The sequence below is a fragment of the Aquarana catesbeiana genome, linkage group LG01, assembly GCF_042186555.1.
Source record: "Aquarana catesbeiana isolate 2022-GZ linkage group LG01, ASM4218655v1, whole genome shotgun sequence".
NCBI lineage: Eukaryota > Metazoa > Chordata > Amphibia > Anura > Ranidae > Aquarana > Aquarana catesbeiana.
In genome coordinates this window covers 145,927,978-145,997,065 of record NC_133324.1, presented here as the reverse complement: position 1 = coordinate 145,997,065, position 69,088 = coordinate 145,927,978, and positions in this window count along the sequence as shown.

The window sequence follows — 69,088 nt, the reverse complement described above, 5'->3', positions numbered from 1 at the left end:
TTGCTGTCTGTTGGTGTGTGTTGCTGTCTGTTGGTGTGTGTTGCTATCTGTTGGTGTTTGCTGGGTTGCATTTTGGGGACTTTTCCTTTTAGTTTTTAATTTGCCTTTTGCTGTCACTTTTTAAATAGCTTTTTTTTTTTTTCTTGTTTCATCAGTCTATCAATTAAGGGGTGTGGTTAATTGCTCACAGGTGCCTATTTAACTTGTTGTAGGACTCAGTCTGAGCGTGCTCAGTTTGAAGCTGTGGAGCTTGGTGTAAGTGGAGCTGGATTAAGTGGGAGTTAAAAACAAGTGTTAGAGTATACAAGTCTTGCTGTCTGTTGGTGTGTGTTGCTGTCTGTTGGTGTTTGCTGGGTTGCATTTTGGGGACTTTTCCTTTTAGTTTTTAATTTGCCTTTTGCTGTCACTTTTTAAATAGCTTTTTTTTTTTTTCTTGTTTCATCAGTCTATCAATTAAGGGGTGTGGTTAATTGCTCACAGGTGCCTATTTAACTTGTTGTAGGACTCAGTCTGAGCGTGCTCAGTTTGAAGATGTGGAGCTTGGTGTAAGTGGAGCTGGATTAAGTGGGAGTTAAAAACAAGTGTTAGAGTATACAAGTCTTGCTGTCTGTTGGTGTGTGTTGCTGTCTGTTGGTGTGTGTTGCTGTCTGTTGGTGTTTGCTGGGTTGCATTTTGGGGACTTTTCTTTTAGTTTTTAATTTGCCTTTTGCTGCCACTTTTTAAATAGCTTTTTTTTTTTCTTGTTTCATCAGTCTATCAATTAAGGGGTGTGGTTAATTGCTCACAGGTGCCTATTTAACTTGTTGTTGGACTCAGTCTGAGTGTGCTCAGTTTGAAGCTGTGGAGCTTGGTGTAAGTGGAGCTGGATTAAGTGGGAGTTAAAAACAAGTGTTAGAGTATACAAGTCTTGCTGTCTGTTGGTGTGTGTTGCTGTCTGTTGGTGTGTGTTGCTGTCTGTTGGTGTTTGCTGGGTTGCATTTTGGGGACTTTTCCTTTTAGTTTTTAATTTGCCTTTTGCTGTCACTTTTTAAATAGCTTTTTTTTTTTTTCTTGTTTCATCAGTCTATCAATTAAGGGGTGTGGTTAATTGCTCACAGGTGCCTATTTAACTTGTTGTAGGACTCAGTCTGAGCGTGCTCAGTTTGAAGCTGTGGAGCTTGGTGTAAGTGGAGCTGGATTAAGTGGGAGTTAAAAACAAGTGTTAGAGTATACAAGTCTTGCTGTCTGTTGGTGTGTGTTGCTGTCTGTTGGTGTGTGTTGCTGTCTGTTGGTGTTTGCTGGGTTGCATTTTGGGGACTTTTCCTTTTAGTTTTTAATTTGCCTTTTGCTGTCACTTTTTAAATAGCTTTTTTTTTTCTTGTTTCATCAGTCTATCAATTAAGGGGTGTGGTTAATTGCTCACAGGTGCCTATTTAACTTGTTGTAGGACTCAGTCTGAGCATGCTCAGTTTGAAGCTGTGGAGCTTGGTGTAAGTGGAGCTGGATTAAGTGGGAGTTAAAAACAAGTGTTAGAGTATACAAGTCTTGCTGTCTGTTGGTGTGTGTTGCTGTCTGTTGGTGTGTGTTGCTGTCTGTTGGTGTTTGCTGGGTTGCATTTTGGGGACTTTTCCTTTTAGTTTTTAATTTGCCTTTTGCTGTCACTTTTTAAATAGCTTTTTTTTTTTTTTTTCTTGTTTCATCAGTCTATCAATTAAGGGGTGTGGTTAATTGCTCACAGGTGCCTATTTAACTTGTTGTAGGACTCAGTCTGAGCGTGCTCAGTTTGAAGCTGTGGAGCTTGGTGTAAGTGGAGCTGGATTAAGTGGGAGTTAAAAACAAGTGTTATAGTATACAAGTCTTGCTGTCTGTTGGTGTGTGTTGCTGTCTGTTGGTGTGTGTTGCTGTCTGTTGGTGTTTGCTGGGTTGCATTTTGGGGACTTTTCCTTTTAGTTTTTAATTTGCCTTTTGCTGTCACTTTTTAAATAGCTTTTTTTTTTTTTTTTTTCTTGTTTCATCAGTCTATCAATTAAGGGGTGTGGTTAATTGCTCACAGGTGCCTATTTAACTTGTTGTAGGACTCAGTCTGAGCGTGCTCAGTTTGAAGCTGTGGAGCTTGGTGTAAGTGGAGCTGGATTAAGTGGGAGTTAAAAACAAGTGTTAGAGTATACAAGTCTTGCTGTCTGTTGGTGTGTGTTGCTGTCTGTTGGTGTGTGTTGCTGTCTGTTGGTGTTTGCTGGGTTGCATTTTGGGGACTTTTCCTTTTAGTTTTTAATTTGCCTTTTGCTGTCACTTTTTAAATAGCTTTTTTTTTTTTTTTTTTTTTCTTGTTTCATCAGTCTATCAATTAAGGGGTGTGGTTAATTGCTCACAGGTGCCTATTTAACTTGTTGTAGGACTCAGTCTGAGCGTGCTCAGTTTGAAGCTGTGGAGCTTGGTGTAAGTGGAGCTGGATTAAGTGGGAGTTAAAAACAAGTGTTATAGTATACAAGTCTTGCTGTCTGTTGGTGTGTGTTGCTGTCTGTTGGTGTGTGTTGCTGTCTGTTGGTGTTTGCTGGGTTGCATTTTGGGGACTTTTCCTTTTAGTTTTTAATTTGCCTTTTGCTGTCACTTTTTAAATAGCTTTTTTTTTTTTTTTTTTCTTGTTTCATCAGTCTATCAATTAAGGGGTGTGGTTAATTGCTCACAGGTGCCTATTTAACTTGTTGTAGGACTCAGTCTGAGCGTGCTCAGTTTGAAGCTGTGGAGCTTGGTGTAAGTGGAGCTGGATTAAGTGGGAGTTAAAAACAAGTGTTAGAGTATACAAGTCTTGCTGTCTGTTGGTGTGTGTTGCTGTCTGTTGGTGTGTGTTGCTGTCTGTTGGTGTTTGCTGGGTTGCATTTTGGGGACTTTTCCTTTTAGTTTTTAATTTGCCTTTTGCTGTCACTTTTTAAATAGCTTTTTTTTTTTTTTTTTTTTCTTGTTTCATCAGTCTATCAATTAAGGGGTGTGGTTAATTGCTCACAGGTGCCTATTTAACTTGTTGTAGGACTCAGTCTGAGCGTGCTCAGTTTGAAGCTGTGGAGCTTGGTGTAAGTGGAGCTGGATTAAGTGGGAGTTAAAAACAAGTGTTAGAGTATACAAGTCTTGCTGTCTGTTGGTGTGTGTTGCTGTCTGTTGGTGTGTGTTGCTGTCTGTTGGTGTTTGCTGGGTTGCATTTTGGGGACTTTTCCTTTTAGTTTTTAATTTGCCTTTTGCTGCCACTTTTTAAATAGCTTTTTTTTTTTTTTTTCTTGTTTCATCAGTCTATCAATTAAGGGGTGTGGTTAATTGCTCACAGGTGCCTATTTAACTTGTTGTAGGACTCAGTCTGAGCGTGCTCAGTTTGAAGCTGTGGAGCTTGGTGTAAGTGGAGCTGGATTAAGTGGGAGTTAAAAACAAGTGTTAGAGTATACAAGTCTTGCTGTCTGTTGGTGTGTGTTGCTGTCTGTTGGTGTGTGTTGCTGTCTGTTGGTGTTTGCTGGGTTGCATTTTGGGGACTTTTCCTTTTAGTTTTTAATTTGCCTTTTGCTGTCACTTTTTAAATAGCTTTTTTTTTTTTTTCTTGTTTCATCAGTCTATCAATTAAGGGGTGTGGTTAATTGCTCACAGGTGCCTATTTAACTTGTTGTAGGACTCAGTCTGAGCGTGCTCAGTTTGAAGCTGTGGAGCTTGGTGTAAGTGGAGCTGGATTAAGTGGGAGTTAAAAACAAGTGTTAGAGTATACAAGTCTTGCTGTCTGTTGGTGTGTGTTGCTGTCTGTTGGTGTGTGTTGCTGTCTGTTGGTGTTTGCTGGGTTGCATTTTGGGGACTTTTCCTTTTAGTTTTTAATTTGCCTTTTGCTGTCACTTTTTAAATAGCTTTTTTTTTTTTCTTGTTTCATCAGTCTATCAATTAAGGGGTGTGGTTAATTGCTCACAGGTGCCTATTTAACTTGTTGTAGGACTCAGTCTGAGCGTGCTCAGTTTGAAGCTGTGGAGCTTGGTGTAAGTGGAGCTGGATTAAGTGGGAGTTAAAAACAAGTGTTAGAGTATACAAGTCTTGCTGTCTGTTGGTGTGTGTTGCTGTCTGTTGGTGTGTGTTGCTGTCTGTTGGTGTTTGCTGGGTTGCATTTTGGGGACTTTTCCTTTTAGTTTTTAATTTGCCTTTTGCTGTCACTTTTTAAATAGCTTTTTTTTTTTTTTTTCTTGTTTCATCAGTCTATCAATTAAGGGGTGTGGTTAATTGCTCACAGGTGCCTATTTAACTTGTTGTAGGACTCAGTCTGAGCGTGCTCAGTTTGAAGCTGTGGAGCTTGGTGTAAGTGGAGCTGGATTAAGTGGGAGTTAAAAACAAGTGTTAGAGTATACAAGTCTTGCTGTCTGTTGGTGTGTGCTGCTGTCTGTTGGTGTGTGTTGCTGTCTGTTGGTGTTTGCTGGGTTGCATTTTGGGGACTTTTCCTTTTAGTTTTTAATTTGCCTTTTGCTGTCACTTTTTAAATAGCTTTTTTTTTTTTTTTTCTTGTTTCATCAGTCTATCAATTAAGGGGTGTGGTTAATTGCTCACAGGTGCCTATTTAACTTGTTGTAGGACTCAGTCTGAGCGTGCTCAGTTTGAAGCTGTGGAGCTTGGTGTAAGTGGAGCTGGATTAAGTGGGAGTTAAAAACAAGTGTTAGAGTATACAAGTCTTGCTGTCTGTTGGTGTGTGTTGCTGTCTGTTGGTGTTTGCTGGGTTGCATTTTGGGGACTTTTCCTTTTAGTTTTTAATTTGCCTTTTGCTGTCACTTTTTAAATAGCTTTTTTTTTTTTTTTTTTTGTTTCATCAGTCTATCAATTAAGGGGTGTGGTTAATTGCTCACAGGTGCCTATTTAACTTGTTGTAGGACTCAGTCTGAGCGTGCTCAGTTTGAAGCTGTGGAGCTTGGTGTAAGTGGAGCTGGATTAAGTGGGAGTTAAAAACAAGTGTTAGAGTATACAAGTCTTGCTGTCTGTTGGTGTGTGTTGCTGTCTGTTGGTGTTTGCTGGGTTGCATTTTGGGGACTTTTCCTTTTAGTTTTTAATTTGCCTTTTGCTGTCACTTTTTAAATAGCTTTTTTTTTTTTTTTTCTTGTTTCATCAGTCTATCAATTAAGGGGTGTGGTTAATTGCTCACAGGTGCCTATTTAACTTGTTGTAGGACTCAGTCTGAGCGTGCTCAGTTTGAAGCTGTGGAGCTTGGTGTAAGTGGAGCTGGATTAAGTGGGAGTTAAAAACAAGTGTTAGAGTATACAAGTCTTGCTGTCTGTTGGTGTGTGTTGCTGTCTGTTGGTGTGTGTTGCTGTCTGTTGGTGTTTGCTGGGTTGCATTTTGGGGACTTTTCCTTTTAGTTTTTAATTTGCCTTTTGCTGCCACTTTTTAAATAGCTTTTTTTTTTTTTTTTCTTGTTTCATCAGTCTATCAATTAAGGGGTGTGGTTAATTGCTCACAGGTGCCTATTTAACTTGTTGTAGGACTCAGTCTGAGCGTGCTCAGTTTGAAGCTGTGGAGCTTGGTGTAAGTGGAGCTGGATTAAGTGGGAGTTAAAAACAAGTGTTAGAGTATACAAGTCTTGCTGTCTGTTGGTGTGTGTTGCTGTCTGTTGGTGTGTGTTGCTGTCTGTTGGTGTTTGCTGGGTTGCATTTTGGGGACTTTTCCTTTTAGTTTTTAATTTGCCTTTTGCTGTCACTTTTTAAATGGCTTTTTTTTTTTTTCTTGTTTCATCAGTCTATCAATTAAGGGGTGTGGTTAATTGCTCACAGGTGCCTATTTAACTTGTTGTAGGACTCAGTCTGAGCGTGCTCAGTTTGAAGCTGTGGAGCTTGGTGTAAGTGGAGCTGGATTAAGTGGGAGTTAAAAACAAGTGTTAGAGTATACAAGTCTTGCTGTCTGTTGGTGTGTGTTGCTGTCTGTTGGTGTGTGTTGCTGTCTGTTGGTGTTTGCTGGGTTGCATTTTGGGGACTTTTCCTTTTAGTTTTTACTTTGCCTTTTGCTGTCACTTTTTAAATAGCTTTTTTTTTTTCTTGTTTCATCAGTCTATCAATTAAGGGGTGTGGTTAATTGCTCACAGGTGCCTATTTAACTTGTTGTAGGACTCAGTCTGAGCGTGCTCAGTTTGAAGCTGTGGAGCTTGGTGTAAGTGGAGCTGGATTAAGTGGGAGTTAAAAACAAGTGTTAGAGTATACAAGTCTTGCTGTCTGTTGGTGTGTGTTGCTGTCTGTTGGTGTGTGTTGCTGTCTGTTGGTGTTTGCTGGGTTGCATTTTGGGGACTTTTCCTTTTAGTTTTTAATTTGCCTTTTGCTGTCACTTTTTAAATAGCTTTTTTTTTTTTCTTGTTTCATCAGTCTATCAATTAAGGGGTGTGGTTAATTGCTCACAGGTGCCTATTTAACTTGTTGTAGGACTCAGTCTGAGCGTGCTCAGTTTGAAGCTGTGGAGCTTGGTGTAAGTGGAGCTGGATTAAGTGGGAGTTAAAAACAAGTGTTAGAGTATACAAGTCTTGCTGTCTGTTGGTGTGTGTTGCTGTCTGTTGGTGTGTGTTGCTGTCTGTTGGTGTTTGCTGGGTTGCATTTTGGGGACTTTTCCTTTTAGTTTTTAATTTGCCTTTTGCTGTCACTTTTTAAATAGCTTTTTTTTTTTTCTTGTTTCATCAGTCTATCAATTAAGGGGTGTGGTTAATTGCTCACAGGTGCCTATTTAACTTGTTGTAGGACTCAGTCTGAGCGTGCTCAGTTTGAAGCTGTGGAGCTTGGTGTAAGTGGAGCTGGATTAAGTGGGAGTTAAAAACAAGTGTTAGAGTATACAAGTCTTGCTGTCTGTTGGTGTGTGTTGCTGTCTGTTGGGGTGTGTTGCTGTCTGTTGGTGTTTGCTGGGTTGCATTTTGGGGACTTTTCCTTTTAGTTTTTAATTTGCCTTTTGCTGTCACTTTTTAAATAGCTTTTTTTTTTTTTTTTCTTGTTTCATCAGTCTATCAATTAAGGGGTGTGGTTAATTGCTCACAGGTGCCTATTTAACTTGTTGTAGGACTCAGTCTGAGCGTGCTCAGTTTGAAGCTGTGGAGCTTGGTGTAAGTGGAGCTGGATTAAGTGGGAGTTAAAAACAAGTGTTAGAGTATACAAGTCTTGCTGTCTGTTGGTGTGTGTTGCTGTCTGTTGGTGTGTGTTGCTGTCTGTTGCTGTTTGCTGGGTTGCATTTTGGGGACTTTTCCTTTTAGTTTTTAATTTGCCTTTTGCTGTCACTTTTTAAATAGCTTTTTTTTTTTTTCTTGTTTCATCAGTCTATCAATTAAGGGGTGTGGTTAATTGCTCACAGGTGCCTATTTAACTTGTTGTAGGACTCAGTCTGAGCGTGCTCAGTTTGAAGCTGTGGAGCTTGGTGTAAGTGGAGCTGGATTAAGTGGGAGTTAAAAACAAGTGTTAGAGTATACAAGTCTTGCTGTCTGTTGGTGTGTGTTGCTGTCTGTTGGTGTGTGTTGCTGTCTGTTGGTGTTTGCTGGGTTGCATTTTGGGGACTTTTCCTTTTAGTTTTTAATTTGCCTTTTGCTGTCACTTTTTAAATAGCTTTTTTTTTTCTTGTTTCATCAGTCTATCAATTAAGGGGTGTGGTTAATTGCTCACAGGTGCCTATTTAACTTGTTGTAGGACTCAGTCTGAGCATGCTCAGTTTGAAGCTGTGGAGCTTGGTGTAAGTGGAGCTGGATTAAGTGGGAGTTAAAAACAAGTGTTAGAGTATACAAGTCTTGCTGTCTGTTGGTGTGTGTTGCTGTCTGTTGGTGTGTGTTGCTGTCTGTTGGTGTTTGCTGGGTTGCATTTTGGGGACTTTTCCTTTTAGTTTTTAATTTGCCTTTTGCTGTCACTTTTTAAATAGCTTTTTTTTTTTTTTTTCTTGTTTCATCAGTCTATCAATTAAGGGGTGTGGTTAATTGCTCACAGGTGCCTATTTAACTTGTTGTAGGACTCAGTCTGAGCGTGCTCAGTTTGAAGCTGTGGAGCTTGGTGTAAGTGGAGCTGGATTAAGTGGGAGTTAAAAACAAGTGTTAGAGTATACAAGTCTTGCTGTCTGTTGGTGTGTGTTGCTGTCTGTTGGTGTGTGTTGCTGTCTGTTGGTGTTTGCTGGGTTGCATTTTGGGGACTTTTCCTTTTAGTTTTTAATTTGCCTTTTGCTGTCACTTTTTAAATAGCTTTTTTTTTTTTTTTTTTCTTGTTTCATCAGTCTATCAATTAAGGGGTGTGGTTAATTGCTCACAGGTGCCTATTTAACTTGTTGTAGGACTCAGTCTGAGCGTGCTCAGTTTGAAGCTGTGGAGCTTGGTGTAAGTGGAGCTGGATTAAGTGGGAGTTAAAAACAAGTGTTAGAGTATACAAGTCTTGCTGTCTGTTGGTGTGTGTTGCTGTCTGTTGGTGTGTGTTGCTGTCTGTTGGTGTTTGCTGGGTTGCATTTTGGGGACTTTTCCTTTTAGTTTTTAATTTGCCTTTTGCTGCCACTTTTTAAATAGCTTTTTTTTTTTTTTCTTGTTTCATCAGTCTATCAATTAAGGGGTGTGGTTAATTGCTCACAGGTGCCTATTTAACTTGTTGTAGGACTCAGTCTGAGCGTGCTCAGTTTGAAGCTGTGGAGCTTGGTGTAAGTGGAGCTGGATTAAGTGGGAGTTAAAAACAAGTGTTAGAGTATACAAGTCTTGCTGTCTGTTGGTGTGTGTTGCTGTCTGTTGGTGTGTGTTGCTGTCTGTTGGTGTTTGCTGGGTTGCATTTTGGGGACTTTTCCTTTTAGTTTTTAATTTGCCTTTTGCTGTCACTTTTTAAATAGCTTTTTTTTTTTTTTCTTGTTTCATCAGTCTATCAATTAAGGGGTGTGGTTAATTGCTCACAGGTGCCTATTTAACTTGTTGTAGGACTCAGTCTGAGCGTGCTCAGTTTGAAGCTGTGGAGCTTGGTGTAAGTGGAGCTGGATTAAGTGGGAGTTAAAAACAAGTGTTAGAGTATACAAGTCTTGCTGTCTGTTGGTGTGTGTTGCTGTCTGTTGGTGTGTGTTGCTGTCTGTTGGTGTTTGCTGGGTTGCATTTTGGGGACTTTTCCTTTTATTTTCTAATTTGCCTTTTGCTGTCACTTTTTAAATAGCTTTTTTTTTTTTTTTTCTTGTTTCATCAGTCTATCAATTAAGGGGTGTGGTTAATTGCTCACAGGTGCCTATTTAACTTGTTGTAGGACTCAGTCTGAGCGTGCTCAGTTTGAAGCTGTGGAGCTTGGTGTAAGTGGAGCTGGATTAAGTGGGAGTTAAAAACAAGTGTTATAGTATACAAGTATTGCTGTCTGTTGGTGTGTGTTGCTGTCTGTTGGTGTGTGTTGCTGTCTGTTGGTGTTTGCTGGGTTGCATTTTGGGGACTTTTCCTTTTAGTTTTTAATTTGCCTTTTGCTGTCACTTTTTAAATAGCTTTTTTTTTTTTTTTTCTTGTTTCATCAGTCTATCAATTAAGGGGTGTGGTTAATTGCTCACAGGTGCCTATTTAACTTGTTGTAGGACTCAGTCTGAGCGTGCTCAGTTTGAAGCTGTGGAGCTTGGTGTAAGTGGAGCTGGATTAAGTGGGAGTTAAAAACAAGTGTTAGAGTATACAAGTCTTGCTGTCTGTTGGTGTGTGTTGCTGTCTGTTGGTGTGTGTTGCTGTCTGTTGGTGTTTGCTGGGTTGCATTTTGGGGACTTTTCCTTTTAGTTTTTAATTTGCCTTTTGCTGTCACTTTTTAAATAGCTTTTTTTTTTTTTTTTTTCTTGTTTCATCAGTCTATCAATTAAGGGGTGTGGTTAATTGCTCACAGGTGCCTATTTAACTTGTTGTAGGACTCAGTCTGAGCGTGCTCAGTTTGAAGCTGTGGAGCTTGGTGTAAGTGGAGCTGGATTAAGTGGGAGTTAAAAACAAGTGTTAGAGTATACAAGTCTTGCTGTCTGTTGGTGTGTGTTGCTGTCTGTTGGTGTGTGTTGCTGTCTGTTGGTGTTTGCTGGGTTGCATTTTGGGGACTTTTCCTTTTAGTTTTTAATTTGCCTTTTGCTGCCACTTTTTAAATAGCTTTTTTTTTTTTTTTCTTGTTTCATCAGTCTATCAATTAAGGGGTGTGGTTAATTGCTCACAGGTGCCTATTTAACTTGTTGTAGGACTCAGTCTGAGCGTGCTCAGTTTGAAGCTGTGGAGCTTGGTGTAAGTGGAGCTGGATTAAGTGGGAGTTAAAAACAAGTGTTAGAGTATACAAGTCTTGCTGTCTGTTGGTGTGTGTTGCTGTCTGTTGGTGTGTGTTGCTGTCTGTTGGTGTTTGCTGGGTTGCATTTTGGGGACTTTTCCTTTTAGTTTTTAATTTGCCTTTTGCTGTCACTTTTTAAATAGCTTTTTTTTTTTTTTCTTGTTTCATCAGTCTATCAATTAAGGGGTGTGGTTAATTGCTCACAGGTGCCTATTTAACTTGTTGTAGGACTCAGTCTGAGCGTGCTCAGTTTGAAGCTGTGGAGCTTGGTGTAAGTGGAGCTGGATTAAGTGGGAGTTAAAAACAAGTGTTAGAGTATACAAGTCTTGCTGTCTGTTGGTGTGTGTTGCTGTCTGTTGGTGTGTGTTGCTGTCTGTTGGTGTTTGCTGGGTTGCATTTTGGGGACTTTTCCTTTTAGTTTTTAATTTGCCTTTTGCTGTCACTTTTTAAATAGCTTTTTTTTTTTTTCTTGTTTCATCAGTCTATCAATTAAGGGGTGTGGTTAATTGCTCACAGGTGCCTATTTAACTTGTTGTAGGACTCAGTCTGAGCGTGCTCAGTTTGAAGCTGTGGAGCTTGGTGTAAGTGGAGCTGGATTAAGTGGGAGTTAAAAACAAGTGTTAGAGTATACAAGTCTTGCTGTCTGTTGGTGTGTGTTGCTGTCTGTTGGTGTGTGTTGCTGTCTGTTGGTGTTTGCTGGGTTGCATTTTGGGGACTTTTCCTTTTAGTTTTTAATTTGCCTTTTGCTGTCACTTTTTAAATAGCTTTTTTTTTTTTCTTGTTTCATCAGTCTATCAATTAAGGGGTGTGGTTAATTGCTCACAGGTGCCTATTTAACTTGTTGTAGGACTCAGTCTGAGCGTGCTCAGTTTGAAGCTGTGGAGCTTGGTGTAAGTGGAGCTGGATTAAGTGGGAGTTAAAAACAAGTGTTAGAGTATACAAGTCTTGCTGTCTGTTGGTGTGTGTTGCTGTCTGTTGGTGTGTGTTGCTGTCTGTTGGTGTTTGCTGGGTTGCATTTTGGGGACTTTTCCTTTTAGTTTTTAATTTGCCTTTTGCTGTCACTTTTTAAATAGCTTTTTTTTTTTTTTTCTTGTTTCATCAGTCTATCAATTAAGGGGTGTGGTTAATTGCTCACAGGTGCCTATTTAACTTGTTGTAGGACTCAGTCTGAGCGTGCTCAGTTTGAAGCTGTGGAGCTTGGTGTAAGTGGAGCTGGATTAAGTGGGAGTTAAAAACAAGTGTTAGAGTATACAAGTCTTGCTGTCTGTTGGTGTGTGTTGCTGTCTGTTGGTGTTTGCTGGGTTGCATTTTGGGGACTTTTCCTTTTAGTTTTTAATTTGCCTTTTGCTGTCACTTTTTAAATAGCTTTTTTTTTTTTTTTTTCTTGTTTCATCAGTCTATCAATTAAGGGGTGTGGTTAATTGCTCACAGGTGCCTATTTAACTTGTTGTAGGACTCAGTCTGAGCGTGCTCAGTTTGAAGCTGTGGAGCTTGGTGTAAGTGGAGCTGGATTAAGTGGGAGTTAAAAACAAGTGTTAGAGTATACAAGTCTTGCTGTCTGTTGGTGTGTGTTGCTGTCTGTTGGTGTTTGCTGGGTTGCATTTTGGGGACTTTTCCTTTTAGTTTTTAATTTGCCTTTTGCTGTCACTTTTTAAATAGCTTTTTTTTTTTTTTTTCTTGTTTCATCAGTCTATCAATTAAGGGGTGTGGTTAATTGCTCACAGGTGCCTATTTAACTTGTTGTAGGACTCAGTCTGAGCGTGCTCAGTTTGAAGCTGTGGAGCTTGGTGTAAGTGGAGCTGGATTAAGTGGGAGTTAAAAACAAGTGTTAGAGCATACAAGTCTTGCTGTCTGTTGGTGTGTGTTGCTGTCTGTTGGTGTGTGTTGCTGTCTGTTGGTGTTTGCTGGGTTGCATTTTGGGGACTTTTCCTTTTAGTTTTTAATTTGCCTTTTGCTGTCACTTTTTAAATAGCTTTTTTTTTTTTCTTGTTTCATCAGTCTATCAATTAAGGGGTGTGGTTAATTGCTCACAGGTGCCTATTTAACTTGTTGTAGGACTCAGTCTGAGCGTGCTCAGTTTGAAGCTGTGGAGCTTGGTGTAAGTGGAGCTGGATTAAGTGGGAGTTAAAAACAAGTGTTAGAGTATACAAGTCTTGCTGTCTGTTGGTGTGTGTTGCTGTCTGTTGGTGTGTGTTGCTGTCTGTTGGTGTTTGCTGGGTTGCATTTTGGGGACTTTTCCTTTTAGTTTTTAATTTGCCTTTTGCTGTCACTTTTTAAATAGCTTTTTTTTTTTTCTTGTTTCATCAGTCTATCAATTAAGGGGTGTGGTTAATTGCTCACAGGTGCCTATTTAACTTGTTGTAGGACTCAGTCTGAGCGTGCTCAGTTTGAAGCTGTGGAGCTTGGTGTAAGTGGAGCTGGATTAAGTGGGAGTTAAAAACAAGTGTTAGAGTATACAAGTCTTGCTGTCTGTTGGTGTGTGTTGCTGTCTGTTGGGGTGTGTTGCTGTCTGTTGGTGTTTGCTGGGTTGCATTTTGGGGACTTTTCCTTTTAGTTTTTAATTTGCCTTTTGCTGTCACTTTTTAAATAGCTTTTTTTTTTTTTTTTCTTGTTTCATCAGTCTATCAATTAAGGGGTGTGGTTAATTGCTCACAGGTGCCTATTTAACTTGTTGTAGGACTCAGTCTGAGCGTGCTCAGTTTGAAGCTGTGGAGCTTGGTGTAAGTGGAGCTGGATTAAGTGGGAGTTAAAAACAAGTGTTAGAGTATACAAGTCTTGCTGTCTGTTGGTGTGTGTTGCTGTCTGTTGGTGTGTGTTGCTGTCTGTTGGTGTTTGCTGGGTTGCATTTTGGGGACTTTTCCTTTTAGTTTTTAATTTGCCTTTTGCTGTCACTTTTTAAATAGCTTTTTTTTTTTTTCTTGTTTCATCAGTCTATCAATTAAGGGGTGTGGTTAATTGCTCACAGGTGCCTATTTAACTTGTTGTAGGACTCAGTCTGAGCGTGCTCAGTTTGAAGCTGTGGAGCTTGGTGTAAGTGGAGCTGGATTAAGTGGGAGTTAAAAACAAGTGTTAGAGTATACAAGTCTTGCTGTCTGTTGGTGTGTGTTGCTGTCTGTTGGTGTGTGTTGCTGTCTGTTGGTGTTTGCTGGGTTGCATTTTGGGGACTTTTCCTTTTAGTTTTTAATTTGCCTTTTGCTGTCACTTTTTAAATAGCTTTTTTTTTTTTCTTGTTTCATCAGTCTATCAATTAAGGGGTGTGGTTAATTGCTCACAGGTGCCTATTTAACTTGTTGTAGGACTCAGTCTGAGCGTGCTCAGTTTGAAGCTGTGGAGCTTGGTGTAAGTGGAGCTGGATTAAGTGGGAGTTAAAAACAAGTGTTAGAGTATACAAGTCTTGCTGTCTGTTGGTGTGTGTTGCTGTCTGTTGGTGTGTGTTGCTGTCTGTTGGTGTTTGCTGGGTTGCATTTTGGGGACTTTTCTTTTAGTTTTTAATTTGCCTTTTGCTGCCACTTTTTAAATAGCTTTTTTTTTTTTCTTGTTTCATCAGTCTATCAATTAAGGGGTGTGGTTAATTGCTCACAGGTGCCTATTTAACTTGTTGTTGGACTCAGTCTGAGTGTGCTCAGTTTGAAGCTGTGGAGCTTGGTGTAAGTGGAGCTGGATTAAGTGGGAGTTAAAAACAAGTGTTAGAGTATACAAGTCTTGCTGTCTGTTGGTGTGTGTTGCTGTCTGTTGGTGTGTGTTGCTGTCTGTTGGTGTTTGCTGGGTTGCATTTTGGGGACTTTTCCTTTTAGTTTTTAATTTGCCTTTTGCTGTCACTTTTTAAATAGCTTTTTTTTTTTTTCTTGTTTCATCCGTCTATCAATTAAGGGGTGTGGTTAATTGCTCACAGGTGCCTATTTAACTTGTTGTAGGACTCAGTCTGAGCGTGCTCAGTTTGAAGCTGTGGAGCTTGGTGTAAGTGGAGCTGGATTAAGTGGGAGTTAAAAACAAGTGTTAGAGTATACAAGTCTTGCTGTCTGTTGGTGTGTGTTGCTGTCTGTTGGTGTGTGTTGCTGTCTGTTGGTGTTTGCTGGGTTGCATTTTGGGGACTTTTCCTTTTAGTTTTTAATTTGCCTTTTGCTGTCACTTTTTAAATAGCTTTTTTTTTTCTTGTTTCATCAGTCTATCAATTAAGGGGTGTGGTTAATTGCTCACAGGTGCCTATTTAACTTGTTGTAGGACTCAGTCTGAGCATGCTCAGTTTGAAGCTGTGGAGCTTGGTGTAAGTGGAGCTGGATTAAGTGGGAGTTAAAAACAAGTGTTAGAGTATACAAGTCTTGCTGTCTGTTGGTGTGTGTTGCTGTCTGTTGGTGTGTGTTGCTGTCTGTTGGTGTTTGCTGGGTTGCATTTTGGGGACTTTTCCTTTTAGTTTTTAATTTGCCTTTTGCTGTCACTTTTTAAATAGCTTTTTTTTTTTTTTCTTGTTTCATCAGTCTATCAATTAAGGGGTGTGGTTAATTGCTCACAGGTGCCTATTTAACTTGTTGTAGGACTCAGTCTGAGCGTGCTCAGTTTGAAGCTGTGGAGCTTGGTGTAAGTGGAGCTGGATTAAGTGGGAGTTAAAAACAAGTGTTATAGTATACAAGTCTTGCTGTCTGTTGGTGTGTGTTGCTGTCTGTTGGTGTGTGTTGCTGTCTGTTGGTGTTTGCTGGGTTGCATTTTGGGGACTTTTCCTTTTAGTTTTTAATTTGCCTTTTGCTGTCACTTTTTAAATAGCTTTTTTTTTTTTTTTTTCTTGTTTCATCAGTCTATCAATTAAGGGGTGTGGTTAATTGCTCACAGGTGCCTATTTAACTTGTTGTAGGACTCAGTCTGAGCGTGCTCAGTTTGAAGCTGTGGAGCTTGGTGTAAGTGGAGCTGGATTAAGTGGGAGTTAAAAACAAGTGTTAGAGTATACAAGTCTTGCTGTCTGTTGGTGTGTGTTGCTGTCTGTTGGTGTGTGTTGCTGTCTGTTGGTGTTTGCTGGGTTGCATTTTGGGGACTTTTCCTTTTAGTTTTTAATTTGCCTTTTGCTGTCACTTTTTAAATAGCTTTTTTTTTTTTTCTTGTTTCATCAGTCTATCAATTAAGGGGTGTGGTTAATTGCTCACAGGTGCCTATTTAACTTGTTGTAGGACTCAGTCTGAGCGTGCTCAGTTTGAAGCTGTGGAGCTTGGTGTAAGTGGAGCTGGATTAAGTGGGAGTTAAAAACAAGTGTTAGAGTATACAAGTCTTGCTGTCTGTTGGTGTGTGTTGCTGTCTGTTGGTGTGTGTTGCTGTCTGTTGGTGTTTGCTGGGTTGCATTTTGGGGACTTTTCCTTTTAGTTTTTAATTTGCCTTTTGCTGTCACTTTTTAAATAGCTTTTTTTTTTTTTCTTGTTTCATCAGTCTATCAATTAAGGGGTGTGGTTAATTGCTCACAGGTGCCTATTTAACTTGTTGTAGGACTCAGTCTGAGCGTGCTCAGTTTGAAGCTGTGGAGCTTGGTGTAAGTGGAGCTGGATTAAGTGGGAGTTAAAAACAAGTGTTAGAGTATACAAGTCTTGCTGTCTGTTGGTGTGTGTTGCTGTCTGTTGGTGTGTGTTGCTGTCTGTTGGTGTTTGCTGGGTTGCATTTTGGGGACTTTTCCTTTTAGTTTTTAATTTGCCTTTTGCTGTCACTTTTTAAATAGCTTTTTTTTTTTTTCTTGTTTCATCAGTCTATCAATTAAGGGGTGTGGTTAATTGCTCACAGGTGCCTATTTAACTTGTTGTAGGACTCAGTCTGAGCGTGCTCAGTTTGAAGCTGTGGAGCTTGGTGTAAGTGGAGCTGGATTAAGTGGGAGTTAAAAACAAGTGTTAGAGTATACAAGTCTTGCTGTCTGTTGGTGTGTGTTGCTGTCTGTTGGTGTGTGTTGCTGTCTGTTGGTGTTTGCTGGGTTGCATTTTGGGGACTTTTCCTTTTAGTTTTTAATTTGCCTTTTGCTGTCACTTTTTAAATAGCTTTTTTTTTTTTTTTTCTTGTTTCATCAGTCTATCAATTAAGGGGTGTGGTTAATTGCTCACAGGTGCCTATTTAACTTGTTGTAGGACTCAGTCTGAGCGTGCTCAGTTTGAAGCTGTGGAGCTTGGTGTAAGTGGAGCTGGATTAAGTGGGAGTTAAAAACAAGTGTTAGAGTATACAAGTCTTGCTGTCTGTTGGTGTGTGTTGCTGTCTGTTGGTGTGTGTTGCTGTCTGTTGGTGTTTGCTGGGTTGCATTTTGGGGACTTTTCCTTTTAGTTTTTAATTTGCCTTTTGCTGTCACTTTTTAAATAGCTTTTTTTTTTTTTTTTCTTGTTTCATCAGTCTATCAATTAAGGGGTGTGGTTAATTGCTCACAGGTGCCTATTTAACTTGTTGTAGGACTCAGTCTGAGCGTGCTCAGTTTGAAGCTGTGGAGCTTGGTGTAAGTGGAGCTGGATTAAGTGTGAGTTAAAAACAAGTGTTAGAGTATACAAGTCTTGCTGTCTGTTGGTGTGTGTTGCTGTCTGTTGGTGTTTGCTGGGTTGCATTTTGGGGACTTTTCCTTTTAGTTTTTAATTTGCCTTTTGCTGTCACTTTTTAAATAGCTTTTTTTTTTTTTTTTTCTTGTTTCATCAGTCTATCAATTAAGGGGTGTGGTTAATTGCTCACAGGTGCCTATTTAACTTGTTGTAGGACTCAGTCTGAGCGTGCTCAGTTTGAAGCTGTGGAGCTTGGTGTAAGTGGAGCTGGATTAAGTGGGAGTTAAAAACAAGTGTTAGAGTATACAAGTCTTGCTGTCTGTTGGTGTGTGTTGCTGTCTGTTGGTGTTTGCTGGGTTGCATTTTGGGGACTTTTCCTTTTAGTTTTTAATTTACCTTTTGCTGTCACTTTTTAAATAGCTTTTTTTTTTTTTTTTCTTGTTTCATCAGTCTATCAATTAAGGGGTGTGGTTAATTGCTCACAGGTGCCTATTTAACTTGTTGTAGGACTCAGTCTGAGCGTGCTCAGTTTGAAGCTGTGGAGCTTGGTGTAAGTGGAGCTGGATTAAGTGGGAGTTAAAAACAAGTGTTAGAGTATACAAGTCTTGCTGTCTGTTGGTGTGTGTTGCTGTCTGTTGGTGTGTGTTGCTGTCTGTTGGTGTTTGCTGGGTTACATTTTGGAGACTTTTCCTTTTAGTTTTTAATTTGCCTTTTGCTGCCACTTTTTAAATAGCTTTTTTTTTTTTTTTTCTTGTTTCATCAGTCTATCAATTAAGGGGTGTGGTTAATTGCTCACAGGTGCCTATTTAACTTGTTGTAGGACTCAGTCTGAGCGTGCTCAGTTTGAAGCTGTGGAGCTTGGTGTAAGTGGAGCTGGATTAAGTGGGAGTTAAAAACAAGTGTTAGAGTATACAAGTCTTGCTGTCTGTTGGTGTGTGTTGCTGTCTGTTGGTGTGTGTTGCTGTCTGTTGGTGTTTGCTGGGTTGCATTTTGGGGACTTTTCCTTTTAGTTTTTAATTTGCCTTTTGCTGTCACTTTTTAAATAGCTTTTTTTTTTTTTTCTTGTTTCATCAGTCTATCAATTAAGGGGTGTGGTTAATTGCTCACAGGTGCCTATTTAACTTGTTGTAGGACTCAGTCTGAGCGTGCTCAGTTTGAAGCTGTGGAGCTTGGTGTAAGTGGAGCTGGATTAAGTGGGAGTTAAAAACAAGTGTTAGAGTATACAAGTCTTGCTGTCTGTTGGTGTGTGTTGCTGTCTGTTGGTGTGTGTTGCTGTCTGTTGGTGTTTGCTGGGTTGCATTTTGGGGACTTTTCCTTTTAGTTTTTACTTTGCCTTTTGCTGTCACTTTTTAAATAGCTTTTTTTTTTTTTCTTGTTTCATCAGTCTATCAATTAAGGGGTGTGGTTAATTGCTCACAGGTGCCTATTTAACTTGTTGCAGGACTCAGTCTGAGCGTGCTCAGTTTGAAGCTGTGGAGCTTGGTGTAAGTGGAGCTGGATTAAGTGGGAGTTAAAAACAAGTGTTAGAGTATACAAGTCTTGCTGTCTGTTGGTGTGTGTTGCTGTCTGTTGGTGTGTGTTGCTGTCTGTTGGTGTTTGCTGGGTTGCATTTTGGGGACTTTTCCTTTTAGTTTTTAATTTGCCTTTTGCTGTCACTTTTTAAATAGCTTTTTTTTTTTTCTTGTTTCATCAGTCTATCAATTAAGGGGTGTGGTTAATTGCTCACAGGTGCCTATTTAACTTGTTGTAGGACTCAGTCTGAGCGTGCTCAGTTTGAAGCTGTGGAACTTGGTGTAAGTGGAGCTGGATTAAGTGGGAGTTAAAAACAAGTGTTAGAGTATACAAGTCTTGCTGTCTGTTGGTGTGTGTTGCTGTCTGTTGGTGTGTGTTGCTGTCTGTTGGTGTTTGCTGGGTTGCATTTTGGGGACTTTTCCTTTTAGTTTTTAATTTGCCTTTTGCTGTCACTTTTTAAATAGCTTTTTTTTTTTTCTTGTTTCATCAGTCTATCAATTAAGGGGTGTGGTTAATTGCTCACAGGTGCCTATTTAACTTGTTGTAGGACTCAGTCTGAGCGTGCTCAGTTTGAAGCTGTGGAGCTTGGTGTAAGTGGAGCTGGATTAAGTGGGAGTTAAAAACAAGTGTTAGAGTATACAAGTCTTGCTGTCTGTTGGTGTGTGTTGCTGTCTGTTGGGGTGTGTTGCTGTCTGTTGGTGTTTGCTGGGTTGCATTTTGGGGACTTTTCCTTTTAGTTTTTAATTTGCCTTTTGCTATCACTTTTTAAATAGCTTTTTTTTTTTTTTTTTTGTTTCATCAGTCTATCAATTAAGGGGTGTGGTTAATTGCTCACAGGTGCCTATTTAACTTGTTGTAGGACTCAGTCTGAGCGTGCTCAGTTTGAAGCTGTGGAGCTTGGTGTAAGTGGAGCTGGATTAAGTGGGAGTTAAAAACAAGTGTTAGAGTATACAAGTCTTGCTGTCTGTTGGTGTGTGTTGCTGTCTGTTGGTGTGTGTTGCTGTCTGTTGGTGTTTGCTGGGTTGCATTTTGGGGACTTTTCCTTTTAGTTTTTAATTTGCCTTTTGCTGTCACTTTTTAAATAGCTTTTTTTTTTTTTCTTGTTTCATCAGTCTATCAATTAAGGGGTGTGGTTAATTGCTCACAGGTGCCTATTTAACTTGTTGTAGGACTCAGTCTGAGCGTGCTCAGTTTGAAGCTGTGGAGCTTGGTGTAAGTGGAGCTGGATTAAGTGGGAGTTAAAAACAAGTGTTAGAGTATACAAGTCTTGCTGTCTGTTGGTGTGTGTTGCTGTCTGTTGGTGTGTGTTGCTGTCTGTTGGTGTTTGCTGGGTTGCATTTTGGGGACTTTTCCTTTTAGTTTTTAATTTGCCTTTTGCTGTCACTTTTTAAATAGCTTTTTTTTTTTTCTTGTTTCATCAGTCTATCAATTAAGGGGTGTGGTTAATTGCTCACAGGTGCCTATTTAACTTGTTGTAGGACTCAGTCTGAGCATGCTCAGTTTGAAGCTGTGGAGCTTGGTGTAAGTGGAGCTGGATTAAGTGGGAGTTAAAAACAAGTGTTAGAGTATACAAGTCTTGCTGTCTGTTGGTGTGTGTTGCTGTCTGTTGGTGTGTGTTGCTGTCTGTTGGTGTTTGCTGGGTTGCATTTTGGGGACTTTTCCTTTTAGTTTTTAATTTGCCTTTTGCTGTCACTTTTTAAATAGCTTTTTTTTTTTTCTTGTTTCATCAGTCTATCAATTAAGGGGTGTGGTTAATTGCTCACAGGTGCCTATTTAACTTGTTGTAGGACTCAGTCTGAGCGTGCTCAGTTTGAAGCTGTGGAGCTTGGTGTAAGTGGAGCTGGATTAAGTGGGAGTTAAAAACAAGTGTTAGAGTATACAAGTCTTGCTGTCTGTTGGTGTGTGTTGCTGTCTGTTGGTGTGTGTTGCTGTCTGTTGGTGTTTGCTGGGTTGCATTTTGGGGACTTTTCCTTTTAGTTTTTAATTTGCCTTTTGCTGTCACTTTTTAAATAGCTTTTTTTTTTTTTTCTTGTTTCATCAGTCTATCAATTAAGGGGTGTGGTTAATTGCTCACAGGTGCCTATTTAACTTGTTGTAGGGCTCAGTCTGAGCGTGCTCAGTTTGAAGCTGTGGAGCTTGGTGTAAGTGGAGCTGGATTAAGTGGGAGTTAAAAACAAGTGTTAGAGTATACAAGTCTTGCTGTCTGTTGGTGTGTGTTGCTGTCTGTTGGTGTGTGTTGCTGTCTGTTGGTGTTTGCTGGGTTGCATTTTGGGGACTTTTCCTTTTAGTTTTTAATTTGCCTTTTGCTGTCACTTTTTAAATAGCTTTTTTTTTTTTTTCTTGTTTCATCAGTCTATCAATTAAGGGGTGTGGTTAATTGCTCACAGGTGCCTATTTAACTTGTTGTAGGACTCAGTCTGAGCGTGCTCAGTTTGAAGCTGTGGAGCTTGGTGTAAGTGGAGCTGGATTAAGTGGGAGTTAAAAACAAGTGTTAGAGTATACAAGTCTTGCTGTCTGTTGGTGTGTGTTGCTGTCTGTTGGTGTGTGTTGCTGTCTGTTGGTGTGTGTTGCTGTCTGTTGGTGTTTGCTGGGTTGCATTTTGGGGACTTTTCCTTTTAGTTTTTAATTTGCCTTTTGCTGTCACTTTTTAAATAGCTTTTTTTTTTTCTTGTTTCATCAGTCTATCAATTAAGGGGTGTGGTTAATTGCTCACAGGTGCCTATTTAACTTGTTGTAGGACTCAGTCTGAGCGTGCTCAGTTTGAAGCTGTGGAGCTTGGTGTAAGTGGAGCTGGATTAAGTGGGAGTTAAAAACAAGTGTTAGAGTATACAAGTCTTGCTGTCTGTTGGTGTGTGTTGCTGTCTGTTGGTGTGTGTTGCTGTCTGTTGGTGTTTGCTGGGTTGCATTTTGGGGACTTTTCCTTTTAGTTTTTAATTTGCCTTTTGCTGTCACTTTTTAAATAGCTTTTTTTTTTTTTTTCTTGTTTCATCAGTCTATCAATTAAGGGGTGTGGTTAATTGCTCACAGGTGCCTATTTAACTTGTTGTAGGACTCAGTCTGAGCGTGCTCAGTTTGAAGCTGTGGAGCTTGGTGTAAGTGGAGCTGGATTAAGTGGGAGTTAAAAACAAGTGTTAGAGTATACAAGTCTTGCTGTCTGTTGGTGTGTGTTGCTGTCTGTTGGTGTGTGTTGCTGTCTGTTGGTGTTTGCTGGGTTGCATTTTGGGGACTTTTCCTTTTAGTTTTTAATTTGCCTTTTGCTGTCACTTTTTAAATAGCTTTTTTTTTTTTTCTTGTTTCATCAGTCTATCAATTAAGGGGTGTGGTTAATTGCTCACAGGTGCCTATTTAACTTGTTGTAGGACTCAGTCTGAGCGTGCTCAGTTTGAAGCTGTGGAGCTTGGTGTAAGTGGAGCTGGATTAAGTGGGAGTTAAAAACAAGTGTTAGAGTATACAAGTCTTGCTGTCTGTTGGTGTGTGTTGCTGTCTGTTGGTGTGTGTTGCTGTCTGTTGGTGTTTGCTGGGTTGCATTTTGGGGACTTTTCCTTTTAGTTTTTAATTTGCCTTTTGCTGTCACTTTTTAAATAGCTTTTTTTTTTTTCTTGTTTCATCAGTCTATCAATTAAGGGGTGTGGTTATTTGCTCACAGGTGCCTATTTAACTTGTTGTAGGACTCAGTCTGAGCGTGCTCAGTTTGAAGCTGTGGAGCTTGGTGTAAGTGGAGCTGGATTAAGTGGGAGTTAAAAACAAGTGTTAGAGTATACAAGTCTTGCTGTCTGTTGGTGTGTGTTGCTGTCTGTTGGTGTGTGTTGCTGTCTGTTGGTGTTTGCTGGGTTGCATTTTGGGGACTTTTCCTTTTAGTTTTTAATTTGCCTTTTGCTGTCACTTTTTAAATAGCTTTTTTTTCTTTTTTTCTTGTTTCATCAGTCTATCAATTAAGGGGTGTGGTTAATTGCTCACAGGTGCCTATTTAACTTGTTGTAGGACTCAGTCTGAGCGTGCTCAGTTTGAAGCTGTGGAGCTTGGTGTAAGTGGAGCTGGATTAAGTGGGAGTTAAAAACAAGTGTTAGAGTATACAAGTCTTGCTGTCTGTTGGTGTGTGTTTCTGTCTGTTGGTGTGTGTTGCTGTCTGTTGGTGTTTGCTGGGTTGCATTTTGGGGACTTTTCCTTTTAGTTTTTAATTTGCCTTTTGCTGTCACTTTTTAAATAGCTTTTTTTTTTTCTTGTTTCATCAGTCTATCAATTAAGGGGTGTGGTTAATTGCTCACAGGTGCCTATTTAACTTGTTGTAGGACTCAGTCTGAGCGTGCTCAGTTTGAAGCTGTGGAGCTTGGTGTAAGTGGAGCTGGATTAAGTGGGAGTTAAAAACAAGTGTTAGAGTATACAAGTCTTGCTGTCTGTTGGTGTGTGTTGCTGTCTGTTGGTGTGTGTTGCTGTCTGTTGGTGTTTGCTGGGTTGCATTTTGGGGACTTTTCCTTTTAGTTTTTAATTTGCCTTTTGCTGTCACTTTTTAAATAGCTTTTTTTTTTTTTTTTTTCTTGTTTCATCAGTCTATCAATTAAGGGGTGTGGTTAATTGCTCACAGGTGCCTATTTAACTTGTTGTAGGACTCAGTCTGAGCGTGCTCAGTTTGAAGCTGTGGAGCTTGGTGTAAGTGGAGCTGGATTAAGTGGGAGTTAAAAACAAGTGTTAGAGTATACAAGTCTTGCTGTCTGTTGGTGTGTGTTGCTGTCTGTTGGTGTTTGCTGGGTTGCATTTTGGGGACTTTTCCTTTTAGTTTTTAATTTGCCTTTTGCTGTCACTTTTTAAATAGCTTTTTTTTTTTTTTTTCTTGTTTCATCAGTCTATCAATTAAGGGGTGTGGTTAATTGCTCACAGGTGCCTATTTAACTTGTTGTATTACTCAGTCTGAGCGTGCTCAGTTTGAAGCTGTGGAGCTTGGTGTAAGTGGAGCTGGATTAAGTGGGAGTTAAAAACAAGTGTTAGAGTATACAAGTCTTGCTGTCTGTTGGTGTGTGTTGCTGTCTGTTGGTGTGTGTTGCTGTCTGTTGGTGTTTGCTGGGTTGCATTTTGGGGACTTTTCCTTTTAGTTTTTAATTTGCCTTTTGCTGCCACTTTTTAAATAGCTTTTTTTTTTTTTTTTCTTGTTTCATCAGTCTATCAATTAAGGGGTGTGGTTAATTGCTCACAGGTGCCTATTTAACTTGTTGTAGGACTCAGTCTGAGCGTGCTCAGTTTGAAGCTGTGGAGCTTGGTGTAAGTGGAGCTGGATTAAGTGGGAGTTAAAAACAAGTGTTAGAGTATACAAGTCTTGCTGTCTGTTGGTGTGTGTTGCTGTCTGTTGGTGTGTGTTGCTGTCTGTTGGTGTTTGCTGGGTTGCATTTTGGGGACTTTTCCTTTTAGTTTTTAATTTGCCTTTTGCTGTCACTTTTTAAATAGCTTTTTTTTTTTTTTTCTTGTTTCATCAGTCTATCAATTAAGGGGTGTGGTTAATTGCTCACAGGTGCCTATTTAACTTGTTGTAGGACTCAGTCTGAGCGTGCTCAGTTTGAAGCTGTGGAGCTTGGTGTAAGTGGAGCTGGATTAAGTGGGAGTTAAAAACAAGTGTTAGAGTATACAAGTCTTGCTGTCTGTTGGTGTGTGTTGCTGTCTGTTGGTGTGTGTTGCTGTCTGTTGGTGTTTGCTGGGTTGCATTTTGGGGACTTTTCCTTTTAGTTTTTACTTTGCCTTTTGCTGTCACTTTTTAAATAGCTTTTTTTTTTTTCTTGTTTCATCAGTCTATCAATTAAGGGGTGTGGTTAATTGCTCACAGGTGCCTATTTAACTTGTTGTAGGACTCAGTCTGAGCGTGCTCAGTTTGAAGCTGTGGAGCTTGGTGTAAGTGGAGCTGGATTAAGTGGGAGTTAAAAACAAGTGTTAGAGTATACAAGTCTTGCTGTCTGTTGGTGTGTGTTGCTGTCTGTTGGTGTGTGTTGCTGTCTGTTGGTGTTTGCTGGGTTGCATTTTGGGGACTTTTCCTTTTAGTTTTTAATTTGCCTTTTGCTGTCACTTTTTAAATAGCTTTTTTTTTTTTTCTTGTTTCATCAGTCTATCAATTAAGGGGTGTGGTTAATTGCTCACAGGTGCCTATTTAACTTGTTGTAGGACTCAGTCTGAACGTGCTCAGTTTGAAGCTGTGGAGCTTGGTGTAAGTGGAGCTGGATTAAGTGGGAGTTAAAAACAAGTGTTAGAGTATACAAGTCTTGCTGTCTGTTGGTGTGTGTTGCTGTCTGTTGGTGTGTGTTGCTGTCTGTTGGTGTTTGCTGGGTTGCATTTTGGGGACTTTTCCTTTTAGTTTTTAATTTGCCTTTTGCTGTCACTTTTTAAATAGCTTTTTTTTTTTTCTTGTTTCATCAGTCTATCAATTAAGGGGTGTGGTTAATTGCTCACAGGTGCCTATTTAACTTGTTGTAGGACTCAGTCTGAGCGTGCTCAGTTTGAAGCTGTGGAGCTTGGTGTAAGTGGACCTGGATTAAGTGGGAGTTAAAAACAAGTGTTAGAGTATACAAGTCTTGCTGTCTGTTGGTGTGTGTTGCTGTCTGTTGGTGTGTGTTGCTGTCTGTTGGTGTTTGCTGGGTTGCATTTTGGGGACTTTTCCTTTTAGTTTTTAATTTGCCTTTTGCTGTCACTTTTTAAATAGCTTTTTTTTTTTTTTCTTGTTTCATCAGTCTATCAATTAAGGGGTGTGGTTAATTGCTCACAGGTGCCTATTTAACTTGTTGTAGGACTCAGTCTGAGCGTGCTCAGTTTGAAGCTGTGGAGCTTGGTGTAAGTGGAGCTGGATTAAGTGGGAGTTAAAAACAAGTGTTAGAGTATACAAGTCTTGCTGTCTGTTGGTGTGTGTTGCTGTCTGTTGGTGTGTGTTGCTGTCTGTTGGTGTTTGCTGGGTTGCATTTTGGGGACTTTTCCTTTTAGTTTTTAATTTGCCTTTTGCTGCCACTTTTTAAATAGCTTTTTTTTTTTTTTTTTCTTGTTTCATCAGTCTATCAATTAAGGGGTGTGGTTAATTGCTCACAGGTGCCTATTTAACTTGTTGTAGGACTCAGTCTGAGCGTGCTCAGTTTGAAGCTGTGGAGCTTGGTGTAAGTGGAGCTGGATTAAGTGGGAGTTAAAAACAAGTGTTAGAGTATACAAGTCTTGCTGTCTGTTGGTGTGTGTTGCTGTCTGTTGGTGTGTGTTGCTGTCTGTTGGTGTTTGCTGGGTTGCATTTTGGGGACTTTTCCTTTTAGTTTTTAATTTGCCTTTTGCTGTCACTTTTTAAATAGCTTTTTTTTTTTTTTCTTGTTTCATCAGTCTATCAATTAAGGGGTGTGGTTAATTGCTCACAGGTGCCTATTTAACTTGTTGTAGGACTCAGTCTGAGCGTGCTCAGTTTGAAGCTGTGGAGCTTGGTGTAAGTGGAGCTGGATTAAGTGGGAGTTAAAAACAAGTGTTAGAGTATACAAGTCTTGCTGTCTGTTGGTGTGTGTTGCTGTCTGTTGGTGTGTGTTGCTGTCTGTTGGTGTTTGCTGGGTTGCATTTTGGGGACTTTTCCTTTTAGTTTTTAATTTGCCTTTTGTTGTCACTTTTTAAATAGCTTTTTTTTTTTTTCTTGTTTCATCAGTCTATCAATTAAGGGGTGTGGTTAATTGCTCACAGGTGCCTATTTAACTTGTTGTAGGACTCAGTCTGAGCGTCCTCAGTTTGAAGCTGTGGAGCTTGGTGTAAGTGGAGCTGGATTAAGTGGGAGTTAAAAACAAGTGTTAGAGTATACAAGTCTTGCTGTCTGTTGGTGTGTGTTGCTGTCTGTTGGTGTGTGTTGCTGTCTGTTGGTGTTTGCTGGGTTGCATTTTGGGGACTTTTCCTTTTAGTTTTTAATTTGCCTTTTGCTGTCACTTTTTAAATAGCTTTTTTTTTTTTTTCTTGTTTCATCAGTCTATCAATTAAGGGGTGTGGTTAATTGCTCACAGGTGCCTATTTAACTTGTTGTAGGACTCAGTCTGAGTGTGCTCAGTTTGAAGCTGTGGAGCTTGGTGTAAGTGGAGCTGGATTAAGTGGGAGTTAAAAACAAGTGTTAGAGTATACAAGTCTTGCTGTCTGTTGGTGTGTGTTGCTGTCTGTTGGTGTGTGTTGCTGTCTGTTGGTGTTTGCTGGGTTGCATTTTGGGGACTTTTCCTTTTAGTTTTTAATTTGCCTTTTGCTGTCACTTTTTAAATAGCTTTTTTTTTTTTTTTTTTCTTGTTTCATCAGTCTATCAATTAAGGGGTGTGGTTAATTGCTCACAGGTGCCTATTTAACTTGTTGTAGGACTCAGTCTGAGCGTGCTCAGTTTGAAGCTGTGGAGCTTGGTGTAAGTGGAGCTGGATTAAGTGGGAGTTAAAAACAAGTGTTAGAGTATACAAGTCTTGCTGTCTGTTGGTGTGTGTTGCTGTCTGTTGGTGTTTGCTGGGTTGCATTTTGGGGACTTTTCCTTTTAGTTTTTAATTTGCCTTTTGCTGTCACTTTTTAAATAGCTTTTTTTTTTTTCTTGTTTCATCAGTCTATCAATTAAGGGGTGTGGTTAATTGCTCACAGGTGCCTATTTAACTTGTTGTAGGACTCAGTCTGAGTGTGCTCAGTTTGAAGCTGTGGAGCTTGGTGTAAGTGGAGCTGGATTAAGTGGGAGTTAAAAACAAGTGTTAGAGTATACAAGTCTAGCTGTCTGTTGGTGTGTGTTGCTGTCTGTTGGTGTGTGTTGCTGTCTGTTGGTGTTTGCTGGGTTGCATTTTGGGGACTTTTCCTTTTAGTTTTTAATTTGCCTTTTGCTGTCACTTTTTAAATAGCTTTTTTTTTTTTTTCTTGTTTCATCAGTCTATCAATTAAGGGGTGTGGTTAATTGCTCACAGGTGCCTATTTAACTTGTTGTAGGACTCAGTCTGAGCGTGCTCAGTTTGAAGCTGTGGAGCTTGGTGTAAGTGGAGCTGGATTAAGTGGGAGTTAAAAACAAGTGTTAGAGTATACAAGTCTTGCTGTCTGTTGGTGTGTGTTGCTGTCTGTTGGTGTTTGCTGGGTTGCATTTTGGGGACTTTTCCTTTTAGTTTTTAATTTGCCTTTTGCTGTCACTTTTTAAATAGCTTTTTTTTTTTTTCTTGTTTCATCAGTCTATCAATTAAGGGGTGTGGTTAATTGCTCACAGGTGCCTATTTAACTTGTTGTAGGACTCAGTCTGAGCGTGCTCAGTTTGAAGCTGTGGAGCTTGGTGTAAGTGGAGCTGGATTAAGTGGGAGTTAAAATCAAGTGTTAGAGTATACAAGTCTTGCTGTCTGTTGGTGTGTGTTGCTGTCTGTTGGTGTGTGTTGCTGTCTGTTGGTGTTTGCTGGGTTGCATTTTGCGGACTTTTCTTTTAGTTTTTAATTTGCCTTTTGCTGCCACTTTTTAAATAACTTTTTTTTTTTTCTTGTTTCATCAGTCTATCAATTAAGGGGTGTGGTTAATTGCTCACAGGTGCCTATTTAACTTGTTGTTGGACTCAGTCTGAGTGTGCTCAGTTTGAAGCTGTGGAGCTTGGTGTAAGTGGAGCTGGATTAAGTGGGAGTTAAAAACAAGTGTTAGAGTATACAAGTCTTGCTGTCTGTTGGTGTGTGTTGCTGTCTGTTGGTGTGTGTTGCTGTCTGTTGGTGTTTGCTGGGTTGCATTTTGGGGACTTTTCCTTTTAGTTTTTAATTTGCCTTTTGCTGTCACTTTTTAAATAGCTTTTTTTTTTTTTTCTTGTTTCATCAGTCTATCAATTAAGGGGTGTGGTTAATTGCTCACAGGTGCCTATTTAACTTGTTGTAGGACTCAGTCTCAGCGTGCTCAGTTTGAAGCTGTGGAGCTTGGTGTAAGTGGAGCTGGATTAAGTGGGAGTTAAAAACAAGTGTTAGAGTATACAAGTCTTGCTGTCTGTTGGTGTGTGTTGCTGTCTGTTGGTGTGTGTTGCTGTCTGTTGGTGTTTGCTGGGTTGCATTTTGGGGACTTTTCCTTTTAGTTTTTAATTTGCCTTTTGCTGTCACTTTTTAAATAGCTTTTTTTTTTTTTCTTGTTTCATCAGTCTATCAATTAAGGGGTGTGGTTAATTGCTCACAGGTGCCTATTTAACTTGTTGTAGGACTCAGTCTGAGCGTGCTCAGTTTGAAGCTGTGGAGCTTGGTGTAAGTGGAGCTGGATTAAGTGGGAGTTAAAAACAAGTGTTAGAGTATACAAGTCTTGCTGTCTGTTGGTGTGTGTTGCTGTCTGTTGGTGTGTGTTGCTGTCTGTTGGTGTTTGCTGGGTTGCATTTTGGGGACTTTTCCTTTTAGTTTTTAATTTGCCTTTTGCTGTCACTTTTTAAATAGCTTTTTTTTTTTTTCTTGTTTCATCAGTCTATCAATTAAGGGGTGTGGTTAATTGCTCACAGGTGCCTATTTAACTTGTTGTAGGACTCAGTCTGAGCGTGCTCAGTTTGAAGCTGTGGAGCTTGGTGTAAGTGGAGCTGGATTAAGTGGGAGTTAAAAACACGTGTTAGAGTATACAAGTCTTGCTGTCTGTTGGTGTGTGTTGCTGTCTGTTGGTGTTTGCTGGGTTGCATTTTGGGGACTTTTCCTTTTAGTTTTTAATTTGCCTTTTGCTGTCACTTTTTAAATAGCTTTTTTTTTTTTCTTGTTTCATCAGTCTATCAATTAAGGGGTGTGGTTAATTGCTCACAGGTGCCTATTTAACTTGTTGTACGACTCAGTCTGAGCGTGCTCAGTTTGAAGCTGTGGAGCTTGGTGTAAGTGGAGCTGGATTAAGTGGGAGTTAAAAACAAGTGTTAGAGTATACAAGTCTTGCTGTCTGTTGGTGTGTGTTGCTGTCTGTTGGTGTGTGTTGCTGTCTGTTGGTGTTTGCTGGGTTGCATTTTGGGGACTTTTCTTTTAGTTTTTAATTTGCCTTTTGCTGCCACTTTTTAAATAGCTTTTTTTTTTTTTTTTTTTCTTGTTTCATCAGTCTATCAATTAAGGGGTGTGGTTAATTGCTCACAGGTGCCTATTTAACTTGTTGTAGGACTCAGTCTGAGCGTGCTCAGTTTGAAGCTGTGGAGCTTGGTGTAAGTGGAGCTGGATTAAGTGGGAGTTAAAAACAAGTGTTAGAGTATACAAGTCTTGCTGTCTGTTGGTGTGTGTTGCTGTCTGTTGGTGTGTGTTGCTGTCTGTTGGTGTTTGCTGGGTTGCATTTTGGGGACTTTTCCTTTTAGTTTTTAATTTGCCTTTTGCTGTCACTTTTTAAATAGCTTTTTTTTTTTTCTTGTTTCATCAGTCTATCAATTAAGGGGTGTGGTTAATTGCTCACAGGTGCCTATTTAACTTGTTGTAGGACTCAGTCTGAGCGTGCTCAGTTTGAAGCTGTGGAGCTTGGTGTAAGTGGAGCTGGATTAAGTGGGAGTTAAAAACAAGTGTTAGAGTATACAAGTCTTGCTGTCTGTTGGTGTGTGTTGCTGTCTGTTGGTGTGTGTTGCTGTCTGTTGGTGTTTGCTGGGTTGCATTTTGGGGACTTTTCCTTTTAGTTTTTAATTTGCCTTTTGCTGTCACTTTTTAAATAGCTTTTTTTTTTTTTTTCTTGTTTCATCAGTCTATCAATTAAGGGGTGTGGTTAATTGCTCACAGGTGCCTATTTAACTTGTTGTAGGACTCAGTCTGAGCGTGCTCAGTTTGAAGCTGTGGAGCTTGGTGTAAGTGGAGCTGGATTAAGTGGGAGTTAAAAACAAGTGTTAGAGTATACAAGTCTTGCTGTCTGTTGGTGTGTGTTGCTGTCTGTTGGTGTGTGTTGCTGTCTGTTGGTGTTTGCTGGGTTGCATTTTGGGGACTTTTCCTTTTAGTTTTTAATTTGCCTTTTGCTGTCACTTTTTAAATAGCTTTTTTTTTTTTTTTTTCTTGTTTCATCAGTCTATCAATTAAGGGGTGTGGTTAATTGCTCACAGGTGCCTATTTAACTTGTTGTAGGACTCAGTCTGAGCGTGCTCAGTTTGAAGCTGTGGAGCTTGGTGTAAGTGGAGCTGGATTAAGTGGGAGTTAAAAACAAGTGTTAGAGTATACAAGTCTTGCTGTCTGTTGGTGTGTGTTGCTGTCTGTTGGTGTGTGTTGCTGTCTGTTGGTGTTTGCTGGGTTGCATTTTGGGGACTTTTCCTTTTAGTTTTTAATTTGCCTTTTGCTGTCACTTTTTAAATAGCTTTTTTTTTTTTTTTTTTTCTTGTTTCATCAGTCTATCAATTAAGGGGTGTGGTTAATTGCTCACAGGTGCCTATTTAACTTGTTGTAGGACTCAGTCTGAGCGTGCTCAGTTTGAAGCTGTGGAGCTTGGTGTAAGTGGAGCTGGATTAAGTGGGAGTTAAAAACAAGTGTTAGAGTATACAAGTCTTGCTGTCTGTTGGTGTGTGTTGCTGTCTGTTGGTGTTTGCTGGGTTGCATTTTGGGGACTTTTCCTTTTAGTTTTTAATTTGCCTTTTGCTGTCACTTTTTAAATAGCTTTTTTTTTTTTTCTTGTTTCATCAGTCTATCAATTAAGGGGTGTGGTTAATTGCTCACAGGTGCCTATTTAACTTGTTGTAGGACTCAGTCTGAGCATGCTCAGTTTGAAGCTGTGGAGCTTGGTGTAAGTGGAGCTGGATTAAGTGGGAGTTAAAAACAAGTGTTAGAGTATACAAGTCTTGCTGTCTGTTGGTGTGTGTTGCTGTCTGTTGGTGTGTGTTGCTGTCTGTTGGTGTTTGCTGGGTTGCATTTTGGGGACTTTTCTTTTAGTCTTTAATTTGCCTTTTGCTGCCACTTTTTAAATAACTTTTTTTTTTTTTTTTTCTTGTTTCATCAGTCTATCAATTAAGGGGTGTGGTTAATTGCTCACAGGTGCCTATTTAACTTGTTGTTGGACTCAGTCTGAGTGTGCTCAGTTTGAAGCTGTGGAGCTTGGTGTAAGTGGAGCTGGATTAAGTGGGAGTTAAAAACAAGTGTTAGAGTATACAAGTCTTGCTGTCTGTTGGTGTGTGTTGCTGTCTGTTGGTGTGTGTTGCTGTCTGTTGGTGTTTGCTGGGTTGCATTTTGGGGACTTTTCCTTTTAGTTTTTAATTTGCCTTTTGCTGTCACTTTTTAAATAGCTTTTTTTTTTTTTCTTGTTTCATCAGTCTATCAATTAAGGGGTGTGGTTAATTGCTCACAGGTGCCTATTTAACTTGTTGTAGGACTCAGTCTGAGCGTGCTCAGTTTGAAGCTGTGGAGCTTGGTGTAAGTGGAGCTGGATTAAGTGGGAGTTAAAAACAAGTGTTAGAGTATACAAGTCTTGCTGTCTGTTGGTGTGTGTTGCTGTCTGTTGGTGTGTGTTGCTGTCTGTTGGTGTTTGCTGGGTTGCATTTTGGGGACTTTTCCTTTTAGTTTTTAATTTGCCTTTTGTTGTCACTTTTTAAATAGCTTTTTTTTTTTTTCTTGTTTCATCAGTCTATCAATTAAGGGGTGTGGTTAATTGCTCACAGGTGCCTATTTAACTTGTTGTAGGACTCAGTCTGAGCGTCCTCAGTTTGAAGCTGTGGAGCTTGGTGTAAGTGGAGCTGGATTAAGTGGGAGTTAAAAACAAGTGTTAGAGTATACAAGTCTTGCTGTCTGTTGGTGTGTGTTGCTGTCTGTTGGTGTGTGTTGCTGTCTGTTGGTGTTTGCTGGGTTGCATTTTGGGGACTTTTCCTTTTAGTTTTTAATTTGCCTTTTGCTGTCACTTTTTAAATAGCTTTTTTTTTTTTTTCTTGTTTCATCAGTCTATCAATTAAGGGGTGTGGTTAATTGCTCACAGGTGCCTATTTAACTTGTTGTAGGACTCAGTCTGAGTGTGCTCAGTTTGAAGCTGTGGAGCTTGGTGTAAGTGGAGCTGGATTAAGTGGGAGTTAAAAACAAGTGTTAGAGTATACAAGTCTTGCTGTCTGTTGGTGTGTGTTGCTGTCTGTTGGTGTGTGTTGCTGTCTGTTGGTGTTTGCTGGGTTGCATTTTGGGGACTTTTCCTTTTAGTTTTTAATTTGCCTTTTGCTGTCACTTTTTAAATAGCTTTTTTTTTTTTTTTTTTCTTGTTTCATCAGTCTATCAATTAAGGGGTGTGGTTAATTGCTCACAGGTGCCTATTTAACTTGTTGTAGGACTCAGTCTGAGCGTGCTCAGTTTGAAGCTGTGGAGCTTGGTGTAAGTGGAGCTGGATTAAGTGGGAGTTAAAAACAAGTGTTAGAGTATACAAGTCTTGCTGTCTGTTGGTGTGTGTTGCTGTCTGTTGGTGTTTGCTGGGTTGCATTTTGGGGACTTTTCCTTTTAGTTTTTAATTTGCCTTTTGCTGTCACTTTTTAAATAGCTTTTTTTTTTTTCTTGTTTCATCAGTCTATCAATTAAGGGGTGTGGTTAATTGCTCACAGGTGCCTATTTAACTTGTTGTAGGACTCAGTCTGAGTGTGCTCAGTTTGAAGCTGTGGAGCTTGGTGTAAGTGGAGCTGGATTAAGTGGGAGTTAAAAACAAGTGTTAGAGTATACAAGTCTAGCTGTCTGTTGGTGTGTGTTGCTGTCTGTTGGTGTGTGTTGCTGTCTGTTGGTGTTTGCTGGGTTGCATTTTGGGGACTTTTCCTTTTAGTTTTTAATTTGCCTTTTGCTGTCACTTTTTAAATAGCTTTTTTTTTTTTTTTTTTTTCTTGTTTCATCAGTCTATCAATTAAGGGGTGTGGTTAATTGCTCACAGGTGCCTATTTAACTTGTTGTAGGACTCAGTCTGAGCGTGCTCAGTTTGAAGCTGTGGAGCTTGGTGTAAGTGGAGCTGGATTAAGTGGGAGTTAAAAACAAGTGTTAGAGTATACAAGTCTTGCTGTCTGTTGGTGTGTGTTGCTGTCTGTTGGTGTTTGCTGGGTTGCATTTTGGGGACTTTTCCTTTTAGTTTTTAATTTGCCTTTTGCTGTCACTTTTTAAATAGCTTTTTTTTTTTTTCTTGTTTCATCAGTCTATCAATTAAGGGGTGTGGTTAATTGCTCACAGGTGCCTATTTAACTTGTTGTAGGACTCAGTCTGAGCGTGCTCAGTTTGAAGCTGTGGAGCTTGGTGTAAGTGGAGCTGGATTAAGTGGGAGTTAAAATCAAGTGTTAGAGTATACAAGTCTTGCTGTCTGTTGGTGTGTGTTGCTGTCTGTTGGTGTGTGTTGCTGTCTGTTGGTGTTTGCTGGGTTGCATTTTGCGGACTTTTCTTTTAGTTTTTAATTTGCCTTTTGCTGCCACTTTTTAAATAACTTTTTTTTTTTTTTCTTGTTTCATCAGTCTATCAATTAAGGGGTGTGGTTAATTGCTCACAGGTGCCTATTTAACTTGTTGTTGGACTCAGTCTGAGTGTGCTCAGTTTGAAGCTGTGGAGCTTGGTGTAAGTGGAGCTGGATTAAGTGGGAGTTAAAAACAAGTGTTAGAGTATACAAGTCTTGCTGTCTGTTGGTGTGTGTTGCTGTCTGTTGGTGTGTGTTGCTGTCTGTTGGTGTTTGCTGGGTTGCATTTTGGGGACTTTTCCTTTTAGTTTTTAATTTGCCTTTTGCTGTCACTTTTTAAATAGCTTTTTTTTTTTTTTCTTGTTTCATCAGTCTATCAATTAAGGGGTGTGGTTAATTGCTCACAGGTGCCTATTTAACTTGTTGTAGGACTCAGTCTCAGCGTGCTCAGTTTGAAGCTGTGGAGCTTGGTGTAAGTGGAGCTGGATTAAGTGGGAGTTAAAAACAAGTGTTAGAGTATACAAGTCTTGCTGTCTGTTGGTGTGTGTTGCTGTCTGTTGGTGTGTGTTGCTGTCTGTTGGTGTTTGCTGGGTTGCATTTTGGGGACTTTTCCTTTTAGTTTTTAATTTGCCTTTTGCTGTCACTTTTTAAATAGCTTTTTTTTTTTTTCTTGTTTCATCAGTCTATCAATTAAGGGGTGTGGTTAATTGCTCACAGGTGCCTATTTAACTTGTTGTAGGACTCAGTCTGAGCGTGCTCAGTTTGAAGCTGTGGAGCTTGGTGTAAGTGGAGCTGGATTAAGTGGGAGTTAAAAACAAGTGTTAGAGTATACAAGTCTTGCTGTCTGTTGGTGTGTGTTGCTGTCTGTTGGTGTGTGTTGCTGTCTGTTGGTGTTTGCTGGGTTGCATTTTGGGGACTTTTCCTTTTAGTTTTTAATTTGCCTTTTGCTGTCACTTTTTAAATAGCTTTTTTTTTTTTTCTTGTTTCATCAGTCTATCAATTAAGGGGTGTGGTTAATTGCTCACAGGTGCCTATTTAACTTGTTGTAGGACTCAGTCTGAGCGTGCTCAGTTTGAAGCTGTGGAGCTTGGTGTAAGTGGAGCTGGATTAAGTGGGAGTTAAAAACACGTGTTAGAGTATACAAGTCTTGCTGTCTGTTGGTGTGTGTTGCTGTCTGTTGGTGTTTGCTGGGTTGCATTTTGGGGACTTTTCCTTTTAGTTTTTAATTTGCCTTTTGCTGTCACTTTTTAAATAGCTTTTTTTTTTTTTCTTGTTTCATCAGTCTATCAATTAAGGGGTGTGGTTAATTGCTCACAGGTGCCTATTTAACTTGTTGTAGGACTCAGTCTGAGCGTGCTCAGTTTGAAGCTGTGGAGCTTGGTGTAAGTGGAGCTGGATTAAGTGGGAGTTAAAAACAAGTGTTAGAGTATACAAGTCTTGCTGTCTGTTGGTGTGTGTTGCTGTCTGTTGGTGTGTGTTGCTGTCTGTTGGTGTTTGCTGGGTTGCATTTTGGGGACTTTTCTTTTAGTTTTTAATTTGCCTTTTGCTGCCACTTTTTAAATAGCTTTTTTTTTTTTTTTTTTCTTGTTTCATCAGTCTATCAATTAAGGGGTGTGGTTAATTGCTCACAGGTGCCTATTTAACTTGTTGTAGGACTCAGTCTGAGCGTGCTCAGTTTGAAGCTGTGGAGCTTGGTGTAAGTGGAGCTGGATTAAGTGGGAGTTAAAAACAAGTGTTAGAGTATACAAGTCTTGCTGTCTGTTGGTGTGTGTTGCTGTCTGTTGGTGTGTGTTGCTGTCTGTTGGTGTTTGCTGGGTTGCATTTTGGGGACTTTTCCTTTTAGTTTTTAATTTGCCTTTTGCTGTCACTTTTTAAATAGCTTTTTTTTTTTTCTTGTTTCATCAGTCTATCAATTAAGGGGTGTGGTTAATTGCTCACAGGTGCCTATTTAACTTGTTGTAGGACTCAGTCTGAGCGTGCTCAGTTTGAAGCTGTGGAGCTTGGTGTAAGTGGAGCTGGATTAAGTGGGAGTTAAAAACAAGTGTTAGAGTATACAAGTCTTGCTGTCTGTTGGTGTGTGTTGCTGTCTGTTGGTGTGTGTTGCTGTCTGTTGGTGTTTGCTGGGTTGCATTTTGGGGACTTTTCCTTTTAGTTTTTAATTTGCCTTTTGCTGTCACTTTTTAAATAGCTTTTTTTTTTTTTTTCTTGTTTCATCAGTCTATCAATTAAGGGGTGTGGTTAATTGCTCACAGGTGCCTATTTAACTTGTTGTAGGACTCAGTCTGAGCGTGCTCAGTTTGAAGCTGTGGAGCTTGGTGTAAGTGGAGCTGGATTAAGTGGGAGTTAAAAACAAGTGTTAGAGTATACAAGTCTTGCTGTCTGTTGGTGTGTGTTGCTGTCTGTTGGTGTGTGTTGCTGTCTGTTGGTGTTTGCTGGGTTGCATTTTGGGGACTTTTCCTTTTAGTTTTTAATTTGCCTTTTGCTGTCACTTTTTAAATAGCTTTTTTTTTTTTTTTTTCTTGTTTCATCAGTCTATCAATTAAGGGGTGTGGTTAATTGCTCACAGGTGCCTATTTAACTTGTTGTAGGACTCAGTCTGAGCGTGCTCAGTTTGAAGCTGTGGAGCTTGGTGTAAGTGGAGCTGGATTAAGTGGGAGTTAAAAACAAGTGTTAGAGTATACAAGTCTTGCTGTCTGTTGGTGTGTGTTGCTGTCTGTTGGTGTGTGTTGCTGTCTGTTGGTGTTTGCTGGGTTGCATTTTGGGGACTTTTCCTTTTAGTTTTTAATTTGCCTTTTGCTGTCACTTTTTAAATAGCTTTTTTTTTTTTTTTTTTTCTTGTTTCATCAGTCTATCAATTAAGGGGTGTGGTTAATTGCTCACAGGTGCCTATTTAACTTGTTGTAGGACTCAGTCTGAGCGTGCTCAGTTTGAAGCTGTGGAGCTTGGTGTAAGTGGAGCTGGATTAAGTGGGAGTTAAAAACAAGTGTTAGAGTATACAAGTCTTGCTGTCTGTTGGTGTGTGTTGCTGTCTGTTGGTGTTTGCTGGGTTGCATTTTGGGGACTTTTCCTTTTAGTTTTTAATTTGCCTTTTGCTGTCACTTTTTAAATAGCTTTTTTTTTTTTCTTGTTTCATCAGTCTATCAATTAAGGGGTGTGGTTAATTGCTCACAGGTGCCTATTTAACTTGTTGTAGGACTCAGTCTGAGCATGCTCAGTTTGAAGCTGTGGAGCTTGGTGTAAGTGGAGCTGGATTAAGTGGGAGTTAAAAACAAGTGTTAGAGTATACAAGTCTTGCTGTCTGTTGGTGTGTGTTGCTGTCTGTTGGTGTGTGTTGCTGTCTGTTGGTGTTTGCTGGGTTGCATTTTGGGGACTTTTCTTTTAGTCTTTAATTTGCCTTTTGCTGCCACTTTTTAAATAACTTTTTTTTTTTTTTTTTCTTGTTTCATCAGTCTATCAATTAAGGGGTGTGGTTAATTGCTCACAGGTGCCTATTTAACTTGTTGTTGGACTCAGTCTGAGTGTGCTCAGTTTGAAGCTGTGGAGCTTGGTGTAAGTGGAGCTGGATTAAGTGGGAGTTAAAAACAAGTGTTAGAGTATACAAGTCTTGCTGTCTGTTGGTGTGTGTTGCTGTCTGTTGGTGTGTGTTGCTGTCTGTTGGTGTTTGCTGGGTTGCATTTTGGGGACTTTTCCTTTTAGTTTTTAATTTGCCTTTTGCTGTCACTTTTTAAATAGCTTTTTTTTTTTTCTTGTTTCATCAGTCTATCAATTAAGGGGTGTGGTTAATTGCTCACAGGTGCCTATTTAACTTGTTGTAGGACTCAGTCTGAGCGTGCTCAGTTTGAAGCTGTGGAGCTTGGTGTAAGTGGAGCTGGATTAAGTGGGAGTTAAAAACAAGTGTTAGAGTATACAAGTCTTGCTGTCTGTTGGTGTGTGTTGCTGTCTGTTGGTGTGTGTTGCTGTCTGTTGGTGTTTGCTGGGTTGCATTTTGGGGACTTTTCCTTTTAGTTTTTAATTTGCCTTTTGCTGTCACTTTTTAAATAGCTTTTTTTTTTTTTTCTTGTTTCATCAGTCTATCAATTAAGGGGTGTGGTTAATTGCTCACAGGTGCCTATTTAACTTGTTGTAGGACTCAGTCTGAGCGTGCTCAGTTTGAAGCTGTGGAGCTTGGTGTAAGTGGAGCTGGATTAAGTGGGAGTTAAAAACAAGTGTTAGAGTATACAAGTCTTGCTGTCTGTTGGTGTGTGTTGCTGTCTGTTGGTGTGTGTTGCTGTCTGTTGGTGTTTGCTGGGTTGCATTTTGGGGACTTTTCCTTTTAGTTTTTAATTTGCCTTTTGCTGTCACTTTTTAAATAGCTTTTTTTTTTTTTTTTCTTGTTTCATCAGTCTATCAATTAAGGGGTGTGGTTAATTGCTCACAGGTGCCTATTTAACTTGTTGTAGGACTCAGTCTGAGCGTGCTCAGTTTGAAGCTGTGGAGCTTGGTGTAAGTGGAGCTGGATTAAGTGGGAGTTAAAAACAAGTGTTAGAGTATACAAGTCTTGCTGTCTGTTGGTGTGTGTTGCTGTCTGTTGGTGTGTGTTGCTGTCTGTTGGTGTTTGCTGGGTTGCATTTTGGGGACTTTTCCTTTTAGTTTTTAATTTGCCTTTTGCTGTCACTTTTTAAATAGCTTTTTTTTTTTTTCTTGTTTCATCAGTCTATCAATTAAGGGGTGTGGTTAATTGCTCACAGGTGCCTATTTAACTTGTTGTAGGACTCAGTCTGAGCGTGCTCAGTTTGAAGCTGTGGAGCTTGGTGTAAGTGGAGCTGGATTAAGTGGGAGTTAAAAACACGTGTTAGAGTATACAAGTCTTGCTGTCTGTTGGTGTGTGTTGCTGTCTGTTGGTGTTTGCTGGGTTGCATTTTGGGGACTTTTCCTTTTAGTTTTTAATTTGCCTTTTGCTGTCACTTTTTAAATAGCTTTTTTTTTTTTTCTTGTTTCATCAGTCTATCAATTAAGGGGTGTGGTTAATTGCTCACAGGTGCCTATTTAACTTGTTGTAGGACTCAGTCTGAGCGTGCTCAGTTTGAAGCTGTGGAGCTTGGTGTAAGTGGAGCTGGATTAAGTGGGAGTTAAAAACAAGTGTTAGAGTATACAAGTCTTGCTGTCTGTTGGTGTGTGTTGCTGTCTGTTGGTGTGTGTTGCTGTCTGTTGGTGTTTGCTGGGTTGCATTTTGGGGACTTTTCTTTTAGTTTTTAATTTGCCTTTTGCTGCCACTTTTTAAATAGCTTTTTTTTTTTTTTTTTTTTCTTGTTTCATCAGTCTATCAATTAAGGGGTGTGGTTAATTGCTCACAGGTGCCTATTTAACTTGTTGTAGGACTCAGTCTGAGCGTGCTCAGTTTGAAGCTGTGGAGCTTGGTGTAAGTGGAGCTGGATTAAGTGGGAGTTAAAAACAAGTGTTAGAGTATACAAGTCTTGCTGTCTGTTGGTGTGTGTTGCTGTCTGTTGGTGTGTGTTGCTGTCTGTTGGTGTTTGCTGGGTTGCATTTTGGGGACTTTTCCTTTTAGTTTTTAATTTGCCTTTTGCTGTCACTTTTTAAATAGCTTTTTTTTTTTTCTTGTTTCATCAGTCTATCAATTAAGGGGTGTGGTTAATTGCTCACAGGTGCCTATTTAACTTGTTGTAGGACTCAGTCTGAGCGTGCTCAGTTTGAAGCTGTGGAGCTTGGTGTAAGTGGAGCTGGATTAAGTGGGAGTTAAAAACAAGTGTTAGAGTATACAAGTCTTGCTGTCTGTTGGTGTGTGTTGCTGTCTGTTGGTGTGTGTTGCTGTCTGTTGGTGTTTGCTGGGTTGCATTTTGGGGACTTTTCCTTTTAGTTTTTAATTTGCCTTTTGCTGTCACTTTTTAAATAGCTTTTTTTTTTTTTTTCTTGTTTCATCAGTCTATCAATTAAGGGGTGTGGTTAATTGCTCACAGGTGCCTATTTAACTTGTTGTAGGACTCAGTCTGAGCGTGCTCAGTTTGAAGCTGTGGAGCTTGGTGTAAGTGGAGCTGGATTAAGTGGGAGTTAAAAACAAGTGTTAGAGTATACAAGTCTTGCTGTCTGTTGGTGTGTGTTGCTGTCTGTTGGTGTGTGTTGCTGTCTGTTGGTGTTTGCTGGGTTGCATTTTGGGGACTTTTCCTTTTAGTTTTTAATTTGCCTTTTGCTGTCACTTTTTAAATAGCTTTTTTTTTTTTTTTTCTTGTTTCATCAGTCTATCAATTAAGGGGTGTGGTTAATTGCTCACAGGTGCCTATTTAACTTGTTGTAGGACTCAGTCTGAGCGTGCTCAGTTTGAAGCTGTGGAGCTTGGTGTAAGTGGAGCTGGATTAAGTGGGAGTTAAAAACAAGTGTTAGAGTATACAAGTCTTGCTGTCTGTTGGTGTGTGTTGCTGTCTGTTGGTGTGTGTTGCTGTCTGTTGGTGTTTGCTGGGTTGCATTTTGGGGACTTTTCCTTTTAGTTTTTAATTTGCCTTTTGCTGTCACTTTTTAAATAGCTTTTTTTTTTTTTCTTGTTTCATCAGTCTATCAATTAAGGGGTGTGGTTAATTGCTCACAGGTGCCTATTTAACTTGTTGTAGGACTCAGTCTGAGCGTGCTCAGTTTGAAGCTGTGGAGCTTGGTGTAAGTGGAGCTGGATTAAGTGGGAGTTAAAAACAAGTGTTAGAGTATACAAGTCTTGCTGTCTGTTGGTGTGTGTTGCTGTCTGTTGGTGTTTGCTGGGTTGCATTTTGGGGACTTTTCCTTTTAGTTTTTAATTTGCCTTTTGCTGTCACTTTTTAAATAGCTTTTTTTTTTTTTCTTGTTTCATCAGTCTATCAATTAAGGGGTGTGGTTAATTGCTCACAGGTGCCTATTTAACTTGTTGTAGGACTCAGTCTGAGCATGCTCAGTTTGAAGCTGTGGAGCTTGGTGTAAGTGGAGCTGGATTAAGTGGGAGTTAAAAACAAGTGTTAGAGTATACAAGTCTTGCTGTCTGTTGGTGTGTGTTGCTGTCTGTTGGTGTGTGTTGCTGTCTGTTGGTGTTTGCTGGGTTGCATTTTGGGGACTTTTCTTTTAGTCTTTAATTTGCCTTTTGCTGCCACTTTTTAAATAACTTTTTTTTTTTTTTTTCTTGTTTCATCAGTCTATCAATTAAGGGGTGTGGTTAATTGCTCACAGGTGCCTATTTAACTTGTTGTTGGACTCAGTCTGAGTGTGCTCAGTTTGAAGCTGTGGAGCTTGGTGTAAGTGGAGCTGGATTAAGTGGGAGTTAAAAACAAGTGTTAGAGTATACAAGTCTTGCTGTCTGTTGGTGTGTGTTGCTGTCTGTTGGTGTGTGTTGCTGTCTGTTGGTGTTTGCTGGGTTGCATTTTGGGGACTTTTCCTTTTAGTTTTTAATTTGCCTTTTGCTGTCACTTTTTAAATAGCTTTTTTTTTTTTTCTTGTTTCATCAGTCTATCAATTAAGGGGTGTGGTTAATTGCTCACAGGTGCCTATTTAACTTGTTGTAGGACTCAGTCTGAGCGTGCTCAGTTTGAAGCTGTGGAGCTTGGTGTAAGTGGAGCTGGATTAAGTGGGAGTTAAAAACAAGTGTTAGAGTATACAAGTCTTGCTGTCTGTTGGTGTGTGTTGCTGTCTGTTGGTGTGTGTTGCTGTCTGTTGGTGTTTGCTGGGTTGCATTTTGGGGACTTTTCCTTTTAGTTTTTAATTTGCCTTTTGCTGTCACTTTTTAAATAGCTTTTTTTTTTTTTTCTTGTTTCATCAGTCTATCAATTAAGGGGTGTGGTTAATTGCTCACAGGTGCCTATTTAACTTGTTGTAGGACTCAGTCTGAGCGTGCTCAGTTTGAAGCTGTGGAGCTTGGTGTAAGTGGAGCTGGATTAAGTGGGAGTTAAAAACAAGTGTTAGAGTATACAAGTCTTGCTGTCTGTTGGTGTGTGTTGCTGTCTGTTGGTGTGTGTTGCTGTCTGTTGGTGTTTGCTGGGTTGCATTTTGGGGACTTTTCCTTTTAGTTTTTAATTTGCCTTTTGCTGTCACTTTTTAAATAGCTTTTTTTTTTTTTTTTCTTGTTTCATCAGTCTATCAATTAAGGGGTGTGGTTAATTGCTCACAGGTGCCTATTTAACTTGTTGTAGGACTCAGTCTGAGCGTGCTCAGTTTGAAGCTGTGGAGCTTGGTGTAAGTGGAGCTGGATTAAGTGGGAGTTAAAAACAAGTGTTAGAGTATACAAGTCTTGCTGTCTGTTGGTGTGTGTTGCTGTCTGTTGGTGTGTGTTGCTGTCTGTTGGTGTTTGCTGGGTTGCATTTTGGGGACTTTTCCTTTTAGTTTTTAATTTGCCTTTTGCTGTCACTTTTTAAATAGCTTTTTTTTTTTTTCTTGTTTCATCAGTCTATCAATTAAGGGGTGTGGTTAATTGCTCACAGGTGCCTATTTAACTTGTTGTAGGACTCAGTCTGAGCGTGCTCAGTTTGAAGCTGTGGAGCTTGGTGTAAGTGGAGCTGGATTAAGTGGGAGTTAAAAACACGTGTTAGAGTATACAAGTCTTGCTGTCTGTTGGTGTGTGTTGCTGTCTGTTGGTGTTTGCTGGGTTGCATTTTGGGGACTTTTCCTTTTAGTTTTTAATTTGCCTTTTGCTGTCACTTTTTAAATAGCTTTTTTTTTTTTTCTTGTTTCATCAGTCTATCAATTAAGGGGTGTGGTTAATTGCTCACAGGTGCCTATTTAACTTGTTGTAGGACTCAGTCTGAGCGTGCTCAGTTTGAAGCTGTGGAGCTTGGTGTAAGTGGAGCTGGATTAAGTGGGAGTTAAAAACAAGTGTTAGAGTATACAAGTCTTGCTGTCTGTTGGTGTGTGTTGCTGTCTGTTGGTGTGTGTTGCTGTCTGTTGGTGTTTGCTGGGTTGCATTTTGGGGACTTTTCTTTTAGTTTTTAATTTGCCTTTTGCTGCCACTTTTTAAATAGCTTTTTTTTTTTTTTTTTCTTGTTTCATCAGTCTATCAATTAAGGGGTGTGGTTAATTGCTCACAGGTGCCTATTTAACTTGTTGTAGGACTCAGTCTGAGCGTGCTCAGTTTGAAGCTGTGGAGCTTGGTGTAAGTGGAGCTGGATTAAGTGGGAGTTAAAAACACGTGTTAGAGTATACAAGTCTTGCTGTCTGTTGGTGTGTGTTGCTGTCTGTTGGTGTGTGTTGCTGTCTGTTGGTGTTTGCTGGGTTGCATTTTGGGGACTTTTCCTTTTAGTTTTTAATTTGCCTTTTGCTGTCACTTTTTAAATAGCTTTTTTTTTTTTCTTGTTTCATCAGTCTATCAATTAAGGGGTGTGGTTAATTGCTCACAGGTGCCTATTTAACTTGTTGTAGGACTCAGTCTGAGCGTGCTCAGTTTGAAGCTGTGGAGCTTGGTGTAAGTGGAGCTGGATTAAGTGGGAGTTAAAAACAAGTGTTAGAGTATGCAAGTCTTGCTGTCTGTTGGTGTGTGTTGCTGTCTGTTGGTGTGTGTTGCTGTCTGTTGGTGTTTGCTGGGTTGCATTTTGGGGACTTTTCCTTTTAGTTTTTAATTTGCCTTTTGCTGTCACTTTTTAAATAGCTTTTTTTTTTTTTTCTTGTTTCATCAGTCTATCAATTAAGGGGTGTGGTTAATTGCTCACAGGTGCCTATTTAACTTGTTGTAGGACTCAGTCTGAGCGTGCTCAGTTTGAAGCTGTGGAGCTTGGTGTAAGTGGAGCTGGATTAAGTGGGAGTTAAAAACAAGTGTTAGAGTATACAAGTCTTGCTGTCTGTTGGTGTGTGTTGCTGTCTGTTGGTGTGTGTTGCTGTCTGTTGGTGTTTGCTGGGTTGCATTTTGGGGACTTTTCCTTTTAGTTTTTAATTTGCCTTTTGCTGTCACTTTTTAAATAGCTTTTTTTTTTTTTTTTTCTTGTTTCATCAGTCTATCAATTAAGGGGTGTGGTTAATTGCTCACAGGTGCCTATTTAACTTGTTGTAGGACTCAGTCTGAGCGTGCTCAGTTTGAAGCTGTGGAGCTTGGTGTAAGTGGAGCTGGATTAAGTGGGAGTTAAAAACAAGTGTTAGAGTATACAAGTCTTGCTGTCTGTTGGTGTGTGTTGCTGTCTGTTGGTGTGTGTTGCTGTCTGTTGGTGTTTGCTGGGTTGCATTTTGGGGACTTTTCCTTTTAGTTTTTAATTTGCCTTTTGCTGTCACTTTTTAAATAGCTTTTTTTTTTTTTTTTTTCTTGTTTCATCAGTCTATCAATTAAGGGGTGTGGTTAATTGCTCACAGGTGCCTATTTAACTTGTTGTAGGACTCAGTCTGAGCGTGCTCAGTTTGAAGCTGTGGAGCTTGGTGTAAGTGGAGCTGGATTAAGTGGGAGTTAAAAACAAGTGTTAGAGTATACAAGTCTTGCTGTCTGTTGGTGTGTGTTGCTGTCTGTTGGTGTTTGCTGGGTTGCATTTTGGGGACTTTTCCTTTTAGTTTTTAATTTGCCTTTTGCTGTCACTTTTTAAATAGCTTTTTTTTTTTCTTGTTTCATCAGTCTATCAATTAAGGGGTGTGGTTAATTGCTCACAGGTGCCTATTTAACTTGTTGTAGGACTCAGTCTGAGCGTGCTCAGTTTGAAGCTGTGGAGCTTGGTGTAAGTGGAGCTGGATTAAGTGGGAGTTAAAAACAAGTGTTAGAGTATACAAGTCTTGCTGTCTGTTGGTGTGTGTTGCTGTCTGTTGGTGTGTGTTGCTGTCTGTTGGTGTTTGCTGGGTTGCATTTTGGGGACTTTTCTTTTAGTCTTTAATTTGCCTTTTGCTGCCACTTTTTAAATAACTTTTTTTTTTTTTTTTCTTGTTTCATCAGTCTATCAATTAAGGGGTGTGGTTAATTGCTCACAGGTGCCTATTTAACTTGTTGTTGGACTCAGTCTGAGTGTGCTCAGTTTGAAGCTGTGGAGCTTGGTGTAAGTGGAGCTGGATTAAGTGGGAGTTAAAAACAAGTGTTAGAGTATACAAGTCTTGCTGTCTGTTGGTGTGTGTTGCTGTCTGTTGGTGTGTGTTGCTGTCTGTTGGTGTTTGCTGGGTTGCATTTTGGGGACTTTTCCTTTTAGTTTTTAATTTGCCTTTTGCTGTCACTTTTTAAATAGCTTTTTTTTTTTCTTGTTTCATCAGTCTATCAATTAAGGGGTGTGGTTAATTGCTCACAGGTGCCTATTTAACTTGTTGTAGGACTCAGTCTGAGCGTGCTCAGTTTGAAGCTGTGGAGCTTGGTGTAAGTGGAGCTGGATTAAGTGGGAGTTAAAAACAAGTGTTAGAGTATACAAGTCTTGCTGTCTGTTGGTGTGTGTTGCTGTCTGTTGGTGTGTGTTGCTGTCTGTTGGTGTTTGCTGGGTTGCATTTTGGGGACTTTTCTTTTAGTCTTTAATTTGCCTTTTGCTGCCACTTTTTAAATAACTTTTTTTTTTTTTTTTCTTGTTTCATCAGTCTATCAATTAAGGGGTGTGGTTAATTGCTCACAGGTGCCTATTTAACTTGTTGTTGGACTCAGTCTGAGTGTGCTCAGTTTGAAGCTGTGGAGCTTGGTGTAAGTGGAGCTGGATTAAGTGGGAGTTAAAAACAAGTGTTAGAGTATACAAGTCTTGCTGTCTGTTGGTGTGTGTTGCTGTCTGTTGGTGTGTGTTGCTGTCTGTTGGTGTTTGCTGGGTTGCATTTTGGGGACTTTTCCTTTTAGTTTTTAATTTGCCTTTTGCTGTCACTTTTTAAATAGCTTTTTTTTTTTTTTCTTGTTTCATCAGTCTATCAATTAAGGGGTGTGGTTAATTGCTCACAGGTGCCTATTTAACTTGTTGTAGGACTCAGTCTGAGCGTGCTCAGTTTGAAGCTGTGGAGCTTGGTGTAAGTGGAGCTGGATTAAGTGGGAGTTAAAAACAAGTGTTATGCCGCGTACACACGGTCGGACTTTTCGTCTACAAAAGTCCGACAGCCTGTCCGACAGACTTCCGACGTACCTTCGGCGGACTTGCGGCAGACTTTCTTACGAACGGACTTACACACACACGACCACACAAAAGTACGACAGCCTAGTACGCGGTGACGTACACCAAGTCCGACGAGACTATAAAACGGAAGTTCAATAGCCCGTACGACACCCTTTGGGCTCCTTCTGCTAATCTCGTGTTTATCTCGTGTTAGTAGAAGTTTGGTGAGAGACGATTCGCGCTTGTGAGACTCGTATTTTTCAGTTCGTTTTAACTGTTGTTCAGTCTGTGCTTGTGAGGTTTGTATCTGCTTTTCAGTGCGTTTGGTCAGTTGGCATTGAGAAATCTTTGTTTTATTGGCCGCTCGTTCCTGATTTTCAGGTTGTTCTTCACAGGCCTTGCTGTTCTTCAGTGCGTTCTGTTTAGTGCGTTCTGACCAGCCGACCGTTTTGAAGCCATGTTACCTGTACGTACTCGTCGTCGAGCTCGTGCATTGTATGTGCTTGGTGCTGTAGTTTATTCTTCAGCCCAAGACCAGTCCATGAACAGGGCGAGGAGGAGTTCATGGACCAAGAATTGGTTGCTTCAGCGTGACCAGTTCTGTCACATGCCTTTGCTCCGTGAGATCCGTGAGAATAATCCTGAGGATTTCAGGAACTTTCTCCGGATGACGGACCCCGTTTTTGACCGTTTGTTGGCTTTGCTGACCCCCTATATCAGCAGGCAGGATACCTGCATGAGGCAAGCCATCACTCCGGAGCAGAGGCTGGTCGCTACCTTGCGGTATTTGGCCACAGGGAGAAGCCTGCAGGACCTTAAGTTCTCGACAGGCATCTCCCCCCAGGCTCTGGGGATCATTATCCCAGAGACCTGTTCTGCCATCATACAGGTCCTGCAGAAGGACTATATTAAGGTAAGATATTTTTCTTTTATTAGCATCACATGTTCTTTTATGTAATCTTTGATAATATAATGTATTTCTTGCTTCAAACACTACTTACCATCATTGCAATATAGTGTGAATGTCCCCTTTTTATCCTCACACATGCTGGATTTTTTTCCTGTTATTTTTTGTCATGCATGTATATTTTCCTTCAATAACCTTCCCAGCATGAAGTGATGGGAACATATCCACCTAGTCTACTCATTTGGAATGTATTTTGTTTGAGTGTATTTAGTGTGCTGCTAATGAGCAATTATCTAGATTTCACAACCCCACCCCCCCCCCCACCTAAACTCACTCCAAATAGTTTGCTGCTAATGAGCAATTATCTTGATTTCACAACCCCACCCCCCCCACCTAAACTCACTCCAAATAGTGTGCTGCTAATGAGCAATTATCTAGATTTCACAACCCCACCCCCCCCACCTAAACTCACTCCAAATAGTGTGCTGCTAATGAGCAATTATCTAGATTTCACAACCCCACCCCCCCACCTAAACTCACTCCAAATAGTTTGCTGCTAATGAGCAATTATCTTGATTTCACAACCCCACCCCCCCCACCTAAACTCACTCCAAATAGTTTGCTGCTAATGAGCAATTATCTTGATTTCACAACCCCACCCCCCCCCACCTAAACTCACTCCAAATAGTGTGCTGCTAATGAGCAATTATCTAGATTTCACAACCCCACCCCCCCACCTAAACTCACTCCAAATAGTTTGCTGCTTATGAGCAATTATCTTGATTTCACAACCCCACCCCCCCCCCCACCTAAACTCACTCCAAATAGTGTGCTGCTAATGAGCAATTATCTAGATTTCACAACCCCCCCACCCCCACCCTCGTTAAAATTTGCTGGAATGTTCTGTGGTGTTGATTTGTCTAAAGCAAATATATGTTGCACTTTGCAAAATGCATGTGCACTCTACAAGTGCATTTGTTCCAGTGCTTTAGTAAATGAGCAGAAGCTCTGCTGATTTCCATCATCAAATCATATGCAAGCCTCAAAGTGTTTTCATTAATTGCCCTTGCATGTGATTGTGTACTCCTTGCAACATGAATGCCTTTTTACATTACCTCATTTACTGTAAGCTGGTTAGCAACTGCACCTGCAGAGTGCGACAACTGCAGTCTTGTAGCCTTTTTAGTCCCTAAATTCCTGCGTGTCCTAAAAGTAATTTTTTTTAGGGATTTCACAACCCCCTAAAATGTAATCAATGTTCCATCAGAGGGGTTGAGCAATCTGATAAGTGTGCCTTTCCATATTAGTTATTCCAGAACAATTAAATTATTGAATGTTATACTGATGCTGGGGAATAATGTTTTTAATTGTCTAATTTTCTTGCAATGTTAGCTTCCAAATTAATTGATTTTGGTTTTCTTGTTTGATTTCCCAGTTTCCTTCAACGCCACAGGAATGGCAGACTGTGGCATCCCATTTTGCCAGCCGTTGGGACTTTCCCAATTGTGGAGGGGCTATAGATGGGAAACATGTCCACATTGTGCCACCACCCCATTCGGGGTCATATTATTTTAATTATAAGGGGTTCCACAGTATTGTTTTAATGGCGGTGGTGTCGGCACACTATGATTTTTTATATGTGGACGTGGGGAAGAATGGCCGGATGTCGGATGGAGGAGTATTTGCCCAGACGGAGTTCTGCCAGCGTCTCCAGAGTGGTGGCCTGGGATTGCCACCTGATGAGGATAACGTGGAAGGACTCCCCTTTGTCTTCATTGCCGATGAAGCCTTCGCTCTCAGCAAGCACCTCATGAGGCCATTCCCCCAAAGAACACTCACCCCGGAGAGGAGGGTTTTTAATTACCGGCTGGCCAGAGCTAGAAGAGTGGTTGAGAATGCGTTTGGAATTCTGGCCAGCCGGTTCCGCCTGTTTCAAACAGCCATTAATTTGGCGGAATACAAACTTAATTTTATCGTTTTATCGTGCTGCATTCTGCACAACTTTTTAAATAAGCATTCTACAAATTATATAGGCACAGTTGGGCCTGAGGCCGGACAAATAGAAGCCAACCTTACAGGCCTGGATACTGTCCGTACTGGCTTGGCCCCCCAAAGTGCCTGTCAAGTTAGACAGCAATATGTTAATTATTTTATGGGTAGGGGGGCCATTGCAATGGGCCAGGATATATAATTTTTGACAATAAAAAAATTATTGATGAAATCTTGCATTATATTTATTGCTTGCCTTTCTTTTGGGCTGTCTCCTAGGTTATGGTCGAGCAGTTGTAGTGCCAACTGTATTGTAATTTTAAATGTCTAAATAAGCTCCATTGCCACTGTAAACAACTTTTTTACAATTATAACTAAAATGATACTGAGCCTTGAAATAACAAACCACACATTTATTTAATTCCTATAAGGAGATGTTTTTATTAATGGTTGTTATGCATTCAGTTCTGCATTTAGTATAAAATGTTCCTTGACAAAAATAGAATGATATCTTAATAATGTAGCAAAATATAATTATATCTAAATATTTATACCTATAATCCACAAAAAAATATTTTTGGCTTTTTGATTTTCACAAACAGGCTTTTTTTTTTGTTTTGGGAAAATCAAGTTTGGTTTTGTGTTTTTTTTTTTGTTTTTTAAAGCAATTTTTTGGTTTATGTTTTTTTTTTTTTAGCAAGTTATTTTTGTTTTTATTATTTTTTTTAAGAAAGTTTGTATATATTTTTTTTTGGTTTTTTAAAATCAAGTGTTTTTTATTTTTTTTGGTTTTTTAAAATCAAGTTTTTTATTTTTTTTGGTTTTTTCAAATCAAGTTTTTTATTTTTTTTGGTTTTTTCAAATCAAGTTTTTTATTTTTTTTGGTTTTTTCAAATCAAGTTTTTTATTTTTTTTGGTTTTTTAAAATCAAGTTTTTTATTTTTTTTGGTTTTTTAAAATCAAGTTTTTTATTTTTTTTGGTTTTTTAAAATCAAGTTTTTTATTTTTTTTGGTTTTTTAAAATCAAGTTTTTTATTTTTTTTGGTTTTTTAAAATCAAGTTTTTTTTTTTTTTGGGTTTTTTAAAATCAAGTTTTTTTTTTTTTTTGGTTTTTTCAAATCAAGTTTTTTATTTTTTTTTTTTTTTTTTTGTGTTTTTTTGAAAATCAATTTTTATTTTTTTGTGGATTTTTGAGGTATTTCCGAGAAACAGCCCTCCTTTTTTACATTAGGTTAAACAGCCATTTATGTTCTGGCCAAAAAAAAAAAGAGAAGGCCCAGAATGGGGTCAGCAAAACAGGAAATGAAGGACATGATTGATGTTTTGGGGTTTAAAAAAGGGCATTTAGATTCGACCCAAAACATCAATCATGTCCTTCATTTCCTGCTGCATACGATCCAGCCGATTCCGCATTTGATCGATCTCCCCATTCCAGGCCATGATTTGAGCAATTAGCCGTTGGGCACTGTCTGTGGTGAAATAGTCAGTTGGACCTAAAGTGGAATGAAAAAAAAAATATGTTTAGAAATATGCACACATAAGTTTACCTTACCATAAAGCTGGTGTCTCAAACACTGACCTGGTGGGGTGCCCATGTCGCAAACTTCATGAACATCCTCGGGGGTGGCGCTGTTGCTTGACTCAAGCACAACCAGATCACCTAAAATAGAGTAGAAAAATTACATAAAATAAAAGGCAGCCATGCATAGATTACCGTAAGCTGGTGTGTCAGACACTCACCTGGTGGGGTGCCCATGTCGCCCACCTCTCCTTGCTCCACATCCTCAATGGGACTTGGGCTTATTTCCCAATCATTTTTTGCTTGGGGTGGACTGTCTTCTGGTTGTTGGCTGAGTGATTTTTCCCCTATGTGAAACAAAAAATTATTTATCTAATTAGCACACAGATATTTTAGTACATAGTAATTTTCCAACATTTGTAATGAAGTGGTTTGTGTAGAGTTCCTATTTTACCTCAATATTTAAAATTAGAAAGACATATCGGATAGATAGATATCAATATCTCAAAATATAGTTAATAATCTTTTGATCTCTCTCTATATCTGGAACAAAATCTCAAACTATCTAACTAAATGTAAAGCCAAAAAATTAAGATAACTTCAAATCTTCAAAAAGAATGTTTTACATTTCTATATCTATCTATCTACCTATCTCTATATTTCTCTCTCTCTCTATATATATTTCTCTCTCTCTCTCTCTCTCTCTCTCTCTCTCTCTCTCTCTCTCTCTCTCTCTCTAGTTATATATATATATATATATATAGTTATATATTTATGTATATATGTATATATATGTATATATATGTATGTGTATATATATATATATATATATATATATATATATGTATGTGTGTATATATATATATATATATGTATATATATATATATATATATATATATATATATATATATATATATATGTGTATATATATATATATATATATATGTGTATATATATGTATGTGTATATATATGTATATGTATATATATGTATATATATATATATATATATGTATATATATATATGTGTATATATATGTATATGTATATATATATATATATATATATATATATATGTATATATATATATATATATATATATATATATATATGTATATATATATATATGTGTGTATATGTATATATAGATATATATCTATATATACATGTATATATATGTGTATATGTATATATAGATATATATCTATAGATATGTAACGAGGTTTCTTAAAAGATCGTTTAAAACGATGAAAACAAAAATCGGATAGGAAGGAAAAGCACATGGAGCAATATACAAGGTAATAAACACAAGAGAAAAACACGACAAGTACTTACTTTTTTTAAGAACTTTCCGGATACGTCGGTATTGATCCGGCTCCCTGAGTTTCAGGTCAGACCATCTTTTTCGCAGTTGATCTTTGGAGCGCTGGACCCCAAAAGATGCCTGCAAAGTCTCCACGACCTTCGCCATGATTTTGGCCTTGCGCAAATTTGGCCGTGCGTACGGCCCATAATTGCCATCATAGTCGTCTTTGTGAAGAATGGCCACCATCTCCACCATCTCTTTAAAACTCATATTAGAGGCCTTAAATCTAGGCCTCATAGATTTCGCTGACGTTCCTGCCTCCGGGCTGTCTCCACTACCTGAGGTCGTCAACATTTCAGGTGTCTCCGCCATTCTTTAACTCCACTACGCGCCGTAACAAAAAATGGGCGGAGAACATGAGTTAAAATCGAACGTCAGGGGCGGGCGACGCAGGCGGAGTTTCACACATGCGTAGTGTATAAAGAGGGGCCTTGCGCACGTGTCGTACGTACGTTCTGTGCGTCGAATTAGGGGGCGGAGAACATGAGTTAATTTCGAACGTCAGGGGCGGGCGACGCAGGCGGAGTTTCACACATGCGTAGTGTATAAAGAGCCTTGCGCACGTGTCGTACGTACGTTCTGTGGTAGGTGATAGTGGACCTGGACGTTACAAAACGAAGGTAATTTTAGATATTTTTTTTTTTTTGGTTTTTATGGTCATGACTTTGTAGCAAGCGGCCTATATGGCTTGATAGATTGATGAGGCCTACATAGGGAGAAGATGATGAGGGGTTAGCCGAAACCTATAATAAAAGTGTTTTTTGTCTTGTGACTTCATCTTTTCCAGATATAATGAATCCCCTATTTAAGGATCCAGAGTTCCTTACATCTTTTATTTCCAAATATCGAGAGATGAGGAATTTGTGGGAGGTGAAACACCCTCAGTATTATGCTAAGCATGTGAGGAAGTCAACGCTGGAGAGACTTCTGGCCTTTGTCCAGGCGACCATCCCGGAAGTAACAATGGAGACATTGCTCAAGAAAATTGGGGGCTTGAGGAACATGTATAAGAGGGAGCATAAGAAGATCCAGGAATCAAGGAGATCAGGAGCATCAGCAGATGATGTTTATGTACCCAGGCTGTGGTACTACAATCAACTCCGTTTTCTGGATGACCAGAATGAAGCCAGGCCATCACTTTCAACCCTTCCCTCCACCCTTCCCTCCACCCTTCCCTCCACCCCAGCAGAGGCTGATGAGGAGCAAGCTGGGTCTTCCATCCTGGATGAACCAGATATGACCATCTGGAGTCAGGTAAATTATTTTAACAAATATTTACTGTACTAATATTAATGATGTTAACTGGATGTTATAATTGTCTAAAATAATTTGGCACTCAAAATTGGGTATACATATCAATTGACAGTAGTGGCTAAATATGTTTGGCACCTGCTTGAAATAATTAGGGTGTCTGATTAGACTCTTTTATTAAAGAGAAGTATTCACATTGAATTTGCTATTCATGAGAAGCAAACTGTGTGTCATTGATGAACCCCAAAAAATATACTCAAACTATTGTCCTTTTTTTATACACAGGATGAGTCCATCCAGGAGGAATGTGGGGAAAGTGGCAGGCAGGAGGAGACCGGGCCCATGGACAGCCTGGAGGAGGCCGGATTCACCATCATCCTGGAGGAGGCTGGGCCCAGTGTCAGGCAGGAGGTGGCTGCTCCCAGTGAGGTGGCTGCTCCCAGTGAGGTGGCTGGGCCAAGTGAGGTGGCTGGGCCAAGTGAGGTGGCTGGGCCCAGTAGGAGCCTGACCGAATCCCAAGTGCCTCCCCTCCACCTTCCCAAAAAAAGGGCCAGGAAGGGGATGGTCACACAGGACGCATCCCTGCGCCTCATGCAAGAGGCCACCCGTTTTTTAAGGAGCCCCCCCGAAGCGGAAGAATCCTATGGCTGCTACTTAGCCAGCAGGCTTCTTCAGATGAATAGGGAGCAGCGCCTCATTTGTGAGCGCCTATTTGGGGAAACAATCCATAAGGGGCTGCAGGGCACGCTAACACAAAACACCCAACTACATGAGGCAGCCCCCCCTCCTCCTCCTCCTCCTCCTCCTCCTCCTCCTGCCACAACTGAAACACCAGAGCCACAGCCTCAAAAGAAGGCTACAGGGAAGGCTGCAGGGCAGCGTGGAGGAAAGGCTGCAGGGAAGAGAAGAAAATGATGACCTGGGTTCAGTCTGGTCTGACAGAAGACGCAGGCTGTTGTAGGACCACAGTCTGGGGACATCTAGATCATCTGCTGGTGCTGTTGATCTCTGGGATTCTTGGACCAGATTGTGCTCCCTCTTATATGGACTCCTCAAGATCCCAATTTTCTGGTACACCGACTTTTTCCAGCGTTGACTTCCTCTTTATTTTATTTTGACCATGAATAAATGGATATTTTTTGAGTTTAGCAAAATACTTTATGTGTTTTCTTTGAAATCATTGATTTTACACACAATGTTAAATTAACAAGGGACAACAATCTCATTGAGTTTGAAAAAAAATACACCAAAAATACATTACTAATGTTAATAATGTTCAAGTGGTAAGTCTTGAAAATCAAAAAAATTACGTAACCAAAAACGGTGCTTTGGGTTAACTTTATCTAAAAACTAAAAAATAAACACTATAAAAAAAAAAAATAATAATGGGTTCTTTGTGTTAACTTTACAAACCTAAAAAAAAAAAAAAAAAAAAAAAAAAAAGGGGGAAAAAGTATTATTAGTATGGAAACATTGTTTTAAAAAGGCATACTATATCATTCATGAGATCAAAGAGAAAAAGAATCCAGAAATCAGTTTGGGAGAACTCTGATTATGAACAGCAAAACACCTTCGTTCTTTAGAGCCTTCGTAAAGAAGAAATAAAATGCGCTGCATTGAACGATCACAGATTTTGCAGCGTGATGAATGTGCTACCTACAATACGAACACTAGTTTTACTAGACCGAGTGCTTCCGTTTAGTTTTTGCTTATGAGCATGCGTCGTTTTTTTGTCCGTCGGACTAGCATACAGACGAGCGGACTTCGGGGTCCGTCGTACTTACGACGTAAAGATTTGAAGCATGCTTCAAATCTAAAGTCCGTCGGATTTGAGGCTAAAAAAGTCCGTTGAAAGTCCGGAGAAGCCCACACACGATCGGATTACCAGCCAGCTTTAGTCCGTCAGCGTCCGTTGGACTTTTGTAGACGAAAAGTCCGACCGTGTGTACGCGGCATTAGAGTATACAAGTCTTGCTGTCTGTTGGTGTGTGTTGCTGTCTGTTGGTGTGTGTTGCTGTCTGTTGGTGTTTGCTGGGTTGCATTTTGGGGACTTTTCCTTTTAGTTTTTAATTTGCCTTTTGCTGTCACTTTTTAAATAGCTTTTTTTTTTTTCTTGTTTCATCAGTCTATCAATTAAGGGGTGTGGTTAATTGCTCACAGGTGCCTATTTAACTTGTTGTAGGACTCAGTCTGAGCGTGCTCAGTTTGAAGCTGTGGAGCTTGGTGTAAGTGGAGCTGGATTAAGTGGGAGTTAAAAACAAGTGTTAGAGTATACAAGTCTTGCTGTCTGTTGGTGTGTGTTGCTGTCTGTTGGTGTGTGTTGCTGTCTGTTGGTGTTTGCTGGGTTGCATTTTGGGGACTTTTCCTTTTAGTTTTTAATTTGCCTTTTGCTGTCACTTTTTAAATAGCTTTTTTTTTTTTTCTTGTTTCATCAGTCTATCAATTAAGGGGTGTGGTTAATTGCTCACAGGTGCCTATTTAACTTGTTGTAGGACTCAGTCTGAGCGTGCTCAGTTTGAAGCTGTGGAGCTTGGTGTAAGTGGAGCTGGATTAAGTGGGAGTTAAAAACAAGTGTTAGAGTATACAAGTCTTGCTGTCTGTTGGTGTGTGTTGCTGTCTGTTGGTGTTTGCTGGGTTGCATTTTGGGGACTTTTCCTTTTAGTTTTTAATTTGCCTTTTGCTGTCACTTTTTAAATAGCTTTTTTTTTTTTTCTTGTTTCATCAGTCTATCAATTAAGGGGTGTGGTTAATTGCTCACAGGTGCCTATTTAACTTGTTGTAGGACTCAGTCTGAGCGTGCTCAGTTTGAAGCTGTGGAGCTTGGTGTAAGTGGAGCTGGATTAAGTGGGAGTTAAAAACAAGTGTTAGAGTATACAAGTCTTGCTGTCTGTTGGTGTGTGTTGCTGTCTGTTGGTGTGTGTTGCTGTCTGTTGGTGTTTGCTGGGTTGCATTTTGGGGACTTTTCTTTTAGTTTTTAATTTGCCTTTTGCTGCCACTTTTTAAATAGCTTTTTTTTTTTTTTTTTTCTTGTTTCATCAGTCTATCAATTAAGGGGTGTGGTTAATTGCTCACAGGTGCCTATTTAACTTGTTGTTGGACTCAGTCTGAGTGTGCTCAGTTTGAAGCTGTGGAGCTTGGTGTAAGTGGAGCTGGATTAAGTGGGAGTTAAAAACAAGTGTTAGAGTATACAAGTCTTGCTGTCTGTTGGTGTGTGTTGCTGTCTGTTGGTGTGTGTTGCTGTCTGTTGGTGTTTGCTGGGTTGCATTTTGGGGACTTTTCCTTTTAGTTTTTAATTTGCCTTTTGCTGTCACTTTTTAAATAGCTTTTTTTTTTTTCTTGTTTCATCAGTCTATCAATTAAGGGGTGTGGTTAATTGCTCACAGGTGCCTATTTAACTTGTTGTAGGACTCAGTCTGAGCGTGCTCAGTTTGAAGCTGTGGAGCTTGGTGTAAGTGGAGCTGGATTAAGTGGGAGTTAAAAACAAGTGTTAGAGTATACAAGTCTTGCTGTCTGTTGGTGTGTGTTGCTGTCTGTTGGTGTGTGTTGCTGTCTGTTGGTGTTTGCTGGGTTGCATTTTGGGGACTTTTCCTTTTAGTTTTTAATTTGCCTTTTGCTGTCACTTTTTAAATAGCTTTTTTTTTTTTTTCTTGTTTCATCAGTCTATCAATTAAGGGGTGTGGTTAATTGCTCACAGGTGCCTATTTAACTTGTTGTAGGACTCAGTCTGAGCGTGCTCAGTTTGAAGCTGTGGAGCTTGGTGTAAGTGGAGCTGGATTAAGTGGGAGTTAAAAACAAGTGTTAGAGTATACAAGTCTTGCTGTCTGTTGGTGTGTGTTGCTGTCTGTTGGTGTGTGTTGCTGTCTGTTGGTGTTTGCTGGGTTGCATTTTGGGGACTTTTCCTTTTAGTTTTTAATTTGCCTTTTGCTGTCACTTTTTAAATAGCTTTTTTTTTTTTTTTTTCTTGTTTCATCAGTCTATCAATTAAGGGGTGTGGTTAATTGCTCACAGGTGCCTATTTAACTTGTTGTAGGACTCAGTCTGAGCGTGCTCAGTTTGAACCTGTGGAGCTTGGTGTAAGTGGAGCTGGATTAAGTGGGAGTTAAAAACAAGTGTTAGAGTATACAAGTCTTGCTGTCTGTTGGTGTGTGTTGCTGTCTGTTGGTGTGTGTTGCTGTCTGTTGGTGTTTGCTGGGTTGCATTTTGGGGACTTTTCCTTTTAGTTTTTAATTTGCCTTTTGCTGTCACTTTTTAAATAGCTTTTTTTTTTTTTTTTTTTCTTGTTTCATCAGTCTATCAATTAAGGGGTGTGGTTAATTGCTCACAGGTGCCTATTTAACTTGTTGTAGGACTCAGTCTGAGCGTGCTCAGTTTGAAGCTGTGGAGCTTGGTGTAAGTGGAGCTGGATTAAGTGGGAGTTAAAAACAAGTGTTAGAGTATACAAGTCTTGCTGTCTGTTGGTGTGTGTTGCTGTCTGTTGGTGTGTGTTGCTGTCTGTTGGTGTTTGCTGGGTTGCATTTTGGGGACTTTTCCTTTTAGTTTTTAATTTGCCTTTTGCTGCCACTTTTTAAATAGCTTTTTTTTTTTTTTTTCTTGTTTCATCAGTCTATCAATTAAGGGGTGTGGTTAATTGCTCATAGGTGCCTATTTAACTTGTTGTAGGACTCAGTCTGAGCGTGCTCAGTTTGAAGCTGTGGAGCTTGGTGTAAGTGGAGCTGGATTAAGTGGGAGTTAAAAACAAGTGTTAGAGTATACAAGTCTTGCTGTCTGTTGGTGTGTGTTGCTGTCTGTTGGTGTGTGTTGCTGTCTGTTGGTGTTTGCTGGGTTGCATTTTGGGGACTTTTCCTTTTAGTTTTTAATTTGCCTTTTGCTGTCACTTTTTAAATAGCTTTTTTTTTTTTTCTTGTTTCATCAGTCTATCAATTAAGGGGTGTGGTTAATTGCTCACAGGTGCCTATTTAACTTGTTGTAGGACTCAGTCTGAGCTTGCTTAGTTTGAAGCTGTGGAGCTTGGTGTAAGTGGAGCTGGATTAAGTGGGAGTTAAAAACAAGTGTTAGAGTATACAAGTCTTGCTGTCTGTTGGTGTGTGTTGCTGTCTGTTGGTGTGTGTTGCTGTCTGTTGGTGTTTGCTGGGTTGCATTTTGGGGACTTTTCCTTTTAGTTTTTAATTTGCCTTTTGCTGTCACTTTTTAAATAGCTTTTTTTTTTTTTCTTGTTTCATCAGTCTATCAATTAAGGGGTGTGGTTAAATGCTCACAGGTGCCTATTTAACTTTTTGTAGGACTCAGTCTGAGCGTGCTCAGTTTGAAGCTGTGGAGCTTGGTGTAAGTGGAGCTGGATTAAGTGGGAGTTAAAAACAAGTGTTAGAGTATACAAGTCTTGCTGTCTGTTGGTGTGTGTTGCTGTCTGTTGGTGTGTGTTGCTGTCTGTTGGTGTTTGCTGGGTTGCATTTTGGGGACTTTTCCTTTTAGTTTTTAATTTGCCTTTTGCTGTCACTTTTTAAATAGCTTTTTTTTTTTTTTTTTCTTGTTTCATCAGTCTATCAATTAAGGGGTGTGGTTAATTGCTCACAGGTGCCTATTTAACTTGTTGTAGGACTCAGTCTGAGCGTGCTCAGTTTGAAGCTGTGGAGCTTGGTGTAAGTGGAGCTGGATTAAGTGGGAGTTAAAAACAAGTGTTAGAGTATACAAGTCTTGCTGTCTGTTGGTGTGTGTTGCTGTCTGTTGGTGTGTGTTGCTGTCTGTTGGTGTTTGCTGGGTTGCATTTTGGGGACTTTTCCTTTTAGTTTTTAATTTGCCTTTTGCTGTCACTTTTTAAATAGCTTTTTTTTTTTTTTTCTTGTTTCATCAGTCTATCAATTAAGGGGTGTGGTTAATTGCTCACAGGTGCCTATTTAACTTGTTGTAGGACTCAGTCTGAGCGTGCTCAGTTTGAAGCTGTGGAGCTTGGTGTAAGTGGAGCTGGATTAAGTGGGAGTTAAAAACAAGTGTTAGAGTATACAAGTCTTGCTGTCTGTTGGTGTGTGTTGCTGTCTGTTGGTGTTTGCTGGGTTGCATTTTGGGGACTTTTCCTTTTAGTTTTTAATTTGCCTTTTGCTGTCACTTTTTAAATAGCTTTTTTTTTTTTTTTTTCTTGTTTCATCAGTCTATCAATTAAGGGGTGTGGTTAATTGCTCACAGGTGCCTATTTAACTTGTTGTAGGACTCAGTCTGAGCGTGCTCAGTTTGAAGCTGTGGAGCTTGGTGTAAGTGGAGCTGGATTAAGTGGGAGTTAAAAACAAGTGTTAGAGTATACAAGTCTTGCTGTCTGTTGGTGTGTGTTGCTGTCTGTTGGTGTTTGCTGGGTTGCATTTTGGGGACTTTTCCTTTTAGTTTTTAATTTGCCTTTTGCTGTCACTTTTTAAATAGCTTTTTTTTTTTTTTCTTGTTTCATCAGTCTATCAATTAAGGGGTGTGGTTAATTGCTCACAGGTGCCTATTTAACTTGTTGTAGGACTCAGTCTGAGCGTGCTCAGTTTGAAGCTGTGGAGCTTGGTGTAAGTGGAGCTGGATTAAGTGGGAGTTAAAAACAAGTGTTAGAGTATACAAGTCTTGCTGTCTGTTGGTGTGTGTTGCTGTCTGTTGGTGTGTGTTGCTGTCTGTTGGTGTTTGCTGGGTTGCATTTTGGGGACTTTTCCTTTTAGTTTTTAATTTGCCTTTTGCTGCCACTTTTTAAATAGCTTTTTTTTTTTTTTTTTTTTCTTGTTTCATCAGTCTATCAATTAAGGGGTGTGGTTAATTGCTCACAGGTGCCTATTTAACTTGTTGTAGGACTCAGTCTGAGCGTGCTCAGTTTGAAGCTGTGGAGCTTGGTGTAAGTGGAGCTGGATTAAGTGGGAGTTAAAAACAAGTGTTAGAGTATACAAGTCTTGCTGTCTGTTGGTGTGTGTTGCTGTCTGTTGGTGTGTGTTGCTGTCTGTTGGTGTTTGCTGGGTTGGATTTTGGGGACTTTTCCTTTTAGTTTTTAATTTGCCTTTTGCTGTCACTTTTTAAATAGCTTTTTTTTTTTTTCTTGTTTCATCAGTCTATCAATTAAGGGGTGTGGTTAATTGCTCACAGGTGCCTATTTAACTTGTTGTAGGACTCAGTCTGAGCGTGCTCAGTTTGAAGCTGTGGAGCTTGGTGTAAGTGGAGCTGGATTAAGTGGGAGTTATAAACAAGTGTTAGAGTATACAAGTCTTGCTGTCTGTTGGTGTGTGTTGCTGTCTGTTGGTGTGTGTTGCTGTCTGTTGGTGTGTGCTGGGTTGCATTTTGGGGACTTTTCCTTTTAGTTTTTAATTTGCCTTTTGCTGTCACTTTTTAAATAGCTTTTTTTTTTTCTTGTTTCATCAGTCTATCAATTAAGGGGTGTGGTTAATTGCTCACAGGTGCCTATTTAACTTGTTGTAGGACTCAGTCTGAGCGCGCTCAGTTTGAAGCTGTGGAGCTTGGTGTAAGTGGAGCTGGATTAAGTGGGAGTTAAAAACAAGTGTTAGAGTATACAAGTCTTACTGTCTGTTGGTGTGTGTTGCTGTCTGTTGGTGTGTGTTGCTGTCTGTTGGTGTTTGCTGGGTTGCATTTTGGGGACTTTTCCTTTTAGTTTTTAATTTGCCTTTTGCTGTCACTTTTTAAATAGCTTTTTTTTTTTTTTTTCTTGTTTCATCAGTCTATCAATTAAGGGGTGTGGTTAATTGCTCACAGGTGCCTATTTAACTTGTTGTAGGACTCAGTCTGAGCGTGCTCAGTTTGAAGCTGTGGAGCTTGGTGTAAGTGGAGCTGGATTAACTGGGAGTTAAAAACAAGTGTTAGAGTATACAAGTCTTGCTGTCTGTTGGTGTGTGTTGCTGTCTGTTGGTGTTTGCTGGGTTGCATTTTGGGGACTTTTCCTTTTAGTTTTTAATTTGCCTTTTGCTGTCACTTTTTAAATAGCTTTTTTTTTTTTTTTTCTTGTTTCATCAGTCTATCAATTAAGGGGTGTGGTTAATTGCTCACAGGTGCCTATTTAACTTGTTGTAGGACTCAGTCTGAGCGTGCTCAGTTTGAAGCTGTGGAGCTTGGTGTAAGTGGAGCTGGATTAAGTGGGAGTTAAAAACAAGTGTTAGAGTATACAAGTCTTGCTGTCTGTTGGTGTGTGTTGCTGTCTGTTGGTGTGTGTTGCTGTCTGTTGGTGTTTGCTGGGTTGCATTTTGGGGACTTTTCCTTTTAGTTTTTAATTTGCCTTTTGCTGTCACTTTTTAAATAGCTTTTTTTTTTTTTTTTTTCTTGTTTCATCAGTCTATCAATTAAGGGGTGTGGTTAATTGCTCACAGGTGCCTATTTAACTTGTTGTAGGACTCAGTCTGAGCGTGCTCAGTTTGAAGCTGTGGAGCTTGGTGTAAGTGGAGCTGGATTAAGTGGGAGTTAAAAACAAGTGTTAGAGTATACAAGTCTTGCTGTCTGTTGGTGTGTGTTGCTGTCTGTTGGTGTGTGTTGCTGTCTGTTGGTGTTTGCTGGGTTGCATTTTGGGGACTTTTCCTTTTAGTTTTTAATTTGCCTTTTGCTGTCACTTTTTAAATAGCTTTTTTTTTTTTTTCTTGTTTCATCAGTCTATCAATTAAGGGGTGTGGTTAATTGCTCACAGGTGCCTATTTAACTTGTTGTAGGACTCAGTCTGAGCGTGCTCAGTTTGAAGCTGTGGAGCTTGGTGTAAGTGGAGCTGGATTAAGTGGGAGTTAAAAACAAGTGTTAGAGTATACAAGTCTTGCTGTCTGTTGGTGTGTGTTGCTGTCTGTTGGTGTGTGTTGCTGTCTGTTGGTGTTTGCTGGGTTGCATTTTGGGGACTTTTCCTTTTAGTTTTTAATTTGCCTTTTGCTGCCACTTTTTAAATAGCTTTTTTTTTTTTTTTTTTCTTGTTTCATCAGTCTATCAATTAAGGGGTGTGGTTAATTGCTCACAGGTGCCTATTTAACTTGTTGTAGGACTCAGTCTGAGCGTGCTCAGTTTGAAGCTGTGGAGCTTGGTGTAAGTGGAGCTGGATTAAGTGGGAGTTAAAAACAAGTGTTAGAGTATACAAGTCTTGCTGTTTGTTGGTGTGTGTTGCTGTCTGTTGGTGTGTGTTGCTGTCTGTTGGTGTTTGCTGGGTTGCATTTTTGGGACTTTTCCTTTTAGTTTTTAATTTGCCTTTTGCTGTCACTTTTTAAATAGCTTTTTTTTTTTTTTCTTGTTTCATCAGTCTATCAATTAAGGGGTGTGGTTAATTGCTCACAGGTGCCTATTTAACTTGTTGTAGGACTCAGTCTGAGCGTGCTCAGTTTGAAGCTGTGGAGCTTGGTGTAAGTGGAGCTGGATTAAGTGGGAGTTAAAAACAAGTGTTAGAGTATACAAGTCTTGCTGTCTGTTGGTGTGTGTTGCTGTCTGTTGGTGTGTGTTGCTGTCTGTTGGTGTTTGCTGGGTTGCATTTTGGGGACTTTTCCTTTTAGTTTTTAATTTGCCTTTTGCTGTCACTTTTTAAATAGCTTTTTTTTTTTTTTCTTGTTTCATCAGTCTATCAATTAAGGGGTGTGGTTAATTGCTCACAGGTGCCTATTTAACTTGTTGTAGGACTCAGTCTGAGCGTGCTCAGTTTGAAGCTGTGGAGCTTGGTGTAAGTGGAGCTGGATTAAGTGGGAGTTAAAAACAAGTGTTAGAGTATACAAGTCTTGCTGTCTGTTGGTGTGTGTTGCTGTCTGTTGGTGTGTGTTGCTGTCTGTTGGTGTTTGCTGGGTTGCATTTTGGGGACTTTTCCTTTTAGTTTTTAATTTGCCTTTTGCTGTCACTTTTTAAATAGCTTTTTTTTTTTTTTTCTTGTTTCATCAGTCTATCAATTAAGGGGTGTGGTTAATTGCTCACAGGTGCCTATTTAACTTGTTGTAGGACTCAGTCTGAGCGTGCTCAGTTTGAAGCTGTGGAGCTTGGTGTAAGTGGAGCTGGATTAAGTGGGAGTTAAAAACAAGTGTTAGAGTATACAAGTCTTGCTGTCTGTTGGTGTGTGTTGCTGTCTGTTGGTGTGTGTTGCTGTCTGTTGGTGTTTGCTGGGTTGCATTTTGGGGACTTTTCCTTTTAGTTTTTAATTTGCCTTTTGCTGTCACTTTTTAAATAGCTTTTTTTTTTTTTTTCTTGTTTCATCAGTCTATCAATTAAGGGGTGTGGTTAATTGCTCACAGGTGCCTATTTAACTTGTTGTAGGACTCAGTCTGAGCGTGCTCAGTTTGAAGCTGTGGAGCTTGGTGTAAGTGGAGCTGGATTAAGTGGGAGTTAAAAACAAGTGTTAGAGTATACAAGTCTTGCTGTCTGTTGGTGTGTGTTGCTGTCTGTTGGTGTGTGTTGCTGTCTGTTGGTGTTTGCTGGGTTGCATTTTGGGGACTTTTCCTTTTAGTTTTTAATTTGCCTTTTGCTGTCACTTTTTAAATAGCTTTTTTTTTTTTTTTTTTCTTGTTTCATCAGTCTATCAATTAAGGGGTGTGGTTAATTGCTCACAGGTGCCTATTTAACTTGTTGTAGGACTCAGTCTGAGCGTGCTCAGTTTGAAGCTGTGGAGCTTGGTGTAAGTGGAGCTGGATTAAGTGGGAGTTAAAAACAAGTGTTAGAGTATACAAGTCTTGCTGTCTGTTGGTGTGTGTTGCTGTCTGTTGGTGTTTGCTGGGTTGCATTTTGGGACTTTTCCTTTTAGTTTTTAATTTGCCTTTTGCTGTCACTTTTTAAATAGCTTTTTTTTTTTTTTTCTTGTTTCATCAGTCTATCAATTAAGGGGTGTGGTTAATTAATCACAGGTGCCTATTTAACTTGTTGCAGGACTCAGTCTGAGCGTGCTCAGTTTGAAGCTGTGGAGCTTGGTGTAAGTGGAGCTGGATTAAGTGGGAGTTAAAAACAAGTGTTAGAGTATACAAGTCTTGCTGTCTGTTGGTGTGTGTTGCTGTCTGTTGGTGTGTGTTGCTGTCTGTTGGTGTTTGCTGGGTTGCATTTTGGGGACTTTTCCTTTTAGTTTTTAATTTGCCTTTTGCTGCCACTTTTTAAATAGCTTTTTTTTTTTTTTTTTTTTTTTCTTGTTTCATCAGTCTATCAATTAAGGGGTGTGGTTAATTGCTCACAGGTGCCTATTTAACTTGTTGTAGGACTCAGTCTGAGCGTGCTCAGTTTGAAGCTGTGGAGCTTGGTGTAAGTGGAGCTGGATTAAGTGGGAGTTAAAAACAAGTGTTAGAGTATACAAGTCTTGCTGTCTGTTGGTGTGTGTTGCTGTCTGTTGGTGTGTGTTGCTGTCTGTTGGTGTTTGCTGGGTTGCATTTTGGGGACTTTTCCTTTTAGTTTTTAATTTGCCTTTTGCTGTCACTTTTTAAATAGCTTTTTTTTTTTTTTCTTGTTTCATCAGTCTATCAATTAAGGGGTGTGGTTAATTGCTCACAGGTGCCTATTTAACTTGTTGTAGGACTCAGTCTGAGCGTGCTCAGTTTGAAGCTGTGGAGCTTGGTGTAAGTGGAGCTGGATTAAGTGGGAGTTAAAAACAAGTGTTAGAGTATACAAGTCTTGCTGTCTGTTGGTGTGTGTTGCTGTCTGTTGGTGTTTGCTGGGTTGCATTTTGGGGACTTTTCCTTTTAGTTTTTAATTTGCCTTTTGCTGTCACTTTTTAAATAGCTTTTTTTTTTTTCTTGTTTCATCAGTCTATCAATTAAGGGGTGTGGTTAATTGCTCACAGGTGCCTATTTAACTTGTTGTAGGACTCAGTCTGAGCGCGCTCAGTTTGAAGCTGTGGAGCTTGGTGTAAGTGGAGCTGGATTAAGTGGGAGTTAAAAACAAGTGTTAGAGTATACAAGTCTTACTGTCTGTTGGTGTGTGTTGCTGTCTGTTGGTGTGTGTTGCTGTCTGTTGGTGTTTGCTGGGTTGCATTTTGGGGACTTTTCCTTTTAGTTTTTAATTTGCTTTTTGCTGTCACTTTTTAAATAGCTTTTTTTTTTTTTTTCTTGTTTCATCAGTCTATCAATTAAGGGGTGTGGTTAATTGCTCACAGGTGCCTATTTAACTTGTTGTAGGACTCAGTCTGAGCGTGCTCAGTTTGAAGCTGTGGAGCTTGGTGTAAGTGGAGCTGGATTAAGTGGGAGTTAAAAACAAGTGTTAGAGTATACAAGTCTTGCTGTCTGTTGGTGTGTGTTGCTGTCTGTTGGTGTTTGCTGGGTTGCATTTTGGGGACTTTTCCTTTTAGTTTTTAATTTGCCTTTTGCTGTCACTTTTTAAATAGCTTTTTTTTTTTTCTTGTTTCATCAGTCTATCAATTAAGGGGTGTGGTTAATTGCTCACAGGTGCCTATTTAACTTGTTGTAGGACTCAGTCTGAGCGCGCTCAGTTTGAAGCTGTGGAGCTTGGTGTAAGTGGAGCTGGATTAAGTGGGAGTTAAAAACAAGTGTTAGAGTATACAAGTCTTACTGTCTGTTGGTGTGTGTTGCTGTCTGTTGGTGTGTGTTGCTGTCTGTTGGTGTTTGCTGGGTTGCATTTTGGGGACTTTTCCTTTTAGTTTTTAATTTGCTTTTTGCTGTCACTTTTTAAATAGCTTTTTTTTTTTTTTTCTTGTTTCATCAGTCTATCAATTAAGGGGTGTGGTTAATTGCTCACAGGTGCCTATTTAACTTGTTGTAGGACTCAGTCTGAGCGTGCTCAGTTTGAAGCTGTGGAGCTTGGTGTAAGTGGAGCTGGATTAAGTGGGAGTTAAAAACAAGTGTTAGAGTATACAAGTCTTGCTGTCTGTTGGTGTGTGTTGCTGTCTGTTGGTGTTTGCTGGGTTGCATTTTGGGGACTTTTCCTTTTAGTTTTTAATTTGCCTTTTGCTGTCACTTTTTAAATAGCTTTTTTTTTTTTTTTTTTCTTGTTTCATCAGTCTATCAATTAAGGGGTGTGGTTAATTGCTCACAGGTGCCTATTTAACTTGTTGTAGGACTCAGTCTGAGCATGCTCAGTTTGAAGCTGTGGAGCTTGGTGTAAGTGGAGCTGGATTAAGTGGGAGTTAAAAACAAGTGTTAGAGTATACAAGTCTTGCTGTCTGTTGGTGTGTGTTGCTGTCTGTTGGTGTTTGCTGGGTTGCATTTTGGGGACTTTTCCTTTTAGTTTTTAATTTGCCTTTTGCTGTCACTTTTTAAATAGCTTTTTTTTTTTTTCTTGTTTCATCAGTCTATCAATTAAGGGGTGTGGTTAATTGCTCACAGGTGCCTATTTAACTTGTTGTAGGACTCAGTCTGAGCGTGCTCAGTTTGAAGCTGTGGAGCTTGGTGTAAGTGGAGCTGGATTAAGTGGGAGTTAAAAACAAGTGTTAGAGTATACAAGTCTTGCTGTCTGTTGGTGTGTGTTGCTGTCTGTTGGTGTGTGTTGCTGTCTGTTGGTGTTTGCTGGGTTGCATTTTGGGGACTTTTCCTTTTAGTTTTTAATTTGCCTTTTGCTGTCACTTTTTAAATAGCTTTTTTTTTTTTCTTGTTTCATCAGTCTATCAATTAAGGGGTGTGGTTAATTGCTCACAGGTGCCTAGTTAACTTGTTGTAGGACTCAGTCTGAGCGTGCTCAGTTTGAAGCTGTGGAGCTTGGTGTAAGTGGAGCTGGATTAAGTGGGAGTTAAAAACAAGTGTTAGAGTATACAAGTCTTGCTGTCTGTTGGTGTGTGTTGCTGTCTGTTGGTGTGTGTTGCTGTCTGTTGGTGTTTGCTGGGTTGCATTTTGGGGACTTTTCCTTTTAGTTTTTAATTTGCCTTTTGCTGTCACTTTTTAAATAGCTTTTTTTTTTTCTTGTTTCATCAAGTTTATAAATTAAGGGGTGTGGTTAATTGCTCACAGGTGCCTATTTAACTTGTTGTAGGACTCAGTCTGAGCGTGCTCAGTTTGAAGCTGTGGAGCTTGGTGTAAGTGGAGCTGGATTAAGTGGGAGTTAAAAACAAGTGTTAGAGTATACAAGTCTTGCTGTCTGTTGGTGTGTGTTGCTGTCTGTTGGTGTGTGTTGCTGTCTGTTGGTGTTTGCTGGGTTGCATTTTGGGGACTTTTCCTTTTAGTTTTTAATTTGCCTTTTGCTGTCACTTTTTAAATAGCTTTTTTTTTTTTTTTCTTGTTTCATCAGTCTATCAATTAAGGGGTGTGGTTAATTGCTCACAGGTGCCTATTTAACTTGTTGTAGGACTCAGTCTGAGCGTGCTCAGTTTGAAGCTGTGGAGCTTGGTGTAAGTGGAGCTGGATTAAGTGGGAGTTAAAAACAAGTGTTATGCCGCGTACACACGGTCGGACTTTTCGTCTACAAAAGTCCGACAGCCTGTCCGACAGACTTCCGACGTACCTTCGGCGGACTTGCGGCAGACTTTGTTACGAACGGACTTGCGCACACACGACCACACAAAAGTACGACAGCCTAGTACGCGGTGACGTACACCAAGTCCGACGAGACTATAAAACGGAAGTTCAATAGCCCGTACGACACCCTTTGGGCTCCTTCTGCTAATCTCGTGTTTATCTCGTGTTAGTAGAAGTTTGGTGAGAGACGATTCGCGCTTGTGAGACTCGTATTTTTCAGTTCGTTTTAACTGTTGTTCAGTCTGTGCTTGTGAGGTTTGTATCTGCTTTTCAGTGCGTTTGGTCAGTTGGCATTGAGAAATCTTTGTTTTATTGGCCGCTCGTTCCTGATTTTCAGGTCGTTCTTCACAGGCCTTGCTGTTCTTCAGTGCGTTCTGTTTAGTGCGTTCTGACCAGCCGACCGTTTTGAAGCCATGTTACCTGTACGTACTCGTCGTCGAGCTCGTGCATTGTATGTGCTTGGTGCTGTAGTTTATTCTTCAGCCCAAGACCAGTCCATGAACAGGGCGAGGAGGAGTTCATGGACCAAGAATTGGTTGCTTCAGCGTGACCAGTTCTGTCACATGCCTTTGCTCCGTGAGATCCGTGAGAATAATCCTGAGGATTTCAGGAACTTTCTCCGGATGACGGACCCCGTTTTTGACCGTTTGTTGGCTTTGCTGACCCCCTATATCAGCAGGCAGGATACCTGCATGAGGCAAGCCATCACTCCGGAGCAGAGGCTGGTCGCTACCTTGCGGTATTTGGCCACAGGGAGAAGCCTGCAGGACCTTAAGTTCTCGACAGGCATCTCCCCCCAGGCTCTGGGGATCATTATCCCAGAGACCTGTTCTGCCATCATACAGGTCCTGCAGAAGGACTATATTAAGGTAAGATATTTTTCTTTTATTAGCATCACATGTTCTTTTATGTAATCTTTGATAATATAATGTATTTCTTGCTTCAAACACTACTTACCATCATTGCAATATAGTGTGAATGTCCCCTTTTTATCCTCACACATGCTGGATTTTTTTCCTGTTATTTTTTGTCATGCATGTATATTTTCCTTCAATAACCTTCCCAGCATGAAGTGATGGGAACATATCCACCTAGTCTACTCATTTGGAATGTATTTTGTTTGAGTGTATTTAGTTTGCTGCTAATGAGCAATTATCTAGATTTCACAACCCCCCCCCCCACCTAAACTCACTCCAAATAGTTTGCTGCTAATGAGCAATTATCTAGATTTCACAACCCCCCCCCCCACCTAAACTCACTCCAAATAGTTTGCTGCTAATGAGCAATTATCTAGATTTCACAACCCCCCCCCCACCTAAACTCACTCCAAATAGTTTGCTGCTAATGAGCAATTATCTAGATTTCACAACCCCCCCACCCCCACCCTCGTTAAAATTTGCTGGAATGTTCTGTGGTGTTGATTTGTCTAAAGCAAATATATGTGGCACTTTGCAAAATGCATGTGCACTCTACAAGTGCATTTGTTCCAGTGCTTTAGTAAATGAGCAGAAGCTCTGCTGATTTCCATCATCAAATCATATGCAAGCCTCAAAGTGTTTTCATTAATTGCCCTTGCATGTGATTGTGTACTCCTTGCAACATGAATGCCTTTTTACATTACCTCATTTACTGTAAGCTGGTTAGCAACTGCACCTGCAGAGTGCGACAACTGCAGTCTTGTAGCCTTTTTAGTCCCTAAATTCCTGCGTGTCCTAAAAGTAATTTTTTTTAGGGATTTCACAACCCCCTAAAATGTAATCAATGTTCCATCAGAGGGGGTGAGCAATCTGATAAGTGTGCCTTTCCATATTAGTTATTCCAGAACAATTAAATTATTGAATGTTATACTGATGCTGGGGAATAATGTTTTTAATTGTCTAATTTTCTTGCAATGTTAGCTTACAAATTAATTGATTTTGGTTTTCTTTTTTGATTTCCCAGTTTCCTTCAACGCCACAGGAATGGCAGACTGTGGCATCCCATTTTGCCAGCCGTTGGGACTTTCCCAATTGTGGAGGGGCTATAGATGGGAAACATGTCCACATTGTGCCACCACCCCATTCGGGGTCATATTATTTTAATTATAAGGGGTTCCACAGTATTGTTTTAATGGCGGTGGTGTCGGCACACTATGATTTTTTATATGTGGACGTGGGGAAGAATGGCCGGATGTCGGATGGAGGAGTATTTGCCCAGACGGAGTTCTGCCAGCGTCTCCAGAGTGGTGGCCTGGGATTGCCACCTGATGAGGATAACGTGGAAGGACTCCCCTTTGTCTTCATTGCCGATGAAGCCTTCGCTCTCAGCAA